Raw genomic sequence first — 72,089 nt, forward strand, 5'->3', positions numbered from 1 at the left:
AGGAACAACTGACCCACTACTGTACAAAAGGTCCCTTCCTTCCTATAATGTAGACATCGACAGGGGAATACGTTCTTAGGAGACTTGTGACTTAATTTCTACTAGCTCCATGACCTAACCGCTCTTTTGATTTGCTTGTGTTTGTGACATGTGCCGTACTGCTCAAAGTAGAAAGGAGGGCAAGCACTGATTCATTTTTCATGGGCAAGAATAACTGATGCGTTTTTGGAATGTCATTGAGTCCTGTGTGTGGAAGTTCAGGATACGCTATGTTGCAGAGATAACGGTGAACACCGCGTTGCAGAAGGAACAGGTCCTGCGTTGCAGACATTAAGGTGGCCACTGCATTAAGGAAGGACAGGTCCTACGGTTGAACTCTAAGGAACTGTTGCACCCTGGTAGTTCTGCATCTAAAACAGTGAAAATCCTGGGAAATAATAAAACAGAACTATGGCTTCTGACTCCACAACACTCCGTGATGCTGTCATGGATGTCGTCTCTATGGATACTGCCCCTCCCCCTCCCCTGCTTCTAAACACCTGCACGATGATGTTGAGAACCCCGCAGTGAGGATTGCACTGCTTTTCCAGGACTGTTATAGCAATGCGCCAGCAAGATGCTTAACCAACAGGAACACATTGCCCCCAGTTCTTGAAACCAGAAGGACTTGGAATAAAGGCAGGCATAGCTTCCTCTGAGGGCCAAGGGGGGAGTCTGCTTCTGCATCCCATGCAACTTTGGGCACCTTGATGACATTTTGTAGTTTCCTTGGATGAGTCATCCTAACCTTTACTTTGTTCTCATGTGACATTCTCCTCACTCCATTTAATGAACACAAGTAGAAATCTGCCAACTGCTATCTATAATCCAAAAAGAGGACCCTCCCCAGGAAGCAACCTCCCTTGAATCTCTCTGTCTCTCTTTGTGTATCCATGTACATGTCCGTCTGTCTCTGTGCCTAAATTCTCATTTTCATGAAATGTTCAGTCATATTGAATTATACCCTATCTCATATCTTGATGTGACTGTCTTACATGGAAAATACTTCCAAATAAGGTCACATTCATTACCAGAGGTTAGGCCTTCAAAGTTTAGGAGGAAGTAGAAAACAGTTTGACCATGACATGAGCAACCGTCATTGCAGGAGGCATATATGTACAGTATGTCACACACTCACACAAACACACACACAGACACAGCAAAACAAGACCCTAGAAATAAGATCCCACAGACACCATTACTATAAAGATGTTACTCTATGTAGCAAAGGTGGTGGAAAGGCTTTGGCTGTGCTCTTTAACTTCTGCCTTCCAAATCTTGTGTGCTTGTGTCTGCTTGGTAGCAACCAGGCCTTAAAAGTGCTGTCAGGAGCATTTCTTTAAGCGTTTCTCTGCCATTCGATATTCCTCTATAGAGAATTCTCTGTTTAGCTCTGTTCCCCATTTTTTAAGTGGATTACTTGGTTTGTTGCTTTTCAGCTTCTTTAGTTCTTTATATATACTGGATATTAGCCCTCTGTCAGATAAAGGGTTGGTGAAGATCCTTTCCCAATCTGTAGGCATTCTTTTTGTTTTGACAACGGTGTCCTTTGCTTTACATAAACTTTTCAGTTTCATGAGGCCCCATTTATTGATTGTTGCTCTTAGAGCCTGTGCTGTTGGTTTTCTGTTCAGGAAGTTGTCTCCTAAATGCTCAGCCTCATTAGCCATTAGGGAAATGCAAATCAAAACGACCCTGAGATTTTACCTTACACTCATCAGAATTGCCAAGATCAAAAATTCAAGTGACAACACATGCTGGAGAGGTTGTGGAGAAAGGAGAACCCTCCTCCACTGCTGGTGGGAATGTAAACTTGTGCAACCACTCTGGAAATCAATCTGGCGCTTTCTCAGACAACTAGGAATAAAGCTTCCTCAAGATCCAGCCATACTACTCCTAGGCATATATCCAAAAGAGGCTCTGTGAAGCCTTACCAGGCCACAGAAGATGACAATGCAGCCCCTCCTGATGAGATTTGATAGACAAAGATCAGAAGGAAGGAGAGGGGGACCTCCCCTATCAGTGGACTTGGGGAGGGGCATGCATAAAGAAAGGGGAGGGGAGGTGGGATTAGGAGGGGAGTAGGGAGGGGTTTATGGGGGGGATACAAAGTGAATAAAGTGTAACTAATAAAAGTTAAAAAATTTGAAAAAAAATTAAAAGAAAAAGTGCTGTCAAGAAACCTGAGAAATGACATAAGATCTCCAGGTTTTCAGCCACCTTAAAATGTGCTGCTCGAGAGTAGGGATGGAGACGGCTGAGCAAAAATGGAGCTGAGCATGGCAGTCTATATTCTCTTCTCCTTAAGAAAGCAGAGATTTGTAGCAGATATTGTGAATATTAATGAGACAGTGAGTGCTTCAGTGGGTAAGTTGCAGAATCTTCAGTCGGTAGTAAGCTACTCTCAGACCCAGGGCATGATTTATTAAATGGTCTTCAACTACGACTGCTTGGTACTTGAAGTTAACTAGGTCTAGAAATTTAAGTACCTTTTTTCTTCTTACCAGAAACAGTGTACTAAGCCTAATGTCTTTGAAATGTGTCAGAGCCTAAGCTAAATAGAGTGTGTATGTACAAAGGAAAAGGAAAAGAACAAAAGCGAATCTCAATATGTGTGAGATTTGGCTGCTAATGGTATGAACTCAGTTGTTCTTGCAAATTAGAGGTTTTTTTTTTTTTTTTTTTTTTTTTTCTCTTCTCAGCCCAACATTTCTCTTGCCCAAATTGGAAATCTATCTTAAAATGAATCTCGAAATGTAACCACCCTATTCATTTCCTGTGCCATTTCCTGAATTCTAGTCCATTTCAGTTGAGTGAGTTTAATAACTTGGTATTCTCACTGTTTTTCATATTCTAGACTTCTTTCATGCTGTGGTTGGAGCTGTTATCACTAGAACCCAACATGCTGTCCAAACCTTCAAGTCCCTGCTCTGATTGTTGTCACCAGCAGCCACTACAGAAGAGCATGGTGGGCTTTTAAAGTTCATGATTCTTCTGTTCTCTTCTTTAACCTTGGCTGTGTTATAACTGCTTCATAGTTCCCCTGAACTCCTCTGAGTAGTTCAAGCCCTGATATGTTCAAACTGAACACCTATCCACTAATTTATTCTGGTGCTACAAACAAAACAAAAACCAGCACAAAGACCACAGTGAAACCTAGGTTTTATTTTACAGTAAAACTTGATAGCTTTCAAACTTAGAACCTGGGATTTTAGAAACCAGTTCATCTTGATTCTGTCTCCTTGTGGTCAAGAAGGATCAAGTCTAAAGTCCTACCTGTGGACAAAAATATTCTCATCTCCTGTAATAGCTCACTATTTCAAAGAAAGAAGAAGAAGGGGAAGGAGAAAAAAGAAAGGGAGGAGAAGGGAGAGGAGGAGGAGAAGGAGGAGGAAAACAAGGAGGAGGAGAGGAGAAGGAAAGAAGCAGTTGCCTAATGAGTAAAAATGAAACATTTAGAACATTTTCATTAAATCAGGCCACACAGGAATGAGTAGATTGAATCCCATTGCACCAGTGGTTGTCAACTAAAGTAAACCACCAGAAATAAATTATAAAATTATAATTTTAAATGTAATGTCAAAATATATGAAGCAAAAGTTGATGAAACTGTAATACAGAAGAGTCAAGTTTGTTATTATAGTGGAAGGCTTTGATAGTAGCTACTGTCTTATTAAACAATGAATCAAATATATGCAATATCTGAGTAACAAAATTTACAAACTTGCAGTAATGAACATTTATATAACAGAGTACTCAACCACTAGAGAACAGAAATTCTTTTTAAGCACACACACACACACACACACACACACACACTACTCACAGTGTTCTGGTTACCAAGCAAGTCTCAGAAAACTTTCAATGGTGGACATTCTACAATCCATGCAAATAAACTGAACATGTGTTATGTGCACATAGCAAGAACTACATATGGACAAAGTAAAGATATACAGTTGAGAAAGCAAGGGTACATCACAGACAGCTAAACCCAAACAGAACAGGTCTTAGTTCTTTCAGAGATGACTTATCAAACTGTGCCCTTAACAGCAGACTGTGGAAGAAAGGCCAGGACCATGGTGGTAAGGAGGGGAATATTTGGAGGGCGGCTTCACTTTTAAAACATGAAGCTGTATTGGGAAAATATGGTTGGTAGCCAACAGAGTTGTCAATTTTCAATATAACTGACCCCTCTCTCTCACCTTCCTTTGTGTGGTGCTCTGGTCTGCCAGGCAAGCTTTAGGGACATGATGTGAGATGTCTGCAAGGATTGCATGGTAAAGAATGAAAGAAATACTCTGCTAAAGAAGAAAGGAGACTGTTTATCTGGGAAAACCTACCTCCGTTGAAAGATAATAACTCTAAAGGGATTATAGTCTCTGCTCTTGGGGTTGAAGAGGGGCAGGGCTGTCCCTTCCCAACACTTTCTACTCTGACAGAAGGGCAAGCTGGCTGCTGTGTAGAGAGTGGGTGGTTACTATGGCTTGCGTTTGGGTCAAGGGTTGGAAGCTTGGTCTACACTATGACTGCTTTGCAAGAGAAAGCTTAGTATGAGGTCCTGATGCCATTGACGGAACTCATTTTGAAAGGCTTCCAGTTTGAAAGGTTTCCTGCCACTCTCAGAGAATTCCAGGGACTCCCCTCAAGTGGGCTGTTACTAAAAGGTAAGACTTTCTTGTTTGGAACATTGTCTTTATGTAACTTTTTATAACTAAAATATGAATTATACCTAGTTGCATACAGCACATAGCAATCTGATAGACAAACAGCTCTCTTCCTAAAACAGGCTTGTATTTTTGTCTTTTCTTGCAGTGCTTTGCTATGGCATATATTTAAGGGGTAAGTCTTTAGAGGGATCTTTGTTCTGATCTGCTACCAGCAAAACCTCCAAAAAACAAAAGCTAATGAGTTTCCCTATTTATTGAGACACTGTTTACTATTGTTATTTAGTGTCAACATCCAGATCAGTTCTATATGGCAAAGCATGTGATATGAACTGGAAACCCTGACTAAAATTCTAGTTCATTTTCTTTACATGGCTACTTACATAGATGAAAAGATTTTACAACTCTTAGGAAAATACTTCATCAGCTTGGAGCATGGTACCAATTATACCCTCCTAAAGTTACAGGTAGGAATTGTCACAATTTCCCTCAGAATTGAAACAGTTCCTTTTGCAGGGGTGCTCCTTAAGCATGAAGGTAAACAACTCAAGACAGCTTCAGGAAGTCCCTGAAACTGACCAAATTCACTAAGGCTTCCTTCCTTCCAGAGAAAACAAAACCACTTGGGACTCATTTTCTAACAAGCCAAGCTGTAAAGACTCTGAGACCAGACTGGATGCCTGGAAGGAGCAGAAACCTGCAGAAGCTCCCTGGAAGAGGTTTGGACCAGAGTCTTTTGGAAAGGACATTGTCCAGCCTGTTGAGGTACCTAAATGCCAAGCAGTGTGCCTCAGTTCCCAGCTTCTGTGAGCTGTCACCCAGGCTGGATTGGTGGACTTCGGTAATGCAACTGTCTCTGGGTCATTTCAGCTCCTGCAGTGACCCCTAACCCACATTCCTGTAGTAATCCCTAACCCATATTTCTGTAAGTGACCCCAATAAAACTCATTGTCTCACCACACTGGAGACTTCGGTGGTGTCTGTGCTCGGCCAGCGATAAACTCCCTACCTGGGGTGAGTAGACACACGCTCAGTGCCTCCCCAGGAAGTTTCGTCACACAAGGTTGCTAGGATGCATTTTAGGCCTTTACAGTGCTCAGGAGTTCAAGATCGCGCCCTTCCCAGAAACTCCCCCAGACCAAGACGCGTTGCAAAAGCAAGAGGTTTATTAACCATTGCACAATGAGGTCACCCCTGCTGGTCAGCAAAGAATGGCACCACCGGGAGACAAAGGCCTTTAGGTTTTTAAAAGAAAAATTGTGGGAAATTTGAAGTTGCAGTTTTGACTGCATGAGTTTTGACTGGATGAGGAAGCTATAAAGTAAGATAATTGGTTAGTCTTAGGTGCTCAAGCTTGGCCAGTCCTGCCAAGTGTGGATGCAGCTGCAATTTAAGGTGGGGGTGGTTAGCTCATCCTTGAAGATTAGGGGCTACAGACTTGGCTGGAGGTCAAAAGCTACACAGAAGAAGTCTAGGTTCGTTGCTAAGAAACGCTATCTCAAGGACAAGGGTCTGGTCCTTCTTTTGCTGAGTGAAGGTCATTGCTTGCTTGTCCTTTTTTTATATCTGTCCTCACAGATAGGATCACATTCCTTCACTCTCTGGAAAGGTACTAAGAGGCTTTAGCTTAACCTGGACCTAAAACTCAAAACTATAGGCTTTAGAAGACATATAGGTTACAAAGTTAGCCTAACCCTTTCAACAGACAGGGTTGTTTTTCCTAAGCCAGTTTCAGGAATAAAAGGAAAAAAGCATAAAAAGGGGAAAAGAGAGTTTGAAATGATTCTGGATCTGTGGTGACTCCCTGGAGGACAAGAGAGATATAAGAGAACGGCATGCAGAAATTGTTTGCAGGGAACCGAGGCTCATCCTTACGCAAACTAGAAAACCCGCCTGCTCTCCTTCCCTTGACTCTGCCCATGGGGCTCACATGTCATCACCCCTCATCGCCACATTTCCAGCCACCCTCCCAAGAGTGCCCACCTAGGGGCTCAGTTTCCCACCATATATGGGCGCAATCCCAGCACCTAGCCGACATGTCATCACCCCTCATCTAAGGTGTACAGAATTTCCTCATCCCAGCCCGAGGTACTGTACAATGGTTAATAAACCTCACAACTTCCACACCCCCATTCTTTGGGACTTATGAACCCACCCAGGTGCTATCCTGAAAAAACCTGCCTTTATCTGCTTTTAATCTGCTCTAATCTGGCCTATATCCCTGTCAGAGAGGGGCGGGGAGAGAAATTGTGGGAGAGATATGGACACACAACGTCTCTTCTATGTCTGTAAAAGTAGAAATTAGTAAAGTTGGCCTTTGGATCAAAGTGAAGACCCTTTCATAGACTTGAGAATGTTAGGCTTAAGCTTGACAATATTTCCACCGTTTTAGCCCATCATCTTGCCCTAACCAAAACATCTTGTTGTTCAAGCTTGGAAGCTCCCCATCAGGAGGATCTTGAGTCTACGGAAACCCCCATACTCCTATGACGATAGACTTAGCCAGTTAACTTAAAGGTTTACAGAACACTGCTTTGTCTAGGTAGCCTAATGTTGCAAATGCACCTTGTTTGAGGTTGTTCCCATATAAAACACAGGCTCTGAGAACCCCAGGGTTTGCAGTTTGGCTCCTGAGTCCTGGCTGTATCCCTGGGGATACGGTCTTGGGTGTGCAGTTCTGACTGAGTTGGTGCCTGAGTGGTTTGCATGGCTCTTCCTGAACCCCAACAAGGTTATTTGAATACAAAAACTTGTCCTTGAATAAATAGGGCAAATAAAAATTACGGTCATTATTTCTTCTATTACTTGGAACTCAGAGTCTCCTCGTTTGTGTTACAGTTTCTAGTTTGAAGATGCCCGCTTTCAAAGACAGAATGGAACTGCTCCCCTTTGTTCATCTTGTGTCCTCTGCCCAAACAGCTCTTGTTCTCGAAACGTTCTCCATGCTTGGGCATCTGATCAAGCACTCTGGCCTTAGCTTTTTCTTCTTTGGAAAACATCTTTGCTGTTTTCCTCACATCTTTCTGTTTCGCTCATTGGCCACTTTCTTTCTTTATTATGTGCTTGTGGTCTTAATGTTAACCTTGTGAAACAGCTTCTTGTGAGCTGTGAGCTTGGACACCATCCTGTAACACCTTCCTGTGTGCTGGGATTCTCAGGAGGTTTTGTTCCCTTACCTTTAAAACAGGTAAGAGAAAGCGTGACTCAGTTCTCCACACCGCACCAGAGCTCTGTGACTGCCTTCCTGAAACAGGCTTGCTTTTACATTTATCTGGTTTTGTTCCTTTTTATTTGTTTCTACTTGATCTCTGGTACAATAGCTCTTGGACTTGCTAGGCAAACTGCCTACCTTTCAGCTGTATCTCCTACCCTGATCTCTTGTTTTATTTTATTTTTTTAGGGTCTCACAACGTTGTTTAGGGTAGCTTTAATCTCACGCTGTAACCCACCCAAGCCTTGACCTTCTGACCCACCTGCCCCAGCTTCCCAAGTATGTGTTACAAGCCCGTGCAATTAAGTTTTTCTCCTTTGATATTCACCCTCTCCTTCTTTATCTGTCTGCCCTTCTGAAGGGGTAACCATGAAATTACTAAACAAAGCACAGGGGATGGAAGTGTGGGGGAAACTAGGACAACTTTGTTCTGGAGGAAAAAAATCTACACTTAAGTCAAATGAACCAATTTCTACTTAGTGCCTATTAGAGACAGATTCTGCCATCCTCCAAAAGGGACACACATGATGTATAACAGAACTTGCCCGCAAGGAATTTCTGATACTCTAAAGGATATTTTATATGTCCATTGCGTGACTAAGGATGCTTTTCCCGTAGAATAGCTGTCGATTTGGAGTGTCTACAGATGGTGACATGGATGGCACATCTCTTCTTATCTGGCATTGCCAATAAGGACTATTGTTTCCATATTTGTGGATGAGGAGGAGATGCGGGCTCAGAAAGCATAACCTGCTTACTCCATGCATACTTAACAAATGAGAAAATCAGAACTTGGGCCTACTTGGGCTTCAGTTCGAGCCTCCTATGAAAGTACAGATGTGAATGCTCTGGTGAACTACATGTCTCATTATACCTGCAAGATGGAGGCTCAGATGAATACTTTTTTTTTCTTCTAGAATTTACTTCATCCAAATACTTGAGGCTAGAAGCAAGGAACACTTAACTCTAGAAAAGCAGCCAACAGCTAGATGAAATTCTGCCAGGAACGAAATCCATCCTGGAAGTTTCCTATTCCATTCTGGGCCTTGCCATCTTTAAAACATACTGGTCAAACACTTGCTTTAAATTCACCTTTTAAGGCATTAAAGCATGGTAGAATAATTCAGAGTTTTAATATCTTGACATATATTGTCAAGATTGACATATATTGTCCATTTACTACATTTGTTTTTGGCAGACAGCACATGTGCCTCATTTTACACTGAATTGACTAGGACTATCTTTTCATGAGCTAGACACTCCTGACTGTTTTAGATACCAATTCTTTTGGAGCAATGGTCTCTTTTCCTGGGCCTTCTCCAAAAATATTCAAACACCAATGCCATTTGTGACTTGTTGAATGGGAACTGGGACCAGCAACTTAAGCATACCAATCCCAAATCTTGGCTTTGAGGTTGTGTTGTCCTGACTCATGTCCCATACGTGGAGAAGGGAGTGGAAAACACTGTTGCCTGGGGACTGCGTCCTGGGAGACCAGCAGTCAAAGGCAGTGTCAGCATGTGCAGGTGACTTGGGATAGGCCTGTGAGGTTTATTTATTTGCAATAAGTAGATCTATGCAGAGCACAGACAGTCTCTCATGGACAGAGGAAGCAGCAGGTTTTCAAGGGATCAACATTTGCTTGCTGCTTCTTCTAAACAGCTGTTATGCAAAGCTTCTACCATCACAGCAAACATGTGTTCACAGGCTCATATACAAGGTTGAGACAAGGCAGGGCCCTTCCACTGAAGATGGGAGACTGTGTGAGTGCTGATAAAACAAAACTCACTTTTATCATCGTTGGGCACTGCTGGTTTCTTTCTCTTTGTGATTCTTCCACAGACATCCTATTAGAATGTGACCGATTTGTCTATCTGAAACACACACACACACACACACACACACACACACACACACACTTTAGTATTGCCTACTTCTTTTCTGAGAGTTCCAAAGTTAAGTTTCCTCAGCTTTCCAAATGAAAGGTTTGGTGTAAGCGGCCCTCAGGATTAAGGAAATGAGTAAAGGGCCAGGCATTTTACTGCTGGAAGATATTTCTGGAGTGAACTTGCTTTACCTCTCAGTTCTGCATTAAATCTAAAATGGAATACAGTTTAATATAGCCGGGTAGAATGAACTGCCTTTGTTCAGGCACCGAAGCGCTTTCATTAATTAGGATTTGGTTTGGATCAAGGGAGTAAGGAGGTTTTATCAATGATTGTTCTTGACACTCTTAAACAGCTTTTATGTTCTTAAAATGTGCTTTATCCTGAATTTCAAAGAATAGAAAGAATTATGTGGAGCTAGTAAATCAGAAGGGATTATGATCTTCCTATAAATTGCAACATAGGGCATTTAAACAAATCTCTTTAGGCTCCAAAATTAACTTTTGATCTTCTTACTGGAAAAGTCGTAAAAGTAAGATATGTTTAATTTTTCCTATTTGTCCATGGTATGTCGGGGAAGCGGATTCTGAGAAAGTTTACAGTGTTGTATAATGCTGTAGAAAGAAGAGAGAGTGGCTGAGGCATTCACAACTTGTGTTCCTTCACTACTTTTCCTATACAGAATTCCGCATGGAGAGATACATTAGCTGAGATCATTGGTTTCCTGGTTCTAGTCTCCTGTGGTTTTAATTCGAGAAACATCAAACATGAAGTACCAAACTGTGTAAGCCAGCTGCAGCAGTGAAGATCTTGCTACCCATTGGAGGAGACAGATGTGGAAACACTAACACAAGATGGGTGGAGGAGACAGACGTGTAAATACTCCTTAGAAGGAGGCCGGAGGAGTCTGAGTGGGAGCAGGATGAGTGCCATGCTTCAGAATGCCATCATTTCCCGTGGCTAGGCGAGCTTGCAGGAAAGCTGGTATTGACCGGTGTTTCGGACACGTGTAAGAAACCATTTTCTGGATAATATCAACAAGGCAATTGAGGCAGAGGGCCTAGTCCAGGAAATGATGGGAAGGCAGATGCGGCACAGATGAGGAGACAGAGGAAGCTGATGTTCTTCTCTTACTAGGATGCCCTTTAAAACAAGGCATCTCTTGAAACCAGACTATTCTTCAATTTTCTTCCGTCAAGTGCACTCCATCTTCCCGGCAATGCTCGAGTAGCTGCCTTCTCAGATGTTCTTTTTAACACAACTCACCACGTATGATAGTCTAGGCCACTTAGAAACAGGTGGTCACTAGGACTTGGCAGTTAGAATTGGGAACAACTATAGAAGTCAGTTAATTCAACTTTGTGTTAGTTTCTTCTTGCTGGTAAAGTAAACTACCTAATGTCTTAAAACCACCAGGATACAGCGGTATAGTTGTGTAGTTCACGTGTCCAAGATCATTTCTCCAGGCTGAGATCAAGCTGCCCACAGGGCTGGCTCCTTCTGGAGGAGCTTATGGGAGACTCTGTCTTTCTCCACTTCTTGAGTATGTCTGCCCTGGCTTGTGCCCAGCTCCTCCCATCTTTGAGTCATAGCATGCCAGTCCGTGGCATGCTTACCACATTGCCTTCTCCTCCAACTCTGACTATATTTAGGTACCTTTCATAAAGACAGTTGTGATTGTGTTGATCCTGTCACTTAATCTAGAATAGTTTCGTGTGTCAATTGTCTTAACCTCAGTGCGTTTGTGAAGTTCTTTATGTTCATAGGTTTTAGGGTTAGAAAGTAGACATACTTTGGGGTGGCATTATTTAACATGTACAAACGTCCACATTTTTAAATAGAAGAGTTTCTGTGAGCTTGAACTAAGGCCATACACTCACTAGCTGTCATAGCTAGTGACAGAGTGGGGCCAATATACTCATTACTATTGCCTACCAGTTTTCTTCCAAATAACCGTGATGTCAGTCTTCATATTTCCTATGAAGAGCTTGTCCTCTTTAAAGGAAGCAAGAGGTGCTGTCAGCTGAGCCTGGGACCCAGCAGAAATATATCCACAGGGCAGTTAGGGGCAGAGATGCACTTCACTTCGAAAAGACCATCCTAAGAAATAAATCAATTTCTTTGTTACACCATAAAGGGCTAAAAAACAAAAACAAAACAAACAAACAAACACTTCCTTGAATGGTGAAGAAATTGGCCAGAAGGTTATCAGGAAAAACAAACACCAGGAAAGGACACAGAGAAAAGGAAATGTTATAGCTGAGGTGAAGTTAAAGAAGAAAAATCATTTTATCTGTTTTATAATGTCACAGTTGATATATATGTAGGCATACATGTGTGTGTTTTCAAATAAGTTATTCCTTCTATACCTCATTGTTTCAACACAATTGATCAATATACTATCTTTATTGATTCACCCCCTCTTAACTGAAGTCTACTCAGCACTGGAATGGAAGTTTTGGTTTCTTTGTAAACTCAGTTATGTTATGTAAATGTGTTTTTGTTTTAATCCCAAGTGTGGGATTTTAGTTGGGCTCTAGTTTGTCCACAGCTGTGAATTGTCTCGTGCAGGGCATGGCCCTTGAAAGCTGGTAACGGCCTGCCTCATGCAGCACAGAGAGGGGCTTCGAGGCTATAAATATGAGAGCCCCAAAAGAGAAAGTGGTGTGGCGGTGGTGCCCTGTGGTGAGGGGCAGTGTGGAGAGACCAGAGATGGATGTTGGGGCAGTTTGGAGCAGACCCATGAAGAAAGATACTTCGGGCGCAGCAGCTTGGAGGAGACTGCTGGCTGCATTTGCTGTTGACAGAGATTGGGATAGCCCTAAAAGAACTCATCGACCCCAAAGAGCCAGAAGTAAAGAGATCTGCACCCCCCTCCACTAACCTTCTCTCCATTACTTAAGGTTTGGGGGAGGTGGCAGAAAGAGGCTTTAAGGAACCACAAATAAAACAGAGTTTTAAAATGAGTGCTATACAACATTGCAGCATATCACGTAGCACAAACAGGTGCTTTATAATACCTTTAATTATTTTAAAGATAATGTATTAGGTATATAATGTTACTGTTATTTGCATTTTTCATTTTTAAAGATTCTGGGAAAATCGATCTAATTTTGTACTTTAACTGAAAGAAAGGCTTCAGGCTAATATAAAGATGACATTGTTTTTGAAACTAATAAGGAAAGTGATGATAACTAAGAAATAGCAAAGGCATATTGACAAATTTGGAAAGGCAATACAAGAGAATGAATAGAATGTTTGGAAGGAAAGGGAAGGCTTTACAAATTATTTTTAACTACAAATAGAATGGGGAAAGGAGAATATAAATTATCCCACATTATTATATAAGAAAGCATTTCTGATCAGTGATACTAAAATAGAAACAAAAATGCTTCATCATTACAGAAAATTAATCTATAAAAATTTTGGACAACATTAAATAGGGAGAAGCGAAATTGAGTTGAAAGAGTGTGGCCCATTACCAATATATTTGCTAAGAAATATAGAATTGTTTTTTTACTTCTGTAGACATAATTTTGTATAATTTCCCTAATTGCTTTGCATAGAGATAGCTTTTGTGTTACAATTTATAGAAAGGTCATACTCCCCCCCCTGAGATTCAGCGTTAAGCATGTTTTAAGAACATAAAAGCTGTTTAGGCACGTTAGTAACCATTTTAATACCTGTTAATAGACTTCATATACAACAGATGCTCAGTAAAATTATGACAGGTACCGTTAATATTAAGACTGAACATGTTTTCTTTTGTCCATGTCAACAATCTTCAAATTTTAATTTATTTTTCTCTATATAATTGCTGTTCAAAATGTGTCATCTTTATTGACTCATCCTCCTCTCTGTTAACTTCCAATCTGTAGAGTACCAACAGTTCCTATCTTGTCTGTGTCATGTGATGGGAAATAAATATGAGAAAGTAAATAAGAAGGACTTATGACCTTCCTGTAAATTGCAGCATAGGAGTTGAAGTAAATCTCCGTACATTTCTTTTGGTTCCACCTAACATCTGTGATTGTCTTGCTCCTCACCACAGGCAGGATTTAAAATAAGGCTTGTTTCCAAGCAGTATTGAGTGGGGGAACATTAAGTAGGTAGGTCCCAAGAAGATGTGGGTACTGTGATGACCACACACAGACTCAAAATTCTGTGCATTGAACACCAGGAGCCTTTACTCTATTTTTATCTTCCAGGTATTTACTTCTCAAACAAAAAGAGATTCCATTGTGAAAAACAATGAATTCTATCTAAGAAGAAATTTCCATATCTTGCTATATAGGAATTTCACCCAAAGCAACTGGCTCCAGTCCTGATTATTGTGTAGTGAGTGTCATCTGTAGTTAATCATGGTTGCATAAGCTCTTTAGGTTTTTGCAGTTAAACAGTAATTGAAAGCAGACACTTGCCAGACATCCCAAGAAAGTTTCCAATGTGAAAGAAACAATTAGACAAAACAAAGGAAACAAGCCCAACCCTTGTAAATTTGTATCATTTAGGAAATAACTCCAATTTTCTTCTGCTTTCCATTCACTCATTGAAATTATCTAAACTTTCTAACTGCTAGTCCTGTCCAGTTCTTGCAAATAAGATTTTATATAATTTTTAATGGGCAAGTTCTAGTCTTGTATCTTTTTTGGGAAGTCTCTCTCTCTCTCTTGTTTTATGCCCAAGACTGTAGTACAATAACCCACCTCTTCTACGCTAACTCATGTCTCCCTGACTGTCTGTCTGTCCCAGGTAGGCTTCCATAGCCATGAAGAAGTACCTAGTACTGCCTTCTTCCACTGGCATGTTGAGTGAAATCTCTGGGAATATCTATATTCCCAGTATTCCCTTAAAATATTTTAGATGAATTTTTTAAATTAAAACAAATCTCAGTTGTTAAATGAAGCCTGACATATGAAAACTCACTCTTTTTTTTTATCAGTTACATTTTATTAACTCTGAATCCCAGCCATGTCCCGATCCCTCATTCCCTCCCAGTCCCTCCCTTCCTCCCTCCCTCATCTCCACCGTGCCCCTTTCCAAGTCCACTGATAGGGAAAACTCACTCTTCAAACATAGCTTCAAGTATAAGTTTTTGAATTTTTTATAGGTTTTAAATGAGATAAAGGAGATAAAAAAGCATGATTTACTCTTTCTCACTTATCCTTCAGAAGTAAGCATTCTAATTTGTGAGCCATTAGGAGCCCCAGTCACAAGAGAAATGTCATCAAGGTCTAAATTGCAATAGGAAGAAATTTTCAGTCTACTTGAAGTCTTCATTGTTCTCCGTCTGAAAGTTGTATGTAAGTGTCCCTATATTTCCATAAAACTGAATTCATATAAAACACATGCTTATGAATCAGAATACTGGTTTTCAATGTTTAATTTTAGTTCCCCATTTGACTGATTGGATGATGGCTGTATTTGCCAATGTGGGCTGATGCCAACGATGACAATGGGCCAATTGTCATTTGGGGGTGGTCATACTAACAGTGATTAAAAATAAATGAAGGCTTTCTGAGATGGCAGAAATGGGGAAAGTAAGGACAGCAACAGAAAGAGCATATTCAGAGGATAGAGAGGAAATATCAGGATTCAAGAACAGTGATTGATTCTTTTCTTCCTGGTTCATAAGTGTCATGTTAGAGTACTCATGCCATTTTGTGATATCTGCCTCCCTCAAATGTGTTGTAACATCAGAATATTATGCCTCTGGCACAAAAGAAAAAGAAAAGGTGGGGGGGAGGTGACAGGATAGCTCAAAATCATGGAGAAACAAAAAGGTGAGGAACACAAAAATGACTGGAGTCCAGAATGCCAGCCCTCATTTCCCAGGTGGAAAAGCTGAGGCTGAAACCGTAAATGAAGACAGCCAGGCCTTGTGAGAACTATTCCAGCTATACGAAAATCCCACAGTTCTCACAAGGCTTAAAAGTCTAGCCAAAGAATTAGGTCCCCCAATGGCACCCCCAGAGCAGGAAGCCACAGCTGCAGAAGAAACTCATATTGTTGTTCATTGTACCTCAGTATGCCACAGTCACACAGTACCCACGGGGAGGGCCCGTGGCTTGACTAAGCTATCTGGGGTCCTGACAGCAAAGAACAATCCCAATTCAGGGGACCCCCCTATCACAGATACAACAGTCTGACTGGCTATCGTAGTTGGGAAAGGTCAGACATTGACACCCCAAGGCGTTAAGTAGCCAAGAATTCGAGCTATGGAGCAGGTACCTGGTGGTGGTGGCCCTTACTTTATGGTCAGAAATGGGGCCCATCCCCTGTGGATTACTGTGCAGACTGAGACCTCTGAATTGGTAGCTGTCAGATTGCTTGGCCTCCAGAGGCACCTCACTGCTACAGATAGTTTGTTGCTGTATGGAACTTGGAGGTATGGGTCCAGGACTAAGGGTTGGCTAGATCTCTCAAGCTTCCTCTCTTAATGTGAGGGCTTGCTGCTAATGGGAGCTAGATTACTGACAGCAGGAAGCAAAATGGTAGATTCTCTTGGTTGTCGCTTTCCGTAATGAGGCTTACTGCTCAGTTTTCTCCCCTGACTCTCTTATACCCAAAGGGCTCTCTTCAGAGCTTCAACAGACTCTGCCACTGCTATCCAGCACAGCTCTGCTAGACCTCGAAAATTCTAACACCAGAGGAGTCAAACAAACAAGCAAACAAACAAACAAAACAAAGAACAAAAAAGCAAACCACCACCAATGACGACAATGAAACTCCTGTTTTCTTTTTACTCTATTTTTTGTATTGGTTTGATCATTTAATATTTTGTATTAACTTTTTTATTCCTTTGTATTTTATCAAGCTGTATTGAGGAATTTGTCTTCTTTTATAATCAGATATTTTAAATCTTGCTTTCCCTTACATTCTTTCCCTTTTCTTCTCCTGAACCTCATTTCTTTCCTTTTTTTTTTTTTTTTTTTTTTTTTCCAGACAGGGTTTCTCTGTGTAGCTTTGGCTGTCCTGGAACTCACTCTGTAGACCAGGCCAGCCTTGAAAGCACTGAGTGCTGGGATCAAAGGTGTGTGCCACCACTCCCTGGCCTTAACTTCATTTTTTATTCCCCTCCTCCAGCTCCATCTTTTTATTACTATTACTTTAAACCTAACTATTTAAATTCATAAATCAGTCTATATTATTTTTAACATCTTCTTTTCTGTGGTTACTTGTGGCCTAACACTTGTCTCTAATTGAGTATCATTTATTATATTAATTAAATTAATTAAACTTAAATTTTATTGTATTTTTATTTGTTTGGCTGTTGCTGTTATAGAAGCTGTTCTTTCTATGTGGTAAATAGTATGCATTGAGCTCTCAAGAGAGAGCTGCTTACTAGGAAGACTCTTAACCATTGTTAACAAATGAAAAAGAGTGAAGATCTACATGACAGACAAGGGAGGTATTATGACAGACACCCACGGGATCCAGAAGATCATTAAGGAATAGTTTCCACCAATATTAAACAAAGGAGTCTTGAAAACATACATACCAATAATCTTGAAAAGAATTGGAACACACATGACCTTACAAAATTGAACAAAGAGGACATAGAAAACTTAAACAAATCTTTAATGAACAATGACACTGAAGTAATAATGACCTCTTAACAATGGGGAACTCAGCTTCAACTTCACGGAACATCATCCAGACTCTGAAAACTGCTCCATAAAACAGAAACAGAAGGAGCACTTACACGCACATCCCACCAACCCAATATTACCCAAAACCAAATAAAGGCACAGCAAAACAAAAAAGAAAATGATAGTCTAACTTCTTAAATTAATATAGAGAAAAATCTTCAAGAAAATATTTGCAAGCCAAATTCAATACCATATCTTAAGACCTTCTTATGACATGATCTAGTTTTTATTCCAGGGGCACAAGGACACCAAGTAAGTGTAATAAAGCGTACATATAAATCAAGGGGAAAATCATATAATCATCTCAAGAGACACAAGGAAAGCACTTGACAACATTAAATACCCTCTCATAATAAAAACCCTGGGGGGAGGGGGGAGAACAGAAACATTTCCTCAAAAGTTAGGAATAAAACTGTAAGACCTGAGGTCTCACAGCTCAGGAGTTCAATCGTGCCCTTCCCAGAAACTCCCCCAGACCAAGACTCGTTGCAAAAGCAAGAGGTTTATTAACCATTGTTCAACGGGGTCACCCCTGCCGGTCAGCAAAGAGTGGCACCGGGAGATAAAGACCTTTAGGTTTTTAAAAGAAAAATTGTGGGAAATTTGAAGTTGCAGTTTTGGCAACTTAGGATTGGATGAGGAAGCTATAAAGTAAGATAATTGGTTAGTCTTAGGTGCTCAAGCTTGGCCAGTCCTGCCAAGTGTGGATACAGCTGCAATTTAAGGTGGGGGTGGGGTGGTTAGCTCATCCTTAGGGGCTACAGACTTTTGGCTGGAGGTCAAAAGCTACTCAGAAGAAGTCTAGGTGGTTGCTAAGAAACGCTATCTCAAGGACAAGGGTCTGGTCCTTCTTTTGCTGAGTGAAGGTCATTGTTTGCTTGCCCTTTTTTTTTTTATATCTGTCCTCACAGATAGGGTCACATTCCTTCACTCTCTGGAAAGGTACTAAGAGGCTTTAGCTTAACATGGACCTAAAACTCAAAACTATAGGCTTTAGAAGACATATAGGTTACAAAGTTAGCCTAACCCTTTCAAAACCTTTCCACTCTCATTCATTCTTGAAAGCTTAGCCAGAGCAATAAAGCAAGAGAAACAAGCAGAAAGAAAGAACTAATGCTATCCCTATTTGTAGGTGACACAGTCTTTTTTATGAATAATTCATTTGTTTTTATTTTATGTATGTATGTGTTTTGCCTACATGTATATCTGTGGATGTCACATCTTGGAGTTACAGACAGCTGTGAGCTGCCATGTGGGTGCTGGGAATTGAACCCAGATCCTCTGGAGAGTAGCCAGTGCTCTTCACCTCTGAGCCATCTCTCCAGACCCAGACACAGTTATGCTAAACACACTACCCAAAGACTCTTAGTTCGAATAAACACTTTCAGCAAACAGCAGGACATGAAATAAACATGTAAAGCCAGCAGCTTTCCTACATAACTTCTTGTGGAAAAAAATCAGTAAAGAGATTCCATTCACCACACACACACACACACACAAACACACACACTCTTATACATACATGCATAAACACTCACACACACATAAACACACACTGTCACATACACATATGTAATCTCTTTCTCTCTGTCACACACACACACACACACACACGCAATAAAATACCTAGGATAAATGAGGATATGAAAGGCAACTTCAAAATGGTAAAGAAAGAAATAGAAGAAGACCCTAGAAAGTAGAGCAGCTCATGTGAAAATGATTATATTACAATCTGCAGATTCGTGCAATCCCCATTAAAATCCAGTGTGATCCGGATTTTCAGAAATAGAAAAAATACTAAAATTCATATGGAAGCACAAAGGACAGTGAATAGCCCAAGTAATACTTGTGGTATTACAATGCACAGTTTAAAATTATGCTGCAGAGCTGCAGGAATGAAAGAACAGGCATTGTGGTGCTGGCACAAGGTACAAAGAAACCCCGGAACAGAACAGACCACAGCTTCAACGGTGGGTTCATGCGGGGTCACATAGCTGAATGTGGATGTGGCAGGGGAGAAAAAAGCTTGAAAACAGTGCAAGGTTTATGAACACTCAAAAAAATTCAATTCAAAACCGAATCGGTAATGGATACGAGGCATTTCTGGAAGTGCTTGTCCATTCTGAATCACGTGACTTCACTTTAGCTGTGGTTCTCAATCCGTAAAAGGTGCAGTTGGAACGCCAACAGAGTTTTACTCCGCCATAAAGAAGAAGAAAATTATTCCGTTTGTAGGAAGATGGTTGGAATTGGCGATCATCATCTCAAGACAAAAAAAAAAAAGCCAAAACGGAAAGACACGTAGCACATTTGCTGTCAAATACAGAATCTGGGTTAAAAATGAAAACAAAAAGACATGGAAGTTTAGGGAGAACCGTTTGGGAAGAGTAAAGGAACCGCGGTGCTGGGAGACCGCGGTGGTTTGAGGAAGAGTGTCCCCCATAGGCTCATATATTTGAATGCTTGGGCAGAGGAGGTGTGGCCTTGTTGGAAGAAGTATGTTATTGGGGTGGGCTTTGGGGTTTCAAAAGCCCAACTCAGCTCCATTGTCTTTTCCTGCCTTCGCCTACACATCACCCATCGCAGGTAGAATTCTCAGCTACTCCTGCACCATGTCTGCCTTCACGCTGCCATGCTCCCTAACATGAAGACCATGGTCTAAACCTCTGAAGCTGTAAGCAAGCTCTAACTAAATGCTTTCTTTTATTAGCATTTCCACGGTTATGGTGTCTCTTCACAGCAATAGGATGCTAAGACAGGGACAAAAAATAGGAATGGAGGGATATGTTCAAAGTACATCACAACATACACATGGATGAAAACGCCAATAAAACCCATTGTTCTATACAGTTAACTAAAATGACACCTAAAACGAGAAAAAATAAAAGCAACTGAATTGGTGTCAAAATACTACTCAGTAGTATCAGGCAACTAATTATCATTTTAAAGATTCTTGCACGCCTGGTGTGATTGGCTTACACCATTAATCTCCACTTAGGTGGCTGAGGCAGGATTGCTAGCTTAGCCTACGGAGTGAAACCTTGCTTGGAAGTAATAAATCTTCCCAAATGCAATTTCCATAACAGATATCTATAGTAAATATATGTACAGCATTCTAGAAGAATGCAGGAATTTAAGTGTTTCCTGTATGTATGGAAATATCGCACTTAGTCCCATTCACTTACACAATCAATGAGAGTAAAACAGAAATAGAAAACACTTCATACTCTCCACATTAATGAACAGTATCCCAGAGGTTCTAGCCACTGTAGTTAAATGCAGTTGTTTTTTTTTTTTTTTTTTTTTTTAAGTGGATGGTTTCTGGTATTTACAATATATGAAATATTGCTTGTGGAAAGCATGATTATGCAAACCGGCCATTTCAGACGATCATCAGTCAGAATGAACGCGGCGATCCAGCCATGCTTAACCAGGATTACGGTTCGGACTGGACCTGAATGAAGCCGAGACCACTGGGCTCTGTCACATCTCCCATCGCCCTTCCCCGGACTGAAGCCTGCGTAGCGCAAAGACAGCTGCTGCTCCGGGGTTTCCAGCGCGCTAAGGCAGGGGTGGGACGGCACTTCCGGCGGCAGCAGCGACACCGGATGTCAGTTGAAGTGAGGAAGTGTGGGCCGAGTTCGGTCGGCAGGTGGCCTCCGCCTGGTGTGCGGTCTTGAGCACCTCCCAGGTGGATGGTCCGTGCGCAGACCCTTCGGTGATGGCCACTGCGTCGCCCCCGGGGTCTAGTGGCTTGGACGTGCAGTGCCTCATCTTTGCTTGTGTTTTCCAGGTGGAGACCCTGACAAGCTTTTAGGCCGCGACGTCCGCCATGGCAGAGGCACCGGTGACCCCAGCCCAGAGCTGTGTGAGCCTGGAGGATGTGTGCCTGCATTTCTCGGCGGAGGAGTGGGGCCTCCTGGACGACAGCCAGAGGGTCCTCTACTACAACGTGATGCTGGAGAACTTCTTTCTGGTGCTATCTCTGGGGCTCCCGATTTCCAAGTCCTTCCCAGGTACCCCGGTGACAGACACCAGGAGGGATTCCTGGTCAACAAAAGCTCACTCCAAGGGCTTGATGGCGGAGCCCTGAGCTCGCTCCGGTCGTGGGGGTGGAGGATGGAGACGGGCCTCGTGAGCGGGGCATCTCTGCCAGACAGATCCTCGTACCCTACAAGCTCACCTCTGCAACCTTGTTAGCGATAGGATACATTCTGTAACCACACAGGAGAACCCGGTGGGCAGTGGCCGTGTAAAATGTCTGATATGTAGGAGACACTTGTTAAGTTTGCAGTACAATCCTTTATAGAAGGGGGAAGTCCTTTGTGGAAGGGGGAAGGAGCAGCCTTCTTTCTTGGAAAACTGTAGTTCCGCGTGTCAGAATTCTGGAAGGACCCCTCCCTGACCTTGTCCTCTCTAAGGAAGCCACCCCAAAGTACTAAGTGCGAGGGACCTTTTACACTGGACAAATGTGGAATAACTTTAAGTCACAAAAATAAATTTGTTCACCACGAGCAATTTCACAACAAAGTAAAAGCCTGTGTGTGTGATACAAGAAATTATTTTGCCACACCTCACCCCAAAGTGGCCAGGGAAGTGAGATTTATGCTGCTCCTGATTTCCTGGGAGGAACTGAGTGATGGAAACTCCTCATTCTCTCCTTATAAGGCCTTAGTGTGTATGACACAACTTCTGAAAGAGATCTTTGAGCTGAGATCTACTGCAAGTTTCCAAAGGTTTTCCATCTCTGTGGTCTCAGTGCTTTGTGTGTGATTGAGGGGTGGATTTCTTTAGTCTCTAAACCATCTGGCCTTTGAACTTCTGGCCTTCACTGACCTGGTTGAGGCATTTGTTTCCTACCTAAAATTTATAGTGTTTTTCAGGATGGGACACTTTTTGTGGGGACCACCAAACTTTATATGTCTTAGAACAGTGAGGTGTCAAACAATAGCGCAACATCTAATATTGCCTTATTGACTTGAACCTAAACCACCTTAGGGAAGATCTTGGGATCTGGCTGCTGGCTGACAGGCTCTCCATAAGTCTCTCACCTTGGTGAAGGGATAGTTAGTATGACCACATCTAATGCTTTAGTTCCTTTGGGGGTGGGTGGGGAAGGGTTCAAGACAGGGTTTCTCTGTGCAATAGCCCTGGCTGTCCTGGAATTCTCGCTGTGGACCAGGCTGGCCTTGAACTCACAGAGATCTGACTGCCTCTGCCTCCTAGGCGCTGGGATTAAAGGTGTGCGCCACCTTTATTATTCACCATCCCCTATCTTAGTGTTCTGTTGCTGTGAAGAGATGCCATGACCAGGTAACTCCGATAAAGGGAAGGGTTTAACGGAGACTTGCTTACATCCGAAGGTTTAGTCCTCCATCATCATGGCGAGAAGCATGGCGGGAAACATGGTGGCGTGAAAGGCAGTGGACCAATAGCTGGGAGTTACATCCTGATTGCCAGCCCAAAAGAGGGAAACACTGGGCCTGCCGTGCCCAGTGCCCAGTGCCCAGTGACACACTTCCTCCAACAAGGCCACAGCTCCTAATCCTTTCAAACAGTGCCTCTTTCTGATGACCAAGCACTCAATCTATAGCCGGTGGGGCCACTCTTTTTTAAACCACACAAACACTTAACATGCATACACATAAGATCCTGCCTGCGGTTCAGCTAATAAACATCTCACTCCCAGTATACCCTTTTCTGTCTCTCCCTCTTATTCCTATGTGACCCCCAATCTACACTTAAGCTGCTTTCTTTTAAGTGACTGTACATTGAGCTTGCATTTGCTGAATTTTCTATAAATGTTATAGTATATGTTTTTGTTGACTTTGTTTTGTAAGCATGACTGAATTAACTTTCAGCATTGTTGAAAATAACAGTAAATGATTCCTTTACATTTCCAAGTCATATTTCACTGTATTGATACACTACAGAGTTTTACTATAGGCATTGATTAAGAAAGTCTGGGATGGATGGTCATGGTGGAACTCTAGAGCCTAGGGCACAGAGTGCGGTTTATTGCTGCAGTCTGGGAAGGAGATAGACAAATAGTTGCAAACCTCATATTCATTCTGTCCCTGAAACGTCCTTCCTTGTGAATTCTGCTTTTCTGCCATGGTTCCTACTTGCTCCTCCACCTGTGCACGGTATATAGAAAAGGAGGTTCCATCAGCCCAGAGGATGACTCCACTTTCCAATGGGTCCATAACCCATTTCTAACTGGTGGGATTTAATGGCAGCTTTTTAGGGATGCTTTAGGAAATATACTCTCCAATGAGAATTGAAAACGAGGAACTTCAAGAGAGGTGGTCTTTTTCTCTGCTGTAAGTTGGTCGACTCTAGGTGCCACTGGACATCTTTGTGCCACTATTTTGACACTATAAGAGGAGCTGCTCTGTGGGCAAAGCTGCCATCCAGGAGCCCGATTGCATAGTTGTAATTGAGCTTCTGGTTTAATACAACCTGGAAATGCTTCCTTTCACACTTGTTATATGACAACATGAGGTGGCACTTCCTAATATAGGAGATTGGAAATAACTCATATCAAAGCAAGAAGCAATTAGATTTTGAATTATACCTAAAATAGAAGGAAAGTAGTGATCAGATATGTGAGACCCAGACCCAGATTTACTGAGGTGTAATTGGTGATATTAGACAGTTAGCTGAATACTTGTGGGAAGGGAAAAAAATCTGAGGTTCTAGGATTCCTTAGTTTCTTGAGAAAAAGAGGTAGAAAACATAGAAAATAGGGTGCAAAAGATGAGACCATTTGGGGAAGAAGTTGATTAGTTAGAACATGAATAGTTAGCCAGAAACATCCATTTTTTTGAGTGTGATAGGATGTCTGCAGAATTCAGGGTTGGTATGCTTTAAGGAATGACCCTTACTCATCTTAATCAATTCACAGAAGCAGAGAGCAGAGTGTTGTGAGAAGAAGGAAATGGGAAGCTGCTTCTTAGGGACAGGGGATGTGGTGGTATGAATGAGAGTGTTCCCAGGAGGCCTCTCTCCAGTTGGTGAACAATTTGGAAAGAATTAGGAGTTGTGGCCTTCGAGGAGGTGTGCCACTGGGAGTGGCTTTGAGATTGCAAAAGCCCATGTCAGGTTTTTTTTTTCTCTCTCTCTCTCTCTTTGCTTTGTGTGTGTCTGTCTGTCTGTCTCCCCCCTCTTTCTCTCTATCTAATCTGTCTTTATCTTTACCTCTATCTCTGCCTGCTGCCTACAGATCTAGATAAAAAGCTCTCAGCTGCTTCTCCAGCACCATGCCTGCGCATGTGCCATGATGATAATGGACTAGCCCTCTGAAACTGTAAGCAAGTCCCCAATTAAGTGCTTTCTTTTATAAGGAAAAGAGAAGAATAAAAATGAATCCTGGGACTGGAGGGCCATGTCAGTGGTAAGAGTGATTTACGCAAAAGCGTGAGAAGCTGAGCCTAAATCCCTAGCCACTGTGTAAAAAGGTAGGTTCAGCCACATGTAGCAGTAACTGGGAAGAGTGGGGGCAGGATGGTTCCTGCAGCGTCCTGGAAAGTGTCTCAGCTCCAGGTGGGCGACGGATCCTGCCTGTGAGGAATAAGGCAGAGGTGATACAGTGGGACACATGTCTTCTGGCCTCCGCAAGTTTGTCCTTATACACCACACACACGAAAAGGAAAAGAAGGCCAATAACAGATTTTTCTTGCTGTGGATGTAGAGGTTTTCTTTCACTGCGAATGCTTGCTCCTTACTCTATCTTTCCCTGTTAATTATTTATGTTTTCATAAGGGTAATTAATGCAATTTATATCAATAACAGTAAAGGAGAACGCATAATGAAATATACTTGGGAAATTCCATTAAGGCTTTCACAATGCTGATGTTGGCAAAGGGTTATGACTTGTTTTGAAATGCACATGTGAAGTGTGGGGGGAGAGAGCACACACTTGAGCTCATATATCCATTCTTCCTCTGGGTTATTTGGCTGGGGGCTTGCTTACTGCAAACCCCAGTCTGATCACATTGTAAGCAGGTTTCATAAAACTGACTCTGCAAGGCTTCTGCTCTGTAGTCATCATTCTTGAACACAGCCAGATTCTCAAAATTACATTCACTTTTGCTCCTGAAGTTCTCAAACTACTGGTAAGTTGTGGATTATGAATACCAGTTCTTTAATTCCACTTTAGTTTCCCCCCTACAAAAGTCATTGCTATCTTGAAAACACTGGGATCCCAGAAAACAAAAAACTATGAATATGTTGGTTAAGTTCAGAGGTCTGATATTTGTGGGAAGGGTCACTGCAGCTAAAGTGAAGGCTCAACCATACTGCTTTGCCCTCTTACTGTGAGAACTGAACGTCATTGTTCCGGGGCCCATCTTGTCAGGCTTGGTAATTAGTGTATTGGAAAGGCAACCATAGAGGTACAATGAGCCCCATGGCATCTAGGAGCCTACAGAAAGACAGCAGGTTCAGCCTACGAGAGAGATAAATAATAGGCTACCAGAATCTTTCGGCATTTTTAGCTTGCTGCTTATATTTGTTTCTTCTATGAATAGTTCTCCCCAGAAAACTTACTAATAAGATTTGAGCCTTCCTTGTCGTGTTGACTGATCTCACACTGAGATTACCTAGAACTTTAATATTTGCACATCCTAACATTAAAAAACATATTAATTGTCAACCTACCAGGTGCCATGCACTAGTTTAGATCACATCAGTCTTTTCTGTTTTGTTTAAGTAGAGACTTGTATTTTAAGAAAGCAAGGTGCCGATGTGTTTGGAATGTACTTAACGGATCACCATCCAGAAGTTTTCACTTGTTAGCTTCTCAACAAGGCTAACGCTGAGTTGTAGGCAGGCCTGCACACTGTTAGAGTACAGTATTGTAAACACCTCAATAAGGTAAAGTGCCGTGAGCCCGTTCCTCTGACATCAGAGATTAAGAAACCTTAAGAAAAGGGCTGGAACTGTCTCCCTCCTCTCGGCCCCCCTTGAGCCCTGTAACTCGGCCACCTCACCCACACACTGGTCCAGTTATTCAGATGCAACAGGATCTCTGCCTTGTTGTGGTGCCCATGGTCTCAGTGACTGACTGGCTTGGAATTAGTGTGACTGAGCACAACCTTGACACTATCCTTGGATAGTTTAAACACTTGGGCAAAGTCTCCCTCCTAGCATTTGAAAGATTAACACACCGAAAGGAATATGTTTTCTTACTGAGTTTTTATATATAACTTTAAGTCAACTCTCTCTCTTTCCCCCTCTCTCTCTCTCTTCCTCCTCCTCCATTTCCATCTCCCTTTCCTTCCCACCATCTGACCCCCACCCCTGTCCCTTGCGCCCTTCTGTGCCTGGCAGTATTCTTTCCACACTCATGTCACATGGTTTTCTTACTCTCCCCACCCTTCCCTTAGAGCTTCATCCCACCATAACCCTCTCTGTACTTTCATATCTGTCCTACATCCACATCCATTCCCTTATAGCTATGCTTATATAAAAATTAGAAGCTAGGATCTGCATATGAAAGAGAACAAGTTGTATCTCTCTTTCTGGCCATTAAGTGATTTGATACAATTTTAGAACTCCATTGAGTGGGGAGAAAATCCATATCCAGACTCTCCTCTTACTGGAAGTAGCCCAGGAAAAAAATCTATGTACAACAGATACACTCATACATAAAAAGGGGCTAACTTTAATATTTATCTCCTCACCCATAATCATATAGCACACATTGCAGGTGGACTTACTGCTGTTTTCAGTATTAGTTACCATTCTGTTGCCGTGATAAAACACCTTGACTGAGGCCCCGTAGAGAAGGAAGGGTTGGCTGTAAGGTTATGGTTCCAGAGACATCACTCTCAGGGTGGTTCACATCCCGATCCACAGACAAGCAGTAGAGAGAGCAAACGGGATGCTGAGAAGCTCTTAGACCTCAAAGCCCTCTGCCCCCAGAGATGAACTTCCTTCAGCTTGGCCACATCTAAGCCCCCCAAACAATCTTCGCCAACTGAGGACCAAGGATTCAAATTCCTGAGATTATGAGGGACATCTCATTTAAACTGCCAGTGTTGGTGATACTGTTTGGAGAGGCTTAAAAAGCATGACCAAGGTGGAGGGTGTTTGTCCTTGTAGGATGGGCATAATAATGCGTTTTCCCTCTGTTGGTGTTCTTATGGAGCTCCTGTCCCTTCCAGGTCCTTCTATTCCCCCCATTCTTTCCTAGGACTCCCTATGCACTGTCCTAAGTTTGGCTGTGAGTCTTAGCTCATCTGCTTCGATCCCCTGCTGGGTTGAGTCTTTCTGAGAACAATATATGGTAGGCTTCCATCCTGTTCCCTCCCTTAAACTACTTCTGGTATCAATTCTTCAAAAAAGAGAATTAAGCATCCTCCCTAGGGTCCTCCTTGTTATTTAGCTTCTTCAGGTCTGTGGGTTGTAGTATGGTTAGCCTGTATTATATGGCTAATATCTGCTTATAAGCGTGTCTTTCTGCTTCTGAGATACCTCATTCAGGATGATCTTTTTTAGTTTCATCCATTTGCCTGAAAATTTCATGATTTCCTTGTTTCTAATTGCTGAGTAGTATTCAATTGCGTAAATGTACCACAATTTCTGTATCCATTCCTGTCCCAGAGGGTACAGGAGCTTAATAAGAAGACCAACAGAGCCAACAAATCTGGGCCTAAGGGGTCCTGCAGAGACTGATGGACCAACCAAGGACTATGCACGGAGATTACCTAGACTCCCTGCTCAGATGTAACAGATAGGCAGCTCAGTCTCCATGTGGATCTCCACGTAAGGGGAGCAGGGTCTGCCTCTGACATGACCTCTGTTGCCTGCTCTTTGATCAGTTCCCTCTGGTGGGGGGCCTTGCCAGGCCGCAGAGGAAGAGGATGCAGGGAGTCCTGATGAGACTTGATAGGCTGGGGTCAGATGGTAGGGTCAGAAGGTTCCCCCTTTCTGAGAAACATGGAAGGTGGAGGAGGGAAGGGGGGGCTGGGAGGAGATAAGGGAGGGGCCCACAACTGGGATGTAAAGTGAATAAATTATTAAAAATAAAAAATCATATTTTCCAGTGTAAAGCCTCATTAGCATGGAGGTTTTCTTGGTGTATTCTGCTGCAATATTTTATGAGATTTCATTTGGAATACTGATACTCTGGAACAATTCCTGGGTGATTGCACAGAAGGAAGTCTGCTACAAGCTTACGGTCCTATCTGTACTTATAAAATCTAAGTTCCTGCAAAGCTTTGCATTAGCAAAGGAAGCCCTTCCCTCAAGGGCTCTGTCACTTCGCCGCCCCTTGCTCCTTCTGTCCAGGCACACTGACTCTTTCCACCTCTCCTCAAGCCATTTCCACCTCAGGTCCCTTGCAAATGCCGTTCTCCATGAATGTCTCCCAGCCTGTCACAGGGCCATTCTCTCCATGTTGCCACCTTCCCTGGCTCTGCTGTCATTTAATGCATAAAATGAGACACACACATGAGCTTTATCTTCTAGCAGAAACATTTAAGTTAAAGGCGATTCAGTAATATTTTGGTTTAGTCCAATATATTTAAGATAGTATTGTTTTAAGAATTTAGCATGAAATTGTGTATGTGATATGTGCGCATGTGCATGCACATGCGTGTGCCCTTTGCATTCATGTGGATGTCAGAGAAGGACAGCACCTGTCTTCTACCTCCTTCCTACTTCTTTGAGACGAAGTCTTGTACTGATCTGAAGCTGCTTCGGCTAGCAGCGAAGTCTAGGGATCTTTCTGTCTCCACTCCCCCAGTGCTGCGCTTATAGGCACGCACAGCCATGCCAGGCTTTTCCATGGATGCAGTGGATACAGACTCAGGTTTGGTGCTTGCACAGCAGACACTGTCTTCCACTGAGACATCCCCTGCCCCCATATAGAGACTATTAAGTGACACTTCGCATTCATTTTTTTTTCATAGTAAGTGAATCTGATGCATCTCTTAATGTGAAACAGTGATGTGAAGTGTTTAGGTTTATTAATGTGTGTGACTGTTTTGCCTGCATGTATTACATAGTTATGTACCTGGTACCGGCAGAGGTCAGAGAGAGTGTCAGGTCCCTGGAACTGGAGTTGCAGACTATTGTGAACTGCCATGTGGGTCCTGGGAACTGAATGTGGATCCTCTGTAGGAACAAGTTCTCTTAACCACTGAGCCATCTCTCCAGCCCCACTAGCAGCATTTTAAGTGTGCAGTCACGTGTGGCTGACGGCTCCTGCATGCAGCAGCACAGACCTAAACTAACACAGCCATCCACTTCCATCACTCTCTTCCCTCAGTGCAGTTTGCCATTCCCCTAACACTCATTAGAGTTCGGAATTACCCCCATTTGTGTCTTTGCCAAGTTCTATTTTTCTTCTGATTTTGAAGTGTAAAGTCCCCAAAACCAGGGGCTTCATTCTGCTCTGTCATAACCACAGAACTCAATACACTATTAGTCTTAAATACTTGCTAAAGCGATTTCAGTAAGAAACCATTATGTCATTAAACCAATGGAATTTGCATGTGGTTTCTGTTTCCCAAGCTTTCCCTCCTTCTGATATCTTCCAGATAGGCAAACTTATACATAACACTGGCTACCCAAGGGTGACTTTTCCCTCTTCCTTGCTCAGGCTTTATTATAAGTAGCCTATAGGGTCTGGACCCCACAGATTTTCCAACCTGGACTTGATTCGTAGAGAAAATGCTCTCTCTGGCCTAACTTTGAAGTTGCTTTCAAGTTTGCATTCCACCTAAACCAAGCAAGAAGAAAAAATTCAGAGCAACCTTAGGGGATTTTCCTATCCTTCCCCCAGTAAGCATTACAAAGGTAGACTGCCCATTGTTAGAATTTCAGCCCATGGTTTGTGATCAGTTGTGGGTCTTGCAAACTACCAGAAGGCCTGGAGTTCTGGGAATTTCCCTCCTTTGCTGCTCTGGAGCAGATCCAGGCTTGCTGCTAATCTCTGTGTGACAGTAGACAATAGTTTCCTATCTGTTTGTGCTCACTGCCTCCATCTGTAAAAGGAAAATCACAATTGCAGCTAACTTCCAGCTTATAGAGAACAGAACCACCGAGGCCCTTACGCACAGTCATGCAAAGCAATGAGACAGACCTGTTACCTATGCTTCTGTTCAAAGCGCAGACACCGAGTCAGAGGCAAGTCAGTACTATAAGTGAACTGGGAAAAGTAAGTGGGCTTCAGAAAGAATATTTACTCTTTCTCTACCCAGAAAGATTTGCAGAAATGGTTGGTGTTTAATTGCATTTTCATATGACTCTTCTTGGTGAAGTAGAATAGGGAGAAAGTGACCTGATTCATCCTACCCTTCCTTACCACCTCTTTTCCCCCTTCTGCTTAGCTCTGACTTACACTCCAGAACAAGCCTAGCTCAGAATTAGCTGAAAACCTAATGGAAGGATCGCCACATTTAAGGTTGGTTTGTTTTTTCAGCTTAGAGTTCATTCATTCATTCATAGACCTTCATACTCCTTTGTGTAAGAATTGGAGATTCTTGGAGAACAGAAAGAAGCCTTTGCGGGGCTTCCCTTCCAGCAGGTGGTACATGACTGAGCAAGTTTAATCACTCAGTCCTTTCGAGAGTCTTGAAGGAGAAGAAGGTGGTGTCACAAGATTGAATTGAACCCTCTCTGCTATATTCTGTAGGAGAGAAGAGTTTCTGTGGGTGAGGCGGGGGTCGGGGGTAGTTTTAGACAGTGGGAGAGGCAAACGTCAACCCTCTGAGGTGGGAAGTAACCCAGCATAAACAAGAGACTAGGAATAGTGGCCCAGGCTGGACCCCACGGGCCTCCCACGTCAGCAATAATGAAGCAGGGCCTGTTTTCTACTTTTCTCCTCAGTGTGGCTGAGAATTGATGCGCGTACTGTTCTGCCTCTGTTTACTTGATACTTGGGGTTTAGCTCCTATGTGTTATGTCAAGCCCTTCAAAGTTTTGACTTTCCCATGTGCCTTAGTGGTAGATCTATAAACCCTTTCACTTCTGTCTGGAAGTTCCCTGAACCAAGTCATCTGCTTGCAGCAGCAGTCTCTGGCCACTAGGGGGCAAAGAAACGTTCTCTTACATTTCTTTTGGTAGCCACTAAATGGTGGAAAAAAAAATGTGCATGGGCTTTGACCTTCACGTTGCATGAGGAGTTAGGAAATGAAATCATACCACGTTTGGAGGCGATTGCCTTCCTATTCTTGTGGAAGCATTACAAAAACTAGCAAATAGATCTCTTAGTGAGTGGCCTGGTGTGATTTAATGTACTCAAAGAAGCATCGCTCGCCTGTCTCAGTGAACCTGTAGCACCTCATGATGATGGTTTAGAAAAAGCAACAAAAAGTATGTCAAGGGACTTCTGCAAATCATTAAATTTCCTCTCGGGGACTAAAAGGGGACACACAGTATAGAAAACAGGGTCTTTAGCGTCCATCCAAGGCTGCGTCCACACAGGAATGGGTGTTGGGAGCAGAACCAGAGAGGTGTCGGAATCTTATATATAACTGCTAGGCCTAGGCCATCTGAGTTGACAAGCCATTGCTAGGAAGACAGTGAGATTTCTCCCACCTGCAATTAGGTGTCACCAGGGTTTTTTGTTTTTTTTTTTTTCCCTGAACTTTTGGAAGCTGTGTTTCCAACACATGATACATAATGATACCTCTAGGGGAATCAGAGAAATAGGCAAGGCTACTCATTATTGCAAATTGGTCAAGGTCTGGGTGGTGTAAACTTCACACCGATCATATTATAATGCTTGCTGCAGATGGTAGTCCCATGCCAGTCACGAGGAAAATCAAATAATTAGCAGATGTCACCAGTGCCAATCTGTTGGTGCTTAAAAATGGAACGAGTGAATCAGCAAGCTATTTAGGAAAGTAAGGCTGTGCCAATCATTCTGTCATTAGGAGCCTTGTGGGCACAATATGGTCTATGTGTCATCAGGGTACTTCAGCATGACCATGAAAAACAAAATGGGGGCCTATATCTCTAGCATTGCTATGAAAGCCAACTCTGTTTATAAATACCATGCCACGCAGGTGCCTTTAAAGTCTCAAGCAGTATTTAAAACTGATGACTACGGCACTGTCTCACTGTCATCATTGCCATCATCACTGTCATCATTCAAAGCAAATGACACGGCTCGTCCCCGATGCATTGGTGATGGAATATTACTATGCATGGGCATAAGAAGATGTGGTAAGAAATAGACATGAAGTGACTACGGAAAAAAGAAAGGAGGGTGCCAGAAACAGAAACAGAACAGAGCAGCCGCAGGGCTGACCATGCGGGGAGCCTTTCTCGGCATTGTGGTGCCTGGACTTGACAGCAGTCCTGCGCTGCTGGGCCTCCCTTATCCCTGGCTTCCTATAGACTCAGCGAAGGGGTCTGGGTGAAGCGCTTTCCCGAGTGAAAAGAAGTCTGTCCATATTTTAGCTGAGCATTATTCCTTTCAAGCACTCTGCACCTGCCCAGGCACCCGCATTTCCTGTGGAGTGTTTGCTGCCTGTGTGAAATCTGTGCACAGAATTCATGTCTGCGTAACAACGGCGTATCCACTAGGCGGAATAGGGTTTTACTTATGTTATCATTTGTACTATTTCCAGCAACACGAAAGTAAACTCTATTGTGTTTATTTGAAGATAATTCTGCATTTGGTTGTAATCCTGACTAATTACCCCTACCGAGTCCTTATCATGTGCTATGAACTGTGCTAAACTTCTCAAATGCAGTGATCATGGGAGATAAATGTTATTCCCATTTCACACGCGAAGAAGCTGAGGCTTAAGAGAAATTAAGTGACCTTCAAAGAGTAACATATCTAGGAAGCAATTGGGTCTGTCTGCACCCAAAGGGCTACACACTCCCACAAAGCTACGCTCTACCAAAAGCTAAAGTCCTTCGTTCAAGGTGGACTCCACCACCATCCTTCCATGGCTAAGATAAATAAGACTAAAAGAAGAGCCATGTGTCTCCACAGCAAGGCTGCTGGTAGTTGAGTCGGCATGCAGTGAAGGTCTTTGTCATTTTTCAAGTTACCTCTGCATGGAGCTGCCTCCTCTCGAGGTCTCAGGGTGACAAGCATAATCAGCGCGTCTAAGAAATAGCTAGAATGTCCCAGTGCGGCACATGCTCCCAGGACCACAGAGCGCTTCAAGCAACTACCAATTTTGCAACTATCCTGTCACTGTAGTGGGCGCTCAACCGTGTGACATCGCCCAGGAGTGACGTAAGTAAACCATCTACGCACCCCAAGCAGAGCCCAAAGAGCAGGCCAGAGGAACGATTCCGCCAGTCCATTGCAGTTAAGGAGTTTACCTGGATTTACTTGTGAGAGTGCGGAAGTGTGCTTACTTACAGAAGAGGAGCGTGGTAACGTCTGAGCGGCTATCCCGCCAGAGAAAAGTCTTCCTTCAAGCAACTGCCCATAACTGCCTATAAACCCCCCGGTCGGAACGGGACCTCTAAGCCCCAATTTACCCTCTATGATGGAACTTTAATGGGCCCAATCTGGTGTCGTTCTCCTGTGGTAATTACAGCCTGTGGGAGTCCAAAGGAGCAAAGCCAAAGGAGCTGTGCCGTGCCTGAAGGACAGCATTTCACAACGTCAATAAATGGGCGCTGGCACAGAAGAACCGACATATTAAAAGTTTAGTCCTTTTCTTACGTTCTTTTGCACACAAGATTCTTAAGTAGAAAGGAACGGTAAAGTGACTTATGTCACTCTCATTTCAGTGGGGGAAAGTAAGGGCAGAGACAGCCGACGCCCACAGTTACAGAATTTCTGAGTTGCAGGTGGGATTTGAGTAGGGGAAGACTGATTCTTAGGTGAGTGCTTTTTCCACAACAAACTACTTCCTCCCTTGGGTGCAATTTAAAAGTGAAGCACAAACTATCTTCGGAGACCTAATTAGATAATTAAGTTATTTATTTCTTTTTATGTATTTATTAGTTTTTCAAGACAGGGGTTTCTTTGTGTAGCCTTAGCTCCAGAGCGCACCACCAGGCCTGCCATGTTCTGATTTTTTTTTTTTTTTAAGGTCCATGCTTGAATAGAAGGCCACTTTCCTATTAAACGGATCCTAGAAGCATGGAATCAGACACATCTTAGGACTGCCTTAAGTCGGAACACTCGTGCTTGATGGCTAATTAATAGACTCAGCAGAGAAGGAGGTTGTGTAATGCAGGTGTGGAAGAGCCTGAAATGTGGGCCCCCCACTCTCCCTCCTACTGCTACGTATCCTGGAAAACCAGTCGGTATGTCTGTCCCCTTTGCTCCACTCGCTAAGTGACTTAGTGCGCGTCTCTTCCTTCCCTGCTAAACAATCTTAAAGAGACATTGATTGGCAGCTTGCTTCGGGCTTCCCACACAGCTATGTCAAACACCCACCCATCCCTAAAATGAGCCTTGTATTTGATATGCCTTATGTTTCCACTGAAGTCTCACATTTAGCTATCTGGCAATTCTTAAAGGACAGTGTCGGTGTTCTTTCCCTTGTATAGCATCTAGCACTGTGTCAGTTACAAATGCCGTAAGGGGAAAACAGCACGATACTGGCCCACAGGGCACCATGAGAATCAAAATTTACTATTTTCATGTTTTAAGTTCAGTATATAAAAACATAGCAGAGGAAATAGAAGGAATGCATGCTGTAGCTTTCCCCCTAATGGGCTGTGAATGCCCTTTGGACCTGAAGCCCTCACCCTGCAGCAGGTTGGGGAACTCCCTGGATAAGAGCCTACTGGTGTTTTTGTTGTTGTTGTTTTTGTTTTTGTTTTTGTTTGGTGATGCTATCAGTGACACAAGTTGTTGCAAGAGCCTTCCCCTTTCTCCCCTGCACTTTTGAAGAGTGACATGAAATGTTTTTGTCTCCTCCCATTCTCCATGCCCCACCTTCTCCCCACTGTACAGGTCTCACTGGCATTCAGAGGGCCGGCCTGGCATGCCGCCTCTGGAGAATTGCCTCTGGCACTGAGCCTTGCCACCAGGAGACAGTTAGGCTCGGGCTATTTGGTTCCTGACTTCTGTTGTGATGTTTCCCAATAGCACTCCCTTGAACAGAGACAGATGGTTTGCAACTGCCCTGCAAGCAGAAGTGGCCTGACTTTGCAGCTGGAATGTTGACTAAAAGGGCCCGGACACATCTAAGAACCCTAGCGGGCTGTGGGGCTCATTTGGGTCTCAGAGGTCTGCTAATGACCATGGCCTGGAGGGCCCTACTTCAAAGAAAAGTCGCGAAGGAAGGGCTCCAAATTCCTAGTGTCAGAGGAGAGTCAAAGGTGCATGTATATGTGGGCGGGGTGGTGGGGAAAGGTCTTTTCATGGCAGTTGGCAATTTTCTTTCTGCATCTCGGAGTCGGAGGCCTGAGAGGCTGCGTCACAGGTGCTGACAGGTGACAGTTAAGTAGCAGACCTGAGCACAAGCGCTGTGGTACTCACAGCAGCACTGATTAGAAAAGGATAAATGAATGTGGTAGAGGAAGCCTTTTTGGTCCCAGCATTCAGAACACTGAGATATGAGCACCCTGAATCTAAGGCCAGCCTGGGCTACATAGTTAGCCCCTGTCTGGAGAAACCAAGATCTGGGCATGTGGCTCACTGGCTACCTAGTGCTGGCTCTTAACACTTAATGCTCAAACTCCAGTATGTGTCTATGGCAGCTTTATCCTTGGCATGATAATTGTAACACTTAAAACAATTAAATTGTTTATTATTACAATTTATTCAGTTTGTATCCCAGCTGTAGCCCCCTCCCTCTTCCCCTCCCAATACTGCCCTCCCTCCCAATTGTAACACTTTTCTGTGACTAGGGTTTTCTTTTCAGATTGTTGGCTCGTTGTGAGTCTAGTGTTCTCATCCTTGTAAACAGTAAGCGCTCTGGAGATGAATACCAATGGACAGCATGGTAGGTTGCTTTCGGTGACATGTTTTTGATCCTGACCCACCTTAGGACTTTTTAAAATGTTTCTACTTTATAAAATTAGTGAGCCAGTCACTAATGAATGAGTCACTAGTGGGCTTGGACATCATGAAAGACCTATTGCGTATGTAACATCCATATCTCTATCCCATTTTCTATGTCCAAAATAATATTGCTAGACAAGCAGTCTTCCACACCAATTTCCATGTTCATACAAGTCTGTTCAAACATCTGGGCATGTGTGTACATACTTCTGCACAGAGAGAAGGGGAAGGGAGAGAAAGATTAAAAGAGAATGTTATTCTTTATTTTTTTTAACTTCTATAGACATTCCTCTTTACCCTTGTTGGTTTTTATTTTTTATTTTTACTTAACCATAGATCAAAGTATCTTCCTGAGTCAGTATGTGCCTCCTCATATAACTATCTCCTAACTGACCTGGTCATCCCTATGCCAGTAGATATTCCGATCTCAGTAGCTTCGGTAGATATTCAGTAGGTATTCAGTAGCTTCCCATTTGATCCATGTGTAGCCTGATTGATTGGATACTCTCTAATACTTCTATATCGGGAAGTGGGTCATGCCCAAATCAATGCCATCTAGTTTTTGAAGGCACATCCCTTCAAAACTCTAGGAAACGGTTTCTCTATAGGTCAAAACAATATACTAAGGGATTCCTTTGTATTCCATCTCTAACACTAGAGTATGTCTTTTCTGGATACTTCTGCCTCTCAGACATTGCTTGTTCTACTGAGAGTATGTGATTTTTACTTGGTAAAAATCATTTGACTTGATACTAAAAAGACTCGGGCATTTTTTTGGTGGTTTCAAATACGTATGTGCCTGCAGTGTACAATTCTACCCAATTTACTGCAACAAGAAAACTCAAGGCTGCTCTTTTCCTCACCTTTTTGAGGTTGCTAATCTGGCATGGTGCAAGCTGCCCAGGCTAGACACTTGAGTGACTCAGAGCGACCCCGGCACATAGCCAGTGACTGCACAAACACTCACTACATGGATGAAAATGGGCTCTTAGATTTCGTGCTTCGCCTCTCTGGTCAGAAGAAAGTTAGGTTCTAACTTAGGCTGTATCTTTTCTCTTCTGAATGACATCAGGTGACTTGGACAGTGTTTGACTCCAGGGCTTAATTAGCTCCCTTGAAGTCTACCTCTGGGAACTGACAAGCTTCGAGCCAACAGCAGAAACTGAGCCTCACACACAGCTGGGAGTAGAACTTCCAAGACAACCTGGACAGGGGAAGCCACCTAAACCCCAAGCTCTCAAGGCACGCCACACTCGGATTCCACAGAGCCACGCCCCAGTTGGTTAAATGCATCATAATACAGTGGCCATTGCCATCAGAAGTGCTGATGGACAAGACACTGGAATGAGGTGGCCTGGAGTGCTAGACTGAGGCTGTGACCCGATTCCAGTGCGTAGAGTGTCCGCGTGTGCATGCGCAGAAGCACAAAAGCATGTGTAGAATGTCAGTAGTGTTTCCGCACGCATAAGTGATCGCACCGTGGATGTTTTATTTTAGTTAGCTAATTCATTCATGTATTTATTTTGGTATTGACGATTAAACCAAGGGTCTATAATCCTTATCGGCCTACTCTACCACTGACCTACATTGTCAGCCACTTGGTCATGAGTAGTAATTTAAAGATTCTTTTCACTTATTTTTCTATCAGTAATTTTGGGGGACCAAAGCAAGACAGCTCAGCAGGTTAAAGCACTCCCCACAGGAGCCTACAAGCCTGGTGGTGTCCCGAGTTCAGTCTCTGGAATCCACAGTAGACGGAGAGCTGACCCCTAAAAGTTGTTCTCTATCACACACACACACACACACACACACACACACACACACACACGAGACACACACACACATGAGACACAGAAATAATTAATTTTGGGGACTATGAACGTTGTTTCGTCTGTTTTTCACTTTAACAAATCATAGCAGCTGCTTTCTTCTAGTGAAACATTCCACTTGAAACCGTATTTTAAAAAGAGAAGCTAATACATGTTTCTCAAACAGAGCCATAACAAGCAAGCCTCTCATTCCAAGTGAACTGGGCATGCGAGCCCCCACAGCCTATTAGTTGGCAATCGTCGTTACCTGACTACTGTGGTGACAAGTTCTATTTCTGACCATTGTGACAAAGTCTGCCTTGTGAAACTGGCAGGTTCTATAGAGAACTCTCTCTCTCTCTCTCTCTCTCTCTCTCTCTCTCTCTTTTTTTTTTTTTTTTTTTTTTTTTTTTTTTTTGCTTAGCCATCTCCCATTGGGACAGAGCAGCTGTGAAATTCAAATTCATAAACCTTTGATTAGGAACAGGCAAGAGAGAAGCACATTCTGTAGTGACAGAGAGCACTTTCAAACCGGGTGAGAAAGCCTTCCTCCAAGCGGCTTCCCCTGGACCAGCCTCTAATTTGTGGGTTGCTTCACGGTCCATAGCCCTTACTGCTTGCAAATGTGACTAAGCCATCATTCTCCAAGCTCATCGTTACCCCAGAAGCATTACATTTGGGAAACTTCTGTGTGTTGTGAAATATCACGTGGGCCCCAAATGGTGACTCTAAATGGGAAACAAGAATGCAGCTAGTGAGCAGCTGTGAGCTTTGTAGCTCTTGCCTCAGGACCATGTGTAATAGTGGCTTGAGGGAAACCCGTGACCCTCATCTGGTTTTGGCACATGGTTAGAGCCCAGTCCTGGCCACAGTTTTCACAACCAGTGTGTGTTAGATGAATAGATTTGCAGTGTAGATCTTTTGTTACAGGACCCCTCTGCAAATACATACTTCTGGTCAGTCTCCTCTGACCTACTTATTTCATATGGATTAGCTACATGAAATCAAGCCATCTCTTCAGGCAATTAAGATCAAGTTCTAAAGACAGACCTCATTTCTTATCTTCTGAAATATGCCTGGGGATTTTTATCTCTTTAAGTTTGTATTTCATTAATTCTTTTAACAGATAAAGTAACAAACCCCAAAAGTTAATGTGAAACACACATAGAGAAGGTTGCAGTTAAACAATCTGGTAGCAGCATGATTTTTGTAAAAAGCATGTGCGTGCGCGCGCGCACGCGCACACACACACACACACACACACACACACTCACACACACATAAGGTTGAAGAAGAGGAGAGGAGAAAGGAGAGAGGAACAGAGAGAAGGGAAGGGGAGGGGAGGAGAGAGGGAAAGAGAGGGGAGGGGAGGGGAGAACCATTAACTGGCATCTAGACATAAACAGCAAACCTCTAGAGCTCAATAACCCTTCGTTTTATTGGGAAGGTTTTATGATGTCTGAGCTCCCTAAAATAATCCTGTTTGTCCCCCTCCTCTTCTTTCTCAGTGTTTTAAGGCAGTGAATAAGCAGAGCAGAACCTAGAGAAGGAGAAGCAGAGGGCTCTGGCTATATTAAACACCTGCTGGGTGACAGGCGTTTTACAGTGGCTGCTTCTTTTACTCCCCTAAACCTCTGCCAGGTAGATATTAACACCACTTTGTGGATCAGGCAATTAGCCAGCAATGGCAAGAGGCTCACATGGATTGGTAAGTGAATGAATATCTCTGCTCGATCAGCACCCAGCCCTTTCTGTCTTAAAAGTCTGGAGTTTTTGGCTGAGCCTGTCAGTAGGGCAGAAATAGAAACACTCTGGGTCTTTTACAGTTTTCTGTTTGGAAGACTTGGTGACTTGGAAGGCCAAGGTTAATCGTCATTTAACCCTGGAACAGTCTTTCTCTGGTCTCCACCTCCTTGGCTGTGGCCTCTGGGTTTGGGCAAGTGAACCCTGGAGCTTAAGCAATACAAGGGCTGTGCTGTCTGAGGCTGCCCCAGCTGACTCTGCCCCTGTCTGGGTCAGTGTCCTTATTTAATTCTTCCTCTTCTTGGTTTCAGATCCCAGCCCCACTGCGTCCTTTGCACAAAGAACAGGTGGCCTTCCACGCTTGCACAGTCCACAACGTTTACAGCAAGTCAGTTCATGCTGTACAGTACATTTTTTTTTTTATTGCTCCAGAGATCTGTGTGAACTTGGGATTTGTACACAAAGGTGAAAGATCTTTCTGGCAAGAGCTGGGGAAGCTCTGGGCATTTCCTTAAGCCTGCTTTCCTTTTTATTTGTGTTCATTACCAATGTTCCAGATTTGAATGTTTATTTTTCATTAAAGCTGCACAATAGCTAACATTGTTCCTATGGTATAAAGTTAATTTTAATGAGGTGATGATGTTGGTACTACACTGGAACTATTCATTTGTGGCCATCCTTTTGCAAATGTTTTATCAACTTTAACTTTCTCTGGGATCTGAGAAGATAGCACTGATGAATCCATTTGACATCTATAAAAATTGCTCTTTTTCCTTTGGTTTTCTTTTCTTTTCTTTTCTTTTAAAATAGGGTCTTACTATGTGGCCCCAGCTGCCCTGTAATTTGCTCTATACATCAGGCTGGTCTTGAACACACAGGGAGCCATCTTTCTTCTGCCTCCCAAGTGCTAAGATTTAAAGGTATGGGCCACTATGCTTGGCAAAATTAATCTTTTTAGTTTTAGTTCTTTGGGATCTAAGAAAAGGGATATAGACATCATTTAATGACTGGCTGATTACAGTGATCTTCATAACATTCATCAGATCAAGAATTTGCCTTGGGACCTGTCCTTTCAGGTGGATAAGGGGGATAATCATATTTTCTATCATATCCATATTTATATTCACTGTTACAAAATTGATTTTGTATAATATATGCTTTTATTTCTTTCATATCACTTAATGAAATCAGTTATTTTTCTCATTAGTACTTTCCTGAAGCATAATTTTGTAGATAATAAATCATCCCCTTCCAAGAAGTAACATGACTTATTTATTACTCCCCTGTTGTTAGAAGTTTAAATTGTTTGCAATTTGTCCTTGCTATAAAAAAATTAAATGTATTTCCATATATGAATTTTTAGATGTTGTCACTATGGTTATAAATTTCTGTTATCACAAGGTTATTGAGTAAAATGCCCGGGTAATGTTTCGATACATTCTGGAAGAGTGTGACTGTGCCAGGCCTGCTTTCTGCAGCCGCTGTCTTCCTCCTCCTTGCTTGCTGTGTTTGGTTGGTGCTAGCCTTCCATCCAGCCCAGGCTTTGTTCTTCATCAGAAGCAGGGAACATCCTGTGTCCTCTTGGCTCTGCTCACCAACGCCTGTGTCCTCCTCAGAATCGGCATGCCTGGAGCTGTGGTGGAAATGTGGTTCACCCTGGGCGTGCTGAACTCCAGGGGATCAGAGATGTGTCAAGTACAGCCTCACATCAACCAATGTCAAGATTGTAACAGGCTGGGAAGATGGGTCATAGATAAGGTTTCTCATATTGGCAATCTCCTCTTCTGTGTGTAGAATTAGTATTACACCTTTTTCGTACAAGACTGACTAAACAAGGCGTGTGTGGAGTTTTATATACGTATTCAATATTCATTGGAAATAGTTTTGGACTTGTTTGTACATTAAAAATGAACAAGTACATTCATATTCTATTTTATCCACCACTTGGGATGCTGGTACATTTAAATATAACACCAATTCATTGCCTTATTTTAGATTTTAGCCTGTTGTTTATTTATTGCCTAGCTCAAGCTATTTAGATGTTAGCTGAATGGATAATATAAAGACAAGTGTTCCAGATAGCAGGTTATTATAACAGGACTTTGACATTGCACTAAGAAGACACGTCATTTCATTTGGTGTATACACAATGTCCTGAACAGTTATTATGAGTAATTAATTTTTCCATGCTGACACAGGAAATTTTATTTGCTCTTAGAAAACCAGCTTCAACTGGCTTGTAGACTGACCACAGAGAACAACTCAAATGAAAATTAAAAAAGTCAAGTCACTGACCCTTAGAGGTCAATTTCTTTAAGGCATCTCAGTGTAGTTAAGCTGTTGCCTCTCTTCCTGAGAAGGTAGCATTATTGTACAGGAGAATTCTGCTCTCTTAAACATTCACCTCTATCATGCTGCATTTGCTCTTTCCTGCTCATGCCCTGCAGTCTCTGCTGCCTGTAATCCTGCATGGAGCTCTGTATAACAGGACTGGCTGCGAACATGCGCATTTTCAGGGCTACCCACCATGATACAGTGGTTGGAACCCACCCGTAAGCTGGTCTAAGCTCAGTTCGGAGTGTTGAAGTTGCAGTAGGGCTTGCGCTGAGTAAGCTGGGTTAAAGTTTCATGATGGCAAGTACTCCAACGTTTCAAGTATTCACCCGCGTTCCACCTCTGATTTAGTCTCACAGTCGCCTGGAGGATACCCCTCCAGAGCTTTTCACTAGTAGCACTCTGGTCTAGAGAGGCCCAGTCTCTTATTTCCGGTCACATGACTAGGGCTCAGCGTGAAGGTGTTCCAACTCAAGGGTTTTGTCTGTTTTGTTTTGCTTTGCTTACTAACGTGAGACCTAGGCCCTTCCCCTCTGAAGGACACTCCTGTCTTTTCATGCATGTGTTTATTTTGTTGTTAGGCAGGCACAACAGAGAAGCCTCGGGGAAAGAAACAAATGGTGAACTTGGCCATTTGGTGCTTCTGGAAATTGTCTTTGCTGAGAATTATCAGGTTCTGTCAGCGCAGCAGACTCTTCACTTCTCTATCCTTGAAGAAGCATGTGCCCCGAGACATGCAAATTTCCTTTTCATGTCACACGGCCTTTATGTTTTGCTTTGTTTTGTTTTAGCTATTTCTGATCTATAATGACTAGAAAAGTGGAGAGGAAATGTAGAGATTAAAAATAGTACACACATAATCATCCCATAGGTGCTCCTTACCAACATCGTGCAGAATGCACTGTCCAGCGTGCCACAACTAATGGTGGCAAGGACGATGCAGAGATGTGGCCTGCTTTTAAGTCGAGACACCCTAAAACTCAGCTGATAGTAGTGAGCCGTGCTGGGTGTGGTGATGTGGCCTGAGAGGCTGGACACTGGAAAAGCCTGCGCACATATAGATGACCTGCTTTCTCAAGCTACTGATGTTCTGTTCTTGTGTTTTATGCTGCTAAGCTGTTTACTGGAGAATGTCAAAGATGATTAAGTTAATATTTAATTTTAGCCATAACGTTTTTGTGACTTGTTCTCAGCAAGAGCTGTTTCCGTGTTTCCTAGAGAAGGCAGAAAGGTTGCAGCGTTTCAAATTTCCTAAGATAATAGTGCTCATTTGCATATAATCCCCCTTTGATATCATTACTATTATAGTACCTGATTTTCAAATGAGGAAATTGAGGTCCAACTTTTTCCCTAATAGTGAAGTATTATGGTCAGGACCCAAATCCTCGTGGCTTGCTACCCATACCCAGGCACTTAAGTGTCAACTGTCCAACAGAGTGCTAAACAAGTGGTTAGCAAGCTGTTTATTGGATAAGAGGCTGTGTTCAAGGTCACAGAAAGGGTTCTAACTGAGGCTTTATAAAATGGCCAGTCTTAGCAATGTTCCAGTGACATCATAAAACTAAAGAAATAAACAAGGAAATTGCTTAAGGTCAGGCCTGTGGCTCTGTGAAGTTCTTCACAACATTTGAGATTTGGGGGCCCTTGCCAGGCTTCATCTCCTCTAGAGCCAGGCAGAGCCGAAAAAGTTTCCTCATGGAAAATTGCTTCAGATTTCATGAAAGGTTCCCATTGTCAGAGGATGGCTTGTCCATCCTTCCCCATTGAGGTTATGCTTAGGGCTCTGGAGTGACCTTGACCTTGTCTCTTGGCACGTGCAGAGCAAGGCAGCAAATGTTCCTACATCAGCACAGATTTTCCCCACGCATTAAGCTGTCATCTTCAACACATCCACAGAGAGCTCCAGTGCTCTTCCTTGTAACAGAAGGTAGAGCTTCAGAGTTCCGTGGCTTTAGCTGGTCCTCCTGTGGACCAGTTTTGTGTCTCCTGTTGTCGATTATTAATATTTATTATTGATTTATCTTTGAGTTAAACAGCGGTTATTCCTAAACCAGATATATACCCAAATCACCACACAGAGACTAGGATTTGCTTCATTAACTTAGAGCACAATGCTGGGTAATAATTACTCCATCCTAAACCTCCAAGCCCACGTAGTTTCCTCCTATTCAGATTTTCCACATTATACTTGCTTTCAGTCATATCTTGGGTCCATTTCATCTCTCCTGGTGGTTCCAAGTCCTATCCTTTCGATCTCTCCTCTCCACTCCTCCCACTCTCTTCTTTCTCCTCCCTTCTGGACCAGGATGTCCCATCCTATTCTCTCCATTGCTCAGCATTGGCTGGTTGTTTTATTGACAATACAGAGGAAAAAAATTGTGACATGTTTACACAAACTTGAGACAGATTATGCTTAGAATAAACAACACAAAGCAATGTCCAGATTGAAACCAGATAGTGGGATAGAGAACTCAGCATTTGAAAAAACAAGGGTAAATTGTTTTTTTTTTTTTTTGTTTTTTTTGTTTCAAGGGTAAATTGTATACATTCCATAAGAACGTTATACCAACAGTTTCCTGAAGAAAATGTTTTGTTTGTTTGTTTACACTGATCAGTAAGGTTGTAATAGGATCAGCCCCATTGGCCAGCACTGTACACCGTGTTCAGAACTCTTTCTCTTCTTGTCTGCTCCTCTCTTGCCTGGGTCAGAGGGGGGATGAGAAGCACGTTGAGTGTAGAACCCTGCTGAGAAGGGACTCCCTGTACTGTATCTACCATGGTTTCCTCACTCTGGTCACTGCCTCTTCTGAGGTAGGCCACCTTTAAAGGGCTGGCACAACTGATACTAAAATGTTGGAATCTTGAGCCATTGGCCTGAGTCTTTGGGATACTCCCTAATGAGAACTATCCCACTGCTTAAACAAAATTGTGGGGCATGTGAATAGTGGGAGAACAAGCCTGGAGCTAGAGTGAGGCCCAGATGTGTCCAAATCCTGAAAAATCTCAATTTTGAGACCAGCAGAAGGCAGGCTCACTCTGCCTCTGTTCTGTGCCTGTTCTTGTGTCTCCCCCAATGCCCATCACAGCTGAATTGGGATCCTGCTGACTCACCCTCCTGGCTAAGGTGAATTCCAGCACCTGTACGCTTTGGTGCCTGGGTGCCCCGAGGAAGGAGGTGGACCCCAGGCTGGACACAAAATGAGCTAGCAGCTTCCCTCAATGTCCTGGGTTTGCTAAGAAAGATGAGCGTGATGGGTGACCAGAGAGCATGCCTTTAATGAGAAAGGCTTTCTCATTAAAAAACTGGAATGGAGGCAGAAGAGCTCAAAAGGATGATCAAACTAAACATGATGGCTACAAATTTTAGAGCTTTGAGGTTTTGTTGGTGAACTCTTGATTTTCGGTGTATGAAGAAATTACTTTGGCTTCTTCCATTATACTGAAATATCATCAGGTAAAATTCCATTCTGGTCCCCCTGGCTATTCTATTTTTTGTTTGCTTCCAAAAAGGTTTTAAAAATACAATGGGACTTTAGCTTATTTATCCCCCAAAGAAGAGTTGAGGGGCTGACAGCTTTTCTTTTCAATCTGATTTCAATGTTCTTTCTGAATTGACTTCCTGAGAACTTCAGCATTTAGGGCTAAAATAAATCCTGAAGGCAGCAAGCAGCTCCAGCCAGTTTTACATGGTATCAGAGCTCTTGCACGAGAGGGCATGTCAATACGGAAGCAGCAGCCTAGGTTGCACAGGTCACGTCATCATTGTAGTAAATTAAAAAAATGGCTGTTGGGCTATATGTTTATTATTTGCTCTCTGATTATCATGGCAGTATAATCTAACCCCCATCACAAATAAGAAGACACAGACACCTGTTAGATTTTATAATTGCCTTATTTACTGTGGGCCTGCAGATATTCCTACCTGTGCTGTCTGAATCACCTCACCATCCATCTGCCAGCCCCCATCCAATGCCATCTTCTTTAACCATCCTATCTTCCATCCATAATCTTATAAATACTTGCTTTTATTCTTCATCTGGGCCTTTTCATGCCATCAGTGGAGTCCTTTCTCCAGGCTAACCCATGGTGACTTCCTTCTTCTTCCTCACTTCCTGTCCGTCTGTCTCCCATAATTCTCTTTTGAACCTAAAATCCCAGGAACCTTCGCCATGCCTACCCCATTCTGCCCTGCCCAGGTATAGGCTGTTTAATCAGCCAATCAGGTATGTCTTAGTCAGGTCTACAAAACAAGGATGGGTGTAGCCAGATCTTGAGGGCCAGTAACACGCATCAGACCAACTTCTAACACTCATCTGTCTACCTAGTTAAGCTTGTTATGTTAATGGATGTGATTTCCCCACTGTAGAGGACACTCTTGGCACCCTACACAGTGCCTTAGGGTTTGACAAAAACTGGTCAAGAACCCAGTTGCCCTCAGAGCCCCATAGCCAGTAAGTAAACTGGAGTGAGTCCCCTCCGGGCAGCTTTGAACTGAAAACTTTCTAGGGTTGTCTTTGGTCTCTAAAATATATTTTACTATCTTTAGGGCACCATGGTCTTCCTTTCCTTTCCCAAAGAGAAAGCATAAATGCTCTCATCTGTGTGGTACCTGGTTGCAGTGGCCAAGCTAGAGCACTGAAGCTGTCCACCTGAAGATGCTTCCCTGCCATGAGCTTCAGCTGAGAAGCACACACGGAGCAGCTAGTGGAAGCAGTGACAGCTGCAGGCTGGAAAACTAGGCTTGGGCAATTCGTCAGTCATGTGGATAGTGTGACCCCTGACAAGTCTGTATGTTTCTTAACACCTCTGCTGTTTGGAGGGTAAGCTGTATCTTGAAAAATGAGGCCTCATGAGCCTCACCTGCAATTCTGCATGGCCAGGCAGCAGGCCTGGCTGCTGTACCTATTTGAGAAGGTGGCCCACCAAGTGTAGGAAAAATGGGAAACCCACAATATGCCTAAGAGAATGCTTACTGATAATAAAGTTCTGTTTCCTAGTTTAGCGAAGGAAAAAAAATAAACTTGAAGTACGTTATTGTGTTGAAAAGTTGGGTCATTTGTAAAGGGGATCTGGCTAGATACAAACACACAGAAGTACACACACACAAATGTAGACACACACAGACACACACACACAGACACATACATATACCCTTACAGACACAGAAAGACCCCCAGACACACAAATACAGAGACACGAAGAGGGGAGGGAGAGAGAATGAGTGAGGAGCTGATGGAAGCAGTTTTTCTTTGCTAAGTAATTGAAGTTGTTACTCCTTGGGAGATGGTTTTGAATCACAGCCAGTATCTCCCTCAAGAGAGAACTTTTGGGTAATTTGCTCAAGTTCCCAAAAGCCACTTCATTGGGCTGAGGTGAAAACGCAAGGAGATCATACAAAGCGCCTAGCCAAGCCTGGCACTCAGTAGGCCAACACAGAACTTACGCTTTCCTGTTGACTCCCTAGAGCAGAAGTTGGTAGGCATTTTTTTCTTTCCCAAAAGCAGCATCATCTCAGAACCACTTTCTGGATTTTTTTTTTCTAGTAGAGACTCTTAAAAACCATGAATAAATAGGATAGGACTTATAATGCTTGCGACTCTCTCAAAGAATTCAAAAGACAAAACAAAATGAAAACCTTCAAAAAGTCTGGTTTGGAGCAGCTCAGATCTTCCAGCTGCTTCTGCTGTGAGCATTTCAGAAACCCTGGCACAAGAACACGCTGTTCACTTAAGCTGCTCACGATGGGCCCAGCATCCAAAGCCATACCGTCAAAGCTGAAGAACTTGTTCTCCAAATATCTTTGAAGGGGGACTCTTTGGAAGTCAGCATGGATACTGAGTCGTAATGGTCTCTTTGGGCCTTTCCAGAGTCACTGCTGTATCCCTTGCCATGCCGTAAGAGCCATTTAAACCAGAGTGCAAATGACTGATGTAGTCACACACGCCACGTTTTGAATCATCGACTCTACCAAGTTGCTTACAAATGTTAATTTGGGGAGAAGTGTAAACAAAAATAATCCCTTGCCTATCTAGGGCTGCCAACCATGCCCGTAAGCCACACAGTGGGCCCAAGTTGTAACCACCCTTCCCTAGGTCTTTGCCCAGACTGTATGCTCACTGAGGATGATGAGGTCACCTCTCAAGGGTTTCTGATATCAGATGCATGTGTTTGTGCAAAGACAGCATGAGCTTCAGTTTCTTAACCTATAAAACGGTGATAGTATTGGCATGCAATTCCTGTTGTAAATGATGCAGATTAAATGGGAGTGCAGTTCCCATCATGGCATTGGACACACACTAAGAGTTTTGTAATTATTGCTATGAATGTTCTGGCATGACTGTTGACTCAGATGAAATTCAAACTGTTTTTAAAAATGGATTTATTGTGGTTAAAGCACAGCCCTCCTTATTCAGCTCTCCGCCTGCCTGATGTTTTAGCCCATGGCTTGCATGGAGCAGGAGAAGAAGCATGCCGTTGCTGGCCTCATGTTGAATTCCTGAAATCTGTCCTCCCACCCCAGGTGAACAAATGGTTTATACTGTCTGCTGTAGCGCACACATCCCCAATCCCTACTTGTTTCTGCCATTCCCACTGCTAGGTCAACAACTCAGAGAAAGAGGAGGAGGGGGGTTGCTCAGGTCAAGGCTGAGTTTCCCTTGTGTAGCTAAGAACGGGCTGCTGAATCCCTGGCAAAAGCCGCCCTTCCCACTCAAACATTAGAGCACCGGGTGGGAGCCAAGCCTCGGGCTTTATTTTGGAAATCATCGTATCTTCCTGCAATGTCCCTTTTCAGTTCCACACTAGTGGGGACAATGCCATATTGCATAGCTTAGTCGTAATGCTTCCTCCATTAGTCACCTGTGATCAGGCAGTTTCTCAGTCCATTTTCAGGACTGACACTTTTGAAGAATATTATCTTACAGCACACTGCCCGGAAGTGAAGTGGCTTGCATGCATCGCTGGAGAATCCCTGCCGCCATCTTGAGATGCTTGTCATCTGGCTCAGTTGGTATTTGACTTACTGTCTCTGAGCCTTTTGTTTTAGTGTGTTTTGGGTTCTGCCTTGTTTCTGTCTTTTCAGAAGATAAGTTACAAAATTTTCAACAGCTTTTCCACTTACATCCCTGATACCAGAACAATGTGGAATATGGTAGATATTCAGTAACTATTTCTTCAAGGAAGGAGATTTTTTGTTGCCAAGGATTCATGATTTTCAACAGACTTTCAAATCATTTAAGATGTGGGAATATCACAGATTGATAATTGCTCCAAAATTTCAGTGAAATCGAATTAAACAAAAACAAAAATCAAAGATCACTCTGAGCTCTCAAACACCAGTGAGAACATTATTAATGGAAATGGCACATTTGAAGGTAGAAATTACAGAAGTTACACAAAAACTGTTTTAGTTGACCAAATAGTGTGTCTATAAGGCATAAGAAGAGACATTTTGAAATGCATATGCATTACTGAGTGCTAAACCGTGACACCTTGTGGATCACTTTCGCAGTTTTAAATGAGTGTCTGTGTGAGCATGTCAAGGACCCGAGAACTGGAGTTACAGATAGGTGTGAACTGCCATGTGAGTGCTGAGAAGTGAACTTGGGTCCTCTAAATGACCAGCCAGTGCTCCAACTACTGAGCCATCTCTCCAGCTTCTCTCTTCACATTTTTAATGATGAGAACAGTTAAAATCCCTTGACAGTTTTCAAGTTTATAATTTATTATTATTATTATTAAAGTCAGTGTGATATAAAATGAGTTTATTGAATGTATTCCTCTGTCTAGCTGAAATTTTACATCATCTGAGTAATATGACCTCAGTCATTATTGTCCTTCACTTACGCTGGTCTCAATCTCATGGTCAAAGTAGTATTTTAGGAAAAACAAAAGTATTGGATGATTCTGTTTATACTCTACATGTGTTGGAAACCAAATACATGTATATGACTTACCGATTCCTGAAGGGTCATTTCTTGACTCTGCCCCTTCTAGGCTGTGCTGTTGGTATAGATGAGCAATGGTCTTCCTGTAGGGCAAGGGTCCCCCACCCCTTGAAGCCTCAGATAATTAATAGAGGGACCTCATTTAGTACGTATGCGAGCCACTAAAGAACACAGGCAACATGGATGACACTAAGAGTTGACCATCTTGGAAGGCTTCTTTCCTCAATCTCAGAAGACAGCCAGTGAAATGCAATGCTACCACAGCACCTCAATGGACCTAAATTCCAGTGATACGGGGATGAATGCCAAGGTCTTCCAGGCCAGGCAGGCTGGGCACCATCACAGCTGAGATATGTATCCGCTCCACTTTCTCCTTGGTTGCCCAGGGCTCAGATGGACTCTGTTAAAAGAATCTGGCAATCCACCTATTAACAAGTCATGGCAAGGGACAGGGATGAAGGTACGATTCTGCTGGTGAAGGCAAAGGTTTTCCCTCAGGTATCTCTAATTGCATTAACAATTTTCCCTTTGAAAACATCTGCAACATATTCTGGTTATTTCACTGTTGTAAAGGCCAAAGAACTAAGAGGCACCCTGCCAAAGCAATGAATACTTGCAGTGACTGAAGAAACTGTCCTCCCTTTCAAAGACATCCGACAGCCATATGATAGTGGCTTCAGGAAACACACTTTTCACTTCCTTCTCTCCCCTCACCTTGTTTCTCAGGTACATAGAAGAACTCTTCATACTGGCATTCCAGTGTGAAACATGAATGAATCTCTAAACCCCAGCTTCCTTGGACACCTGAACTATTGCTTGAGTAATCTTCACAAAAACATCCTCAAAACTGAAGTGTCTGATTTCCCAGCCCCGCCCAATAACACTGAAGACCACACTGCTGCACTGCACTGCTTTCCAGGTACAATCTTCGTCTCTCGCATCCAATTCCTGAAAGAAAATCTGGCCTAGGTCAGCCATGGGGCAAAGGTGCACGATGCCATGTGTATCACACTGATAAGCTATGGTCACTTGTGACGCATTTGTCCAGGATGGCTGACCATGTGTTGGCCCAGGAATCCTGCTGCTCTGAACACAGTGGCCATAACTCCACCGATAGACAAGCAACCACCTTTCCCACAAGGTGTGGCAGCGTGATGAAGCTGGCGATAGGATGGGTCACGGAACACAGATGTTGCTGCTGCAGTATTGGGCGGATGTGGCGTTGGCAGTGCTCTGATAACCCTGGAGAAGATGCCCATCTTCTAGGGCAGCAGTTCTCCTTCTGTGGGTCAGGACCCTGTTGGGGGTCACCTTTCAGATATTTAGATTGTGGTTCATAACAGTAGCAGAATTACAGCTATGAAGTAGCAACATAATGATTTTATGGTTGGGGTCACCACAACAGGAAGGTTGAGAACCACTGCCTTGAGGTGAAGGTTGCTATCCTTGTAGCTGCCTTTCTTAAGCTTGTTTTCTTGGCTTGGAACATTCTAACCTTTGCCTTGAACGCCACTCCTCTTTCCCCACTTCTTCACAGGACTAGCACCTGCTCATAGGAATAGCACCTCCTCCCAGAAGCTTCCTTAAAACACCAAATGTGCTTGTAGCTCCCACACTTGCTCTTCTCAAAGCCATGGGAAGCTGTACCATGACCATGTCCTCACTTGTCTGCAACCACTATTAGGTAGACACCCATTCACCCATTCATTCTTGTTGAACAAGTGACTTGCTTAACCTGTAGATCAAGAATCTCCGATTGTATCAAAGGCCAAGTGTAGAAGGATACATAAGTGAGTGTGCTCATTGTTTAGTTTAGAACCAGTGGTTTCACCATGCTACCTGATAATAACTTTTATGTCACATGTAATTTTATGCAACATTTTGTTGTGTAATGAGAAAGAGCTTAGGTATTGAGACACACATAGAGTAAGATTGCCCTAACCAGGCACCTTTGTGCATAGGTCACCTGATCCAATTTCTTGTGTTGGGAAGTTGACCATGTCAACACCAGCCCAGGAACTTTGAGTATGTATTGTGTAAGTATCGTTAGTTTGTGATCGCAGCATACTGGTTAGTTTTCATCAACAAGAGCCACCTTGGAAGAAGGAATCTCAGTGGAAAAGTTGCCTCTATCTGAATGGCCTGTGAGCATGTCTGTAGAGAATTTTCTTGATTAGTGATTGTTGTTGGAGTCCCCAGTCCACTGGGGGCCCTGGCATCCCTGGGGAGATGGTTCTGGTTTGAATCATGGTGGGAAAGCCATGGAGAGCAAGCCAGTAAGCAGCACCCTCTGTGGCTTCTGCTTCAAGCCTTGAGCTCCTGCCATGGCTCCATTCTACAATGGATGGTAACATGCAGGAGTAGGCCAAGTAAACTTTCTCACGTTGCTGTTGGTCTCAGTGTGTTCTCAGAGCAACAGAAAAGCAAACCGAAACAAGACTTCTGAGCCAACAAGGCATAGCTCATATATTCTTCCGAGTGCTAAACATTTCTAAGGGGTCTTTCTGTTTTTCCAGAAAAATGCAGCTAATGAGAATGATATAGACATAAGGAAGACACCCACGGTATCCTATTGTTCTATTGTTTATCATGTTTGCCCTCGTTTGTAATTCCCTTGTGTAGCAATAGGTCAATAGGTACAGTGTTGAAATGTTTGCGAAGTTTTCACAAGGCTTTTATTTTAGATATGTGCTAGGCATGGTGACTCACGATTGCAATCCTGTCCCTCAGCAGTCGGTACAGGCCTGTAAGTTTGAGGCCAACCTAAACTATATAGTCTAACTTCTCTTTCTTTTCCTCACACACACACACATGCACGCAGACACACACGTGCACAGATATATATAATTATGTAATACTGTACAAAAACTCTTTAAAAACATGTTTTAACACGAATTAATAGAATTCTGCCTTTTTTTTCTAGGCTAATACTATACAAGTTATGTAGATTAATGTGAAATAGTGACCTATCATAGCATGGTAATATTTAGTTAACATATAAAGATAATAGAAGAAATATAATAAAGTTCATTTCCTGTCAACTTTTCATACTTTTATTCTACCACCTTGAACATTCACATAGTATCCTGAACATTTTTAGCTCATTGGTGGTCCAGAGGATGCTCAGGAGAGATTTAAAGTACACTCTAAATTTGGTTTAAGTTTTAAAACTGGAAATGAAAGGACAGTTCTCAGCCAAGTATTGATCTTCCATTTTAAAAATGAAAACAAGAGGCAGACATCTTCAGCTACTTCTCCTAGAACTGGAATTTATAACCCAGGATGACATGCGCATGAGGGATGCTTGTTTAACTCAGTATATAAAATCACTTGTTCTCAGATATTACTTACTTGGTACCAGAGGCCTCAGAACTTAAGGGCATGTCCTCTTAACTAGCTAGACTGTTACTGTAGCTGTATCCAATAGTAGAAGCTCAGCAATGGTTGGCTTTTCGTAAGACCACTGACTTCATTCGGCAAACACTCATTCCTCTCCTGTGTTCTCGGCTTACACAGTGCAGCAGCAGCGAGCTCTGCTCAGTCTCTTAGGGCCCCAGGGTCAAAACGAAGGGAAAGAAAACTCCATAAAGGATGCTAGCTTCTCGCATTGCCAGGCATTGCACATGTTCTGCCTCTTCACATTTATTTCATCGTTGAAAGCAAAGGCGAAAATGGCCACACTTTAGTTTAAGAGTAAAGGGGTATGGAAACTGTGTTTATTTTCATACATGCAGAGTTACATCAATCACAGAAAATGAGAATAATATTAGTAGAACACAGAGACTGCAATTAGAAATGTGAATCCATTGCTATAAACATTTATAATAAAGCCTCACTCTATCTAACGTTGGGAGATAAATCTTAGACTCTGGGGCCTTGCTCCAGCATGTTGGGAGCATGAAAAGAAGCAGGTTGAAGTGGAGTCCTAAGAGCCTTAGCACCGGCTAAGCAGACTGCAATAATGAGAAGGAAATGTGAGGTCTCCAGAGCAACCAGAAAGTCTTGATCCTAGGAAGCAGGAAATGTGCATGTAAGAAAGAGTTAGCTGCATCAGATATGGTGGAGCAGTCCAAGCAGCTGAGTGATAAGGGGCCTTTGAAGTAGGCACTGGTGCTGGCAGTGATGGCCTTTGGCAGTGCATCTGCTAGAAACCTCAGTGTGCCTCAGGTTTAAACTCATAATTCTGCACATCATCCTCCTGCCTTTTCTATTTTAATTTTTGACACCCAGCCAACAAAGCTAGAAAGCTGAGAATAATTGCATGTGCCGAAAACACCCACATCCTTTCAACTTCATGCAGATTTCTGTTCCTAAATATCTCCAGGATCATTCTTTGCTATCCATCTTTGCCTCACAGTATCCAGGCCCTTGCCAACACTTGCCTGGCTATTTATGATGTCTACCTGGTCACCTGGCCTCTAGTCTTCTTCTACCAAATTCATTTATGACTGCATAATAAATTATCTTAAATCTATCCAAATTAAAGCAATGAAAGTGCTTACAATTCCTTCCTGTTTTTTTTTTTTTTTTGGGGGGGGAGGAATGCAGGGGACACAGTTCTGTGTTTATATCATGGGCGTCTCATGACGTTGTTTACATGAAAGAGATTTGCTTGGATTCCACTTTCAAGGTGGAGCCCAGAGGTTCCCATTCTTCCCTGATGGTTTTCTCCACAGAGTGACTTCCATGAATCTAGTCATGGTGACTCAGTTAAGACTCAGTTACGAGAATCTGTGAGTTTGAAGCTAGCCTGGTCTACTTAGTGAGTTACAGGCCAGCCAGAACTACACAACGAGACCCTGTCCTTCCCCCACCCCACCCCACCCCACCCCTAAAAAAAAGAAAAAAATAAGTTTCCCCTACAGAATGGCTTATGTGATCTCATGCTCCAGTAGCTTAATTCCCGCCAGGACAGTAGCCTAGGTTGGCAAGGCGGAGGCTGCAGTTTCTTTTCTATCCTGATTTTGAGAGTCACCTGATGTCTAGAGTGCTGTGTTGATTATGCAGTCTACTGAAGAGGAGAGGACACTGCATAAAGCCATGAACAGTGGAAGAGCAGCAGCACCATCCTTACTCGTATCAGCTTGATCCCTTTTACATTTCTGTGACTATTTAAAGGGATACAGTGACTATAGCTTGGATAGAAAGATGAAATGATGAGGCTATGGCGCAGTTCCAGAGACTGATGGGAGAAAAAGATTACGCTGTCAAGCAGAGAGGTCTATTAAATGACACCAGGGGTCAGCTGAAGATCTGTGCTAGATGTGCATGCTAGATGGACTGCCAAGGTGTCGAGTTTGGGAGTGATGCTATGTTGGAATTGTATTTATTCATTTCATACTAGGTGTCACTATGTAGCCCAGGCTAGCATGCACACACCTTAGCTAAGAGCTAAGGCACACACCGCCATGTTTGGCACAGCAATGGGACATTAACAGTAACACAGTGTAAGAGTAGGAGCGCTTCCCTGGGAGCTGGCTTGCTGGGCACAAGTTCAAGTCACAAATCATTCAGAGGCTAGTCTGGCTAGAAATTAAGTGACTTTCGGGAAGAAACTGATTATCAGGAGAAAATCGGGAAACGGGAACATAACGGTAACATAATTTTTCTGCTCGTGAACTTCTAGGAAATACATTCAAACCATAACAAGGTCCTAAGCTTCAAGTCTGAAGAGAGGAAACCATTTAACCAAGAAGGCACTAGAAGGTTTAGAAGCTGAAGAGAGTTTCAATCAATGGTTAAGAAGTGTGGGCTCCTCAACTGAAGAATGGATACAGAAATTGTGGTACATCTACACAATGGAATATTATTCAGCAATAAAAAACAAGGAAATCATGAAATTTGTAGGTAAATGGTAGGAAATGGAAAAGATCATCCTTAGTGAGCTATCCCAAAAGCAGAAAGACACCCACTGTATATACTCACTCATATAGACATATAATATAGGATAAACCTACTAAAATCTGTACACCTAAAGAAACTAATCAAGAGGGAGGACTCTGACTAAAATGCTCAATCCCCATCCTGAAAGGCAAAGAGGATGGACATCAGAAGGAGAAAACAGGGAGCAAATTAGGAGCCTGCCACAGAGGGCCCTGCCCTGGAGACTATCAATGCAGATGCTGAGACTTATGGCCAACTGTTGGGCAGAGTGCATGGAATCTTATGAAAGAAGTGGGAAATAGTAAGGTCTGGAGAGGACAGGAGCTCCACAAAGAGAGCAACAGAACCAAAAAATCTGGCCACAGGGGTCTTTCCTGAGACTCATACTCCAACCAAGTACCATGCATGGAGATAACCTAAAACTCCTGCACAGATGTAGCTCCTGTCAGTTCAGTGTCCAAGTGGGTTACATAGTAATGGGAACAGGGACTGCCTCTGACATGAACCGATTGGCCTGTTCTTTGATCACCTCCCCCTAGGCCACAGAGGAAGACAATGCATCCACTCCTGATGAGCTCTGATAGACTAGGATCAGAAGGAAGGAGAGTAGGACCTCCCCTATCAGTGGACTTGGGGAGGGGCATGGGTGGAAAAGGGGGAAGGAAGGTTGGATTAGGAGGGGAGGGTTTATGGGGAGATACAAAGTGAAAAAAATGTAATTAATAAAAATTAAAATAAAAAATATTTTTAAAAAAGTGTGGGCTCAAATCTAACCATGTCCTGTCTTCCAGGCAATGACAGTGTACTAATATGTGTTTCTTAGGCTTGATAAGTGAGAGTTATATAAAATCTTAAGATAAGAGGAAGCTGGCTGGAGGGTACCCTAGATCACCTGTCTCTTCTCTAAAAATTTCTGATCATTTAACAATAAAAAGTCATAGGCTGGTGATGTAGCTTAGATGTAGAACATTTGCCTTGTATTGTCAAGGCCTCAGGTTCAACCCTCAGTACTACCAAAATCAATCACCCAATAGCTATTAAAAAAGAAGATATCTCAGTGCCAGGGCCTGTGAGTAGCCATCATGAGGCTAAGTGAGAGTGATTTTCCTAAATGATCAGCAGGCAGAGATATGCCATTTGGATTTCCGTGGAAGTAAGGGGGCCACAGAAAGCTGGCTCAATGACTGTCCGGGGCTGTGGCACCCACGCTTCCTGAGGATGACATCTTCCTGCCTCTGTTGGTGACTGCTGCGTCTCCAGCTCCTGGGAGACCATGAGTACTGGGCGCAAACAGCTGCTCATTGGCTAGATGAATAGATGCTGCCATAGGAGCTGGAGTGCAGGCTCTGCATGTTATCTATTTGTTCATGTTTTCCTCTATCTTCCAGGGATTCAAGTTTATCCATCATGGCCTTAATTCTCTCCAGAAAGATAAACAAATGACTAAGGAGCCATCCATCAACATTTAGAGAAAGAATTGAGAATTCATAGAGGAAATTAAATTTTGCTGAGGAAGTAAAAGACATGTCTTTTTTTTATAAGGCTCCAGTATTCTTCATAAGCTCTCTAATAAAACTCTGATTTCCCATTTAAAGAGCAGCCATTTCTAAACTCTGTTTAGAAATCTCTTCCCCAAACAATCTCCTAACTCTTTAATAAGGAATAAAGGTAGTAATAACTACCATTTATGGAGTTCTTGAATGGCCTGGCATTATAGTAAACAATTAGGTACATTATTTCATTCACATTTTCCCAGCAGCCTCTATAGTTATTAGCTCTGTTTTATAAGACAAGAAAACGAGACTTGGAAAGGTTATGTACCTTGTGGTTATATGGCCAAAATGTTGAGGAGCCATGGTTTGAATGCAATCTGAAATGGTTTTTGTTCTTTTTTGTTTGTTTGTTTGTTTGTTTGTTTTGCTAAGGTACGATTTGTATACAACGTGATCCACTGTCTCCATGCACAGTTCTGTGAGGTTGGCTTACTGCTTGCTATAGGGTAATTAGCACCATAATCTAGATGTGGGGTGCTTCACAGGCTCAAAACTCTGCTTTTGTGCTCAGCCCTGACAACTACTGCTCAGCTTTCTTGGCCCAAATATGACATGAATATCTGGGAGTCTGTGTGGAGTCTGTCTTTTTTTTTTTAGCTCTGCAGAGCGTTTGGGAGCTTCATCCATAGCATAGCGTGCATCAGCAGTTCTCTCTTCCCCGTCCTCAGCAGCAGTCTATTGTGCTGGTGTGGCACAGCACGTGGCGACATTCACTAAATGAAGAAAGGTTGGGCTTTTTGTAGCTCTAAGCCGAGCCGCTCTGTGTGTGTGTGTGGGGGGGGGCACATAGTTTTTATTACTTCTGGGTTGGATTAGGTTGCTAGTTTATATGGAAAGGCTACATTTGACTTTATAAGAAATCCTAAACCAGATGCTTTAGCGGTTTGAGTCGTTTTCCTATAACAGTTCTGGAAGGAGCTAATCAGACAAGTTAAAGGCAGAAAGGCTGACAACTGAACTCCATACATCTGGCTACAAATCCTGTATCTTTTTATACTATACTTTCATCTAAAGGCTAACAATAGAAGAATCAATAGGGAATAGAAAAGGTCATTTCTGCAGGACAGGTCCCTTCAGGGGACGCCCAAAAAGGTACGTGTTGATAGCTGTCCTCTTTCTACCCATATTTCCTTCCTGTCGTTTTCTAAGTTAAGAAAAACTAGCAATTTGGAGATGATCATTAAATAATCCAGAGTAAACCAGGAAGCAAGCAAGTGTGGAGATCTACTTAAATAGTAGGGTAAAGATATATGTGAGCTAAAAGTAAAAAATGATTTTCTTAAAACCTAGGGAAATAAAATAACCAACAAGAATGAAAATGATCAATTTAAGAATTCAGGGAGTATTTCTGCCTTCAGTACAGGAACCTGTGTATTGTTTTCAGAGACTGTAGGCAGTTAAGGAGAAAAACTAGATTGTGTGTTTTCTGCACCGCAACCGTGGACAAAGCTTCATGCTTACTGTCCCTCGAGCTTTGCTGGCTGCACCTTTTCCAGGACTTGAGATACCCTGCAGGGACTCCTTAATCAGACCTCACCCAGCTGGAACAAAGGGGATCCTGTTGTCTTCCAGTAGCCTTTTCTCTCTCAGGGTCTCCACCAAGCATTTGTTAAACTGGGCTGAGCATCCCAGCCCGTGTGAATCCTTTGTACTTTCAAATACACCTGGCGGATGTACGTCCACAGTAAGCCTGGACATGATGCTTTCCTTGGTCTGAACTGAAGACTGTGGAACCCTGTGGGCTTTGGATTCAGATAAGTGGAACCATCTAGTTCTCGGTGATAAGATGCAGGGTTGGCTCAAGACAAGAGAGTTAACGCCATGGAGTCACATGGCTGTGGATCTCGAGGGAAACAAGGAGCAGGGATGACAGTGTTGCTGACACAGTGGAAACCAGAACTGGAGCCAACTCTAGACAGCCCCTGAGTTTGTGGACTAGAATCTTACCATTCTTTCCCATGCCTATTTTCGTTACCTCTCTGGTTGATTACTTTCTTATTTACATTATCCTCAGGCCATTCTAATTATGGTACCAGTCCACAAGTCAGCAGCTGTCTTAGTTAGGATTTCTATTGCTGTGATGAAACACCATGATCAAAAAACAAGTTGGAGAGGAAAGGGTTTATTTGGTTTACACTTCCACATTATAGTCTATCTTTGAAGGTAGTAGGACAGGACTGGAACCAGGAAGTAGGAGCTGATGCAGAGGCTGTGGAAGAGTGCTGCTTAATAGCTTGCTCAACATGACTTGCTCAGCCTGCTTTCTTACAGAAACCAGGATCACCAGCCCATGAATGGAGCCTCTCATAGTAGGCTGGGGCCTCCTCCATTGGTCACTAATTAAGAAAATGCCTTACAGCTGGACAGCTGAATCTTATGGAAGCATTTTCTTTTTTCATATTAATTATAGTTTATTCACTTTGTACCTCCGCTGTAGCCCCCTCCCTCATTCTCTCCCTATTCCACCCTCCCTCCCTCTTCTCCTCCCTTGCCCCTTCCCCAGTCCACTGATAGGGGAGGTCCTCCTCCACTTCCATCTGACCCTAGCCTATCAGGTCTCATCAGGACTGGCTACATTGTCTTCCCCTGTGTCCTGGCAAGGCTGCTCCCGCTTCAGGGGGAGGTGATCAAAGAGCCAGCCACTAAGTTCATGTCAGAGACATTACTGTTCCCCTTACTAAGGAACACACTTGGACACTGAGCTGCCATGGGCTACATCTGTGCAGGGGTTCTAGGTTATTTCCATGCATGGTCCTTGGTTGGAGCATCAGTCTCAGAAAAGACCCCTGTGCCCAGATTTTTGGGTTCTGTTGCTCTCCTTGTGAAGCTACTGTCCTCACCAGGTCTTTCTATCTCCCCTTTCTTTCATAAGATTCCCTGCATTCTGCCCAAAGTTTGGCTATGAGCCTCAGCATCTGCTTTAATACTCTGTTGGGTAGAGTCTTTCAGAGGCTCACTGTGGTAGGCTTCTGTCCTGTTGCCTGTTTTCTCCCTCTTCCAATGTCTACTCTCTTTTCCCTTCTGAGTGAGGATTGATCATCTTACCCTGGGTCCTCCTTCTTGCTTAGCTTCTTTAGGTATACAGATCTTAATATGATTATCATATATTACATGCCTAATATCCACTTATAAGTGAGTATAAACCATGTGTGTCTTTCTGCTTCTGGGATACTTCACTAGGGATGATCTTTTCTAGATCCCACCATTTGCCTGCAAATTTCATGATTTCCATTTTTTTAAATGCTGAGTAGTATTCCATTGTGTAAATGTACCACAATTTGTGTATCCATTCCTCAATTGAGGGGCATGTGGGTTGTTTCTGGGTTCCGGCTATTACCAATAAACATGGTTGATTCCTCAAGATCCAACTAACGCCTGGGCATACATCTAAAATATGCTCAAGTACACAACAAGGACATTTGCTCAACCATGTTCGTGGAAGCATTCTCTTAATTGAGATTCTCTCCTCTCAGGTGACTTTAGCTTGTGTCAAGTTGGCATAAAACTACCCAGCACACCAACATATAAGTGATTTTCGTTTTACCTATCTCATCTAATCACCTATGGCTAGAAAAAGGAGGCAAGGGAGGGACAGGAAGATGTGACACAAAGTATGGGTCCCCACAAAGCAGGAGGACTAAGAAAAGTTGATACAAACTGGGGAGATGATTGAGTCAGTCCATAACATGTTTGTCGTCCAAGCATGGAGGCCTGGGCTTGGATCAGCTTGACAGGAAAGCACAGGTCTGTAAACTCAGTGCTACAAAGGTAGAAACAGAATGATCCTGGAAACCTGCTGGCCAGACAGTCTGGCTGAGCAAAGATGATCTGAGTTCTTTCAAAAATTAAGGGGGATAGGAAGAGGTCTTAGGATTTGGGAGTGTGGAGCCTTTGTGCGACTTCTTTCGCCCAATCAGCCATTTCTTTTCTCAAGGTCACTGTTTTTTTACATCTGTCAATTAAAACTCTATCGCTCTTTTAAAAAAATAGTGACATGGAGAGCAGTATAGGAAGAGGAAGGCACCTCTGGCATTCACACACAAGTAAGCACACATTTGCACATATGTGAGAACACGCACACAGGTCGTGTGCACACAGCAACAACAAGGAGCCTACAGCCAGTTAATGCAAACATACTTAGCTCACGGTGCCTCGGTGTTCCTTGCAAGTACACACACTGTCCCCCGAGGCACAGACACTGTTAGCTTCTTCGTGGCTAACAGCAGAGACGCACCGGATCACCTCTACCTCGCTGCTTAGTGGCTGGCAGGCTTGTCATTTTTACTTATGAAACAATGCAGGGAAAATACTATTGGTGATTACCGTCCACTGATTACCTGTGCATTGCTTAGAATCACTTCGTTTAAACTTGCTCTGTTGTTGTCCTTTCTATGTTGACTTGAAAATTAAATGAGATGCGGTAAGATTAGTAAAAGGCCCCATGTTTCTGAGAAGCCACCTGAAGCTCCCGGGATGGCCCTGCTGATGACTTGCCCACTGATTTCAAAGGAGCCCCGAGGAAGTTCCCCCTGTGTGCTGCCGCTGTGTCCGCCTGAAAGAAATGAACACCCGCTCAAAATACGTGGTGTTCTGCCCTAGACAAGAGTGCTATTCGTGGAATGGAATGGTGTGGCAACTTTGTTTTAATACAAGACTGCTTCGTCTTTAAGATCTGGGTCTACAATTAAACATTATAGCTCGATGTTCAAGGAAATAATATGACTTGGACCAGTGTGTGTCCCCCTTGGCATGGAAACTTGAGTTCCAAATTTAGCAGACATGGATGAGTTTCCGTGTACTGCCATATCAGAGCACACAGCATCTGCACGCAGTGGGAAGATGGAAGTGGAGCCGGGTGGTGTGGGACAGACAGGTGGCAGTGAAGAAAGCCTCTTTGCATCTCCTCAGGTGAACGTCAGAGAAGCAGACTTTCTCCAGTCCACGTCAGTGGTGCCGACTCGGTAGCCTTGAGCTTGATTTGAGAGCGTTTCCATTTCTGTGTTGCGCGTTCTCTCTAACTCGTCCCATGGCCAGTGGTGAATCTGTGTGTCGGCCTCACAGAGGCATCTGTCAGGAGCTTGTGCAGAAGTAGCAAGGGCAAAGAACAAAAGGTGCAGAGGACACCTGTGGGGAGCAGCTGCTGGGCAGCTGTGTGTCATTGTGTCTCAGCTCCGAGGTTGCCTCACGGCAGCGCTGCATGGTAATTTGTGATCAGAAGCCCTTGGATTTCCCAAACAGCTTGACCTAGGAGAGAATCTGAGTAAGACATAGAAATGGTTCCTCCTATGAGACAGACTTAGAACAGCCTTAGTCATGGAGCAACCCACCTGACTTCCCATTTCCTGTCCACAGAACGAGCAGCTCCCCAGGGAAATCAGAGCTTTCTGTTCAGAGAGTCAGGGATGCTGATGTAAAGCCACAGACCGTGCCCTTCAGGAGAGAAACCTGATATCCAATGCCACACACAGCAGTGTCCCTGGGTTCTGCCTCACATGAGGTATCTGCATCCTGGAGAAAAGACCTGAGAGTCTTGTGTGCTTGCTTCCAGCTTTTGAACCTAGAATGACTGCAGTAATTCAGAGTGCTGCTCCAAGCAGGCCTTGGGAGTGGCTCCCTGGGAGACCCTGTTGGGATGGGCTTGCTCGTCAAGTGACGCCCAGAACAACTGGTGGGAAACCTGGTAGGGTTTCCAGCATGAGCATCTTGAAATGTCTGCTATCCCGTTTCTGTTCTCCGCTGAGGTCTGTTCCTTCATTTCCTGAAACCCGACTTCTTATGTGTTCTGCTACTTGTCAGCTGCATGTGTAACTATGACCTTGCTCTCTGTGTAAAAAGGACCTTTAGAGAAAGGTGCCAGGATGAAATCCTGCCCCAGCTTCCTTGTCAAGGAGTATTTCCTGGTTCAAGTTTGCTCCCATCTGGCAATGTCATGTCACCTTTCAGAAGCTGATGTACTGAGACTCTTGTGACAGAGGGCTCTTCTAGTCATACAAGTCTTACTTACCCTTGATTATCTGATGCCCCCACCCTTTGCCCTCCTTAACAATCCTTTGCCCTCAGCCTGGGTGTCTTGGAAACTACCACACTGGCGGTTTTTCCCTAAAAAGTTAAATAGAAAGGACCTTTTCCCCATTGGTAATTTTGATTTATAGTTTGATTTATTAGATTATCCCAGAGTTTGAAGCAGACTATAAACCACAAAGGTTCTTCAGTACCCAGATTGATTTCCTATGAGGAAAGAGAAAAGTTGGCATCGCCAGTCCAACTAAGCTGCACAAAGTAAATTATAAGTTGTCGAATTTTGATTTATTTAAGCACAGAAAAAGTCTACATGATTTGAAAGAATAACCTTCAAACAGAAAAATATGATGGGAACAAAATTATTCAGATGGAAAGGAAAGCTTGGACTTTTCATAACCATAAATTCTCAAAAGACAGGTGGAAGTCTATGACCTAGGAAGGAACCCTACAGCCAGTGAACTAGGCTAATTTAAAGGCAAAACAAAACCCTTTCCTGCCTAGCCATGGAAAGCACTACTATGCAGTGGGTTCCCGGTATGCGTATGCTTGAGGTATGTTTGAGTGTGTCCCCCAAGGGCCTTGCGCCGCAATAGATATGAAGCCTGTCTCTTTAAAGGGCGGGGCTTAGTGGAAAGTGATTAGGCCATAGAGCAGCACCTGTGAGAGAGATCAAGGAGGTTCTTCTGGGAGTGAGTAGCTACAAGGTGAGACCTCCCCATGCGCCCTCTTATGCCTCAGACATTTCTTTGCTTCCTGAAATATTACTGTACTATTTGGACACTGCGGCCCCAGATCTGAGTCAAATCTCCTTCTACGGCTCCTCTCACCAAGTTTTCTGTTGTAGCAACAGGAGGTGAACACACCTGCCTGGCCTGCACCATCTCACAAGGTCAACAAGCCAGACTGACCCACAGCAGCAGAACACAGTTCAGTCACAGATTAGTCCCTGCGGGCATCTCGGCTCCCAGTCACCAGCATCAGGGAACCCAAGCCGTACGCGCTTCAGCTTTCTGGGTCCTTCCTTTCCCTGTTTGGGTGGGCCGTGGGCTCTCTGTTGACTGTAGTGCCGAGATAAGTGCCTGCAATGTTGCGCAGGGGAGCTGACCTCACAGCTGTTTACTCATGGGGCTGGCTCGGCCAGGCTCCAGCCTCTGATTGCTTGTTTGCATGGGCCGGTCCAGAACGTCCTATTTGGCAAGAACATTACTCATGCTATTCATCCCCCGACATGAATTCTGCCAGCATAGTGACCATATTTATGAGTTGGTACTGAACATTCCTTTCCATGTTGGTCCAATATTCCTCTAGTCTCCCATACCTCTTATTACAGAACCTTTTATTTATTTATTTTTCAGTTATAAATCTCCTTTCTTTCCTGTCTGTTACTTGTACCAAGACCAGAATTGAAGCTAGGCTTTTGCAGTGAAGTTAAGGAGAAAAGCAAATTTCATTTTAATAATCCATGACTTGCGGGAGAGAAGGAGGGGGAGGGAGAGAGGATGGAGCGATCCGGTGTATCTATTTTTCTCCTTAAGAGGAGGTGACAGGCGTTAGAGGTGATCTTGGCTTGAGGACATCGAACAAGAAACGCAACCCCTCCATCTTGCTGCATGATTTATGGTCCAGCATTGCCTCCTTCCTTCATAGTTCCTTTTTTTTTTTTTTTTTTTTGCACTCCTGTTCATGAGGAGATCAAATTTTCAGACAGAGTTAACCTGTTATCATCTCATTATAAGCAAATGAGAGGGATTTTGAATGCCTGAAGCCAGGGTAGAGGGAGTGTGTTTCCCTGTGGTGAAAATGGTTACCTGATTTCCGAGTGAGGCATCTTAAAAGGAAGAGTTGAGATTGGTCACTGCAGTGCAGGTTCCACAGCCTCTGTCCAGGAGCCCTGGCAGGAGGCTCAGGTCAGGAGTTCAGAAGCTGAATGTTTTCCCAAGGAGCAAATGCACTGCAGAGCATTCAACTGGGCAGCCCAGGTGGGGGGCAGGACGGGGGGGGGGTGCATTTCCCTGTGGTGAAATGGTTACCTGAAGCCTTTGCTTACAGAACTCAATTAAAGCATATGGTATCAACTTATTTCATTGCTACCCAACTTTTTAAAATTAAAAGTTGCTGACAGGAAGTGGCCTGGGAATTTCAGTGTTAAAAGGTTAATATAGGAATCAGAATGGCTAATTTCTTCAGCATATTACTCCAGGAACATGAGATAAAAGGAAAGAAATGAGAGGGAAGGTGGGCAGGGTTTTCCTTTCTCATCTATTTATGTCACTTGTTTTACTATTTCCACATTATTTTTCCTTTCTATTAACTAATTTATTTAATCACTTTACAGCCTGAAGCCTCTCCCTCACCCTTCCCAGTCCCACCTTCACACCTCCTCCCCCTTCCCCATTCTCCCCCCCCCACACACCCCATGGGTACCCACCCACCCTAACACATCAAGCCACAGCAGGACTAAAGGCATCTGCTCCCACTGAGGCCAGACTAGGCAGCCCAGCTATGTGAAAGAGATCCAAAGGCAGGCAACAGAGTCAGAGACAGCTCTTGCTCCTGTTGTTAGGGGACCCACATGAAAACCAAAGTGCACATCTGCTACATATGTGTAGGGGGCCTAGATCCGGCCCATGCATGCTCTCTGGCTGGTGGTTCAGTCTTTGTGAGCTCCCATGGGCCCCAGTTAGTTGATTGTGTAGGTCTTCTTCTTGTCCTTGACCTCTCTGGCTCCCTCAATCCTCCCACAACTCTTCCACATTATTTTTTAAGTAGAGTCTAATCATGATGGGGTTTGTAGTTAAATGGCTTGTTTGTTATGATTAATGCTGCACAGGTGATTAAATGGCAAGATCTTTGAGCAGCACCCACTCACATTTTGCTCTGTGCCTTCACTTCAGAGCACTCGGGAAAGATGAGTTTGTATGGAGGCATAAGAACGAGAGACACTGCGAGGATTTCCAGGAAAATCTCCGAAGCACACAGACAGCACCAGACAGAGCACATCCAAAGATGCTGGGGAAACAAACAAACCAAAAGAGTCTTCAGTTTTTCTCTAACACATAATGATTTTTTTAATATAATTTACTTTTGAATAAGTGATGATTTATAGAAAAATTAAAAAGCTATTATGTTTTCTATATATCCTGTATTCAGCGTCTCCTAAAGTAGTAACATCAAACATTAATGTAGTTCTATCTGTTTAAATGAGCAAACCAGTATGTATGTATGATTACTGGCGAAAGGGCATGTTTATCCGTGCTTCCTTCTCTTTAAATCAGTGACCTTCTGACTTCAGAGCCGCATCCACGCAGACATCACGTGTGTATTTGGTTATGTCCTCAGGCTGCGCATGACTGTGATAGCTTCTTTGACTTCTCTTGTTTTATAGCCATGGATAGTTTAAGGCAATTTGTTAGACAGTTTTCTTCTTTAACTGTATGTCCTGACATCATTTTTTTCTGTTTAGGCTGGAAGTTGGGGGGGGGGGTTACGGGTCTTTGGAGGAAGATCACAGAGGTAAAGGGTCATTCTCACTCATTTCTTCATGGTGCACACTAAACGGGCGGATGTTAAATGCTGAGTGTTGACCTTGATCTCCTAGGGGAAGCACCAGGATGTCTTTTTACAGTAGTTCACCACTTGAGTAACTGCCAAAGGAAAGACTTTTTATTTTTATTTGTTAATTAGTTTTATTTTTTTTTAATGTGGCTAAAGTCTATAAGCAATACATCCTTAACCTGTGCTAGGAGAATTTAAGGAAACATCATCATTCTGCTTCCTCTTCTTCCCATAGACCCATCTGCCCCAGCTCTCCGCTCCTTCTACTATGCTTTTATTTATATTTTAGTGAAATGGTGCTGAAAAGTATGAATTCACATCATCTCACAACTGAACATGCTGTAGCCCTTCAGAACCACTCAGAGGCTCTGTTGCTAAGACACGAGTGGTAAAGATCCTAAGCCTGTTGTGTGTGTGAAGACAGATGTGCATTTTCGAAAGCATCATTCCATCCTACTGACCTCATAAGTCCCATGGAGGCGACCAGTCAAAGCTGAGCTGTACACAGTGGGGACCAACAGGGTCTGGGACTCAGGGGATCCAGTGTTTCTAAGCAGCCCGGTTCCTGCTTGGATTGTTTTCTCTCATCTCAGACCCATTCTGGCCACTTAATCAAAACCTGTTGAATGAATAGCTAAACATTTAATAAAGATCTGAGATCATATCAAAAGCCGTTTTCAGATCAAAACTTTACCCTGTAGCTATGCATAATTGTAATTTGTGAGTTGAGAATGATTTCTAAGTGTTTACAAGTGTGGTCGGCCTGACTGGCAGCCTTTCTTGACTGGCAGCCTTTCTTGAGACCATGGCCTGTCTGTAACCTTTGCTCCTTAAAGTCTCGAGCTGCATTTCTGTGTCAGAGATTGGACAAGCCTGACCTCAGGACCACCTCACAAGCTTGCCCTTCCCTACCCAAGGGCTACCATACAGAAAACAGTTGAACCAACTACAACTTTCCAAAGGAAAGCTGGACTAAGAAATGAGGAATAAATTACCAAGAAGCAATTTTACTGGAATTGTCAAATTGCCACAGGCAGGAGTAAGCCAGAGCCATGTGCAAGAGCTTATGAGCTGTTACAAAGAAAGCCCAGACTGGCCAGGAATGGCGTCCTCGAGAGAGGCTGCCAGAGAGGCCACAGCAGGTACACAAAGGAGGCCAAGAAGAGAGACCAGGGACGAAAACAGAAAGACCAAGGGCCTGAGGACCTGCTGATAAGTTTGGGTTTGTGTGGCTAGTTTCAGATAATGCCTGCCTCAGTTTCCCGAGCCAGAGCTGATCTCTCTTCCTTAGAACTCACATAGCTTCATCGAAAACAGCTTCCATATGTCTTTACTAGTCGTATTTTAAGTGTTGCAGGACTGACAACATTCCAAGCTTGCTCTTCTCCCAAGGCCTGTTTATATGCAGCGCCGGGAAGATGGACAAGCTGGAAGGCGGTGTAGCACAGGATAGACAACTGTCCTAACATCACCCTCGTTCATGAGGCAGCAGCGATGCTACGGCCGTCTTGAGAAAAGAGAACATCACATTCATTTTATAACTATGTAGAGTCGTTACCTGAGCGTGTGTTAAACCGGCTGCAAGGTGCTGTGTGCTCTGCTGGGTGCTGTGTGCTCCAGCCGCCCTCTGATTGGGCCTTAGGCCCGCTCCAGAGGACAGAACTCGTGTCCGGTACTGTAAACCCAACCTGGCCAAGGACCTGTGACCGAACAGTCATGTGGGAGAACCTACTTTTATTTTAGTAGATAAGCACTGTTGTCTGTGTGCCAGCAGGTCGGTGAAGCTCTCAACCCTCATCAGGAAAGCTTCTTTGTTGCAGTGGATGGCAACAATTAATAAAGAGATCGATAATGAATTAATAGACAGACTACTGCAGCTGGTCAGAGTGCAGAGAACGGTCAGAGGGTAGTGGCCGTGGAGGGCTGAGCCCTCTCTCTCTCTCTCTCTCTCTCTCTCTCTTTCTCTCTCTCTCTCTCACACACACACACAGACACACATACACGCACACAAACACACGCACGCGTGTACATGCTCGCACGCACGGCTCAGGGAACACTGTGGAAGAGGGAGCAGAGAGACAACGCAGAGCTGGGGGCGGGGGGAGCACTTGAAAAGGAGTCTTCTATCGCGAGAGCGGTTGACGTCCCGAACTCGCAGCCGCTGTGGTTGACTGCACACACCCCGCACCAGCTCAGGCGGGTCACGGTTCCAGCGTGGATGGTGGAGCCGCTCAGGAAGCCCCATCCCTGGCTGGGGAGCCACCGGCAGCTGCAGGCGCTGAAACAGGCAGGGTCGGTGGTCTTCCCTGGCACGGCTTCTGCTGGGGCCCGTGCTTCGGCAGACGGCTCTGCTCCCAAGTGTGAGCACTGGTCGGACTCACTGGGAGAGAAAAAGGAGATGTGAAGTTGAGAGAAGGACAGCGAGGGGGCCTCTAGGTGGAGCGAGGGAGGGAAGGAGTGGTACAGGGAAAACAAGCCTGAGGTAGGATAGGATGCTATACATAGCAGCCGAGTAATAAAACATTAATTTAAAGTTGTTAGCTATTCAGACCAACAACCAAAACCCATAAATATTTCAGTAACCATGCTTCCCCTGAATATAGTCTTTACTTCTCTTGCATAGTAATTTGTCCCTTTTCAAGTACGGTTATTGAAACTTTTTGAATTTATCTTTCTAATTAGAGAAATGTTTTAAAAATAAACTTATTTTTAAAGAACATTAATTACAGAGTCTTCAACCAATTCTCTAAATAACCATTCTTTTGTTTTGCAGCATCTTTTTATTTTGTGATTAGAAATAATACAGTTCTACACAGTAAATTATCAATAAATAGTCATTACAATGTAAAAATCTCAACTTTTTGGCATCTGGCAGGTTCCATTTCTTGTCAATTATCGATATAGTTAGTTGGTCTCAGTGACCCTTCACAAACATAATATCTTACAAAGGTGCACTTTATTTTAAAATTGGCGACGGGTGAAAATTTCTGGTGTACCAAGAAATCTACTTCAGTCAGAGAAGACAACACCAGCTTCCCCTGGGCGATTTCTCAAACATGCTGCTTCGTTTGCCTTTGTGAAAGTGTAATGAATGTTGGTTACCTTCCTGGCTTTCTGATGTTTGTTTTTCTCCAAATAAAGTTTGAAGTTCATTCTGGGTAAAACCTCAGTTGTCCCAAAAATGACCTGCTCACTAATTAAAATGTATTCTCATATTATAAACAAAACTTTTAAACTGTGATGCTGAGACTCTTCGCCATAGAGTGCAGGGAATATTACGAAAGAAGGGGGAGAGAGAAAGACCTGGAGGGGACTGTCTGCATTATCTTCCTCTGTGGCCTGGCAAGGCTGCTCCCCAACCAGGGAGAAGGTGATCAGAGCCAGCCACTGAGTTCATGTCAGAGATAGCCCCTGTTCCCCTTACTAGGGAACCTACTTGGACACTGAGCTGCCATGGGCTACATCTGTGCAGGGGTTCTAGGTTATATCCAGGAATGGTCCTTGGTTGGAGTATCAGTTTTAGAATCAGTACCAGTCCCTTCCAGGTCTTTCTCTCTCCCCCTTCTTTCGTAATATTCCCTGCACCCTGCCCAAAGTTTGGCTAAGAGTCTCAACATCTGCTTTAATACCCTGATTGGTAGAGTCTTTCAGAGGCCCTCTGCGGTAGGCTCCTGTCCTGTTCACTGTTTTCTCTCTCTTCCAATGTCTATCCCATTTGCCTTTCTGAATGAGGATGTAATATCTTATCCAGGGTCCTCCTTATTTCTTAGCTTCTTTGGGTATACAGATTTTAGTATGATTATCCTTTATTATATGTCCAATATCCACTTATAAGTGAGTATATGCCATGTGTGTCTTTCTGCTTCTGGAATACCACACTCAGGATCTTTTCTAGTTCCCACCATTTATCTGCAAATTTCATGATTTCCTTGTTTTTAATTGCTGAGTAGTATTCCACTGTATAATACCACAATTTCTGTATCTATTCCTCAGTTGAGGGACATCTAGGTTGTTTCCAGATTCTGACTATTACGAATTAAGCTCCTACAAACATGATTGAGCAAAAGTCCTTGTATAGTTGAGCATATTTTGGTTATATGCCTAGGAGTGATATAGCTAGATCTTGAAGAAGCGCTATTCCTAATTGTCTGAGAAAGTACCAGATTGATTTCCAAAGTGGTTTTACAAATTTACATTCCCACCAGCAATGGACGAGGGTTCCCCTTTCTCCACATCCTTTCCAGCATGTGTTGTCACTTGAGTTTTTGATCTTAGCCATCTGATGGGTGTAAGGTGAAATCTCAGGGTTGTTTTGATTTGCATTTCCCTGATGACTAAGACGTTGAGCATTTCTTTAAGTGTTTCTCTGGCATTCAATGTTCCTCTACAGAGAATTCTCTATTTACCTCTGTACCCCAATTTTTAATTGGACTACTTGGTTTGTTGTTCTTTAACTTCTTGAGTTCTTTATATATTCTGGATATTAGCCCTTTGTAAGATATAGGGTTGATGAAGATCCTTTCCCAGTCTGTAGTAAGGCAGGCTTTTTATACAAAACAACAACAACAATGTAGCTATGTGTGTGTGGAGGGCACCATTACATCATTTTGACCAACTAAACATAACTGATTTTGTTCCAAGTGTATCGGGCTGTATTTAGGTAGCTAGACAAAGCACTTTAAGCTGATTGGCTAAGATTTAGGGTAGGGAAGTTTTTCCAAGTTTTCCAGTTTTCTGGGAGTAAGGAACATAGCAGGATGTTGTGGTCTTAACTCTAACATAATATACATCTATCTTTAACTCAAGCAGAATATGCATTTATCATCTATTGTTTTATTCTAAGCAGCA

At 43.2% G+C, this 72,089-nt stretch overlaps 1 long non-coding RNA gene, 1 other non-coding gene and 1 pseudogene across 2 annotated transcripts; 2 read left to right on the forward strand and 1 right to left on the reverse strand.

Moving 5' to 3' along the window:
- The first annotated feature begins 15,411 nt into the window (after window positions 1-15,411).
- On the forward strand, window positions 15,412-15,518 carry LOC132649619 (small nucleolar RNA U13). Its single transcript, XR_009588106.1, has one exon. It is a non-coding gene; the product is annotated as a small nucleolar RNA U13 (small nucleolar RNA).
- Window positions 15,519-50,418: 34,900 nt separating this feature from the next.
- On the reverse strand, window positions 50,419-51,488 carry LOC110550418 (NADH dehydrogenase [ubiquinone] 1 alpha subcomplex subunit 9, mitochondrial-like; annotated as a pseudogene).
- Window positions 51,489-64,328: 12,840 nt separating this feature from the next.
- LOC132649493 (uncharacterized) lies at window positions 64,329-66,822 on the forward strand. Its single transcript, XR_009587947.1, has 2 exons — window positions 64,329-64,390; window positions 66,581-66,822. It is a non-coding gene; the product is annotated as an uncharacterized LOC132649493 (long non-coding RNA).
- The last annotated feature ends 5,267 nt before the right edge of the window (window positions 66,823-72,089 follow it).

This window comes from Meriones unguiculatus, chromosome 20, assembly GCF_030254825.1.
Source record: "Meriones unguiculatus strain TT.TT164.6M chromosome 20, Bangor_MerUng_6.1, whole genome shotgun sequence".
Classification (NCBI taxonomy): Eukaryota; Metazoa; Chordata; class Mammalia; order Rodentia; family Muridae; genus Meriones; species Meriones unguiculatus.